The sequence below is a fragment of the Trichosurus vulpecula genome, chromosome 2, assembly GCF_011100635.1.
Source record: "Trichosurus vulpecula isolate mTriVul1 chromosome 2, mTriVul1.pri, whole genome shotgun sequence".
Lineage (NCBI taxonomy): Eukaryota > Metazoa > Chordata > Mammalia > Diprotodontia > Phalangeridae > Trichosurus > Trichosurus vulpecula.
In genome coordinates, this window is record NC_050574.1 from 155,468,872 (window position 1) to 155,540,960 (window position 72,089).

General features: G+C 38.5%; 1 protein-coding gene across 1 annotated transcript; it reads left to right on the forward strand.

Moving 5' to 3' along the window:
• The first annotated feature begins 8,633 nt into the window (after nucleotides 1-8,633).
• On the forward strand, nucleotides 8,634-46,968 carry CWC15 (CWC15 spliceosome associated protein homolog). Its single transcript, XM_036747385.1, has 7 exons — nucleotides 8,634-8,863; nucleotides 10,357-10,495; nucleotides 16,656-16,768; nucleotides 20,166-20,254; nucleotides 21,533-21,646; nucleotides 43,658-43,776; nucleotides 46,500-46,968. The coding sequence occupies exons 2-7, from the start codon at nucleotides 10,365-10,367 to the stop codon at nucleotides 46,627-46,629; spliced, it is 696 nt and encodes a 231-aa protein (XP_036603280.1). The 5' UTR covers nucleotides 8,634-8,863; nucleotides 10,357-10,364; the 3' UTR covers nucleotides 46,630-46,968.
• The last annotated feature ends 25,121 nt before the right edge of the window (nucleotides 46,969-72,089 follow it).

A 72,089-nucleotide genomic window follows, 5' to 3' on the forward strand; every position in this document is an offset into this window, starting at 1 on the left:
ACCTCTCAGTTTTCTTTTAAACTAAATGGGGATTATAACAGCCCCTACCTCACCGAGTTTTTGGGAGCACTGAATGAGATGATATATGTAGAGCTTTTGGCAAAGCGCAAAGCACAACATAAATGCTAACTATAATGATATGATGATGATTTGTTGCATTGTTAGCTCGAGTGCTTGCATTAGAGCCAAAGGCCTTCTACCTGTTGGGCAGGAACCTGGATGAATGCTAAATTCTGATATTCTGGAAGGGAACTCTGAATGGAAGTACAGATCAAGGGGCCTTTTGTGGGATGACCCCAATATTGAGCCCCATCTGCATAAACCCAGAATTTTGTTTATGGGTCACAAGTTTAGGTCTACCCGTTGGCTTCAGATGCCTCTGTACCTTCTGTATTCTACCCACATTCTGTTTTGGACAAACCATACTTTGCTCAATTAGCCTGGGCTCACATGATATAAATGAGTATATCCTGGGCTTTCCTCATCAATCTGTTCTTTTATCCTTTAAAAGTTCAAAACTTCTTATATCTATTAGCTCCTACCAACCTCACCAAAGCTCACACTAAATTAGTGATTTTAAAAAATAATCCATTCAACTCACAAATGACCACTTGCATTTTTCTTTCCCTTATAAAATTAACCAGCTTAAAACTCCCATCAACCTATTATATCAACATCCCAAATAATTTGGGGGGAGGATGTTTTTGGTATAGGTACCTGATATATAGAATAAATCTGAATAGTGACTGGAATTAAGGAGGTCAGGCTGATGCAGTTATCCTGACATGAGATGATAAGGGCCTGAATAAGATTATGAGACACATGAGACTATAATGTCTTTGAGGGGAAGATTTTTTTCTTCAACTATGTATTCCTCATAAGGACTCACAGAAAGTATTTGATGAACAAATGTTATTGGCTGTATGTTGAAGGATAAATACGAGAAAAACTTTTATTAACCTTTTTCTTAAAAAAACTCAAAATCTGGCTTCTCGACCAAGCTCAGCTACCAGATTCTCCTTGTTTATGGTTTAAATAAAAACATTTCTGATTAAGGGGAAAAGGAATTCCTGAGTATTCTGCATTCTGGGTGCCTGAACTGGATTAAAAAGTACACAATTTTTCGAATTCAAATTTGTCTGTAGAACAAAGCTCCAGCTAAGAGCATAGCTTTGGATCCAACTAATGAAACAATGTCTTCTACCAGTGAGATGCATAGAATTTCCATCTTTGCTATTACTCGTTTTTGGTATTTTGCTTTTTTGGCAGGGCAATTGGGGTTAAGTGACTTGCCCAGGGTCACACAGCTAGTTCTTATGTCAAGTGTCTAAGGCCACATTTGAACTCAGGTCGTCCTGACTCCTGGGCCGGTGCTGTACTCACTGCACCACCTAGCTGCCCCCATCTTTGCTATTATGACATTCCTGATGAAACCAATGTAGTTTAAATAGTTCCCTTAAATGACATGAAATATTATTGCCAAGACTTGAAGAGGTAGTGCCAATGTGCGTTGGTAGAGAGTTTCCTCATTTAGAGTTCCCTCATCTCATGAAATTATAAATCTGGCCCCGCCCCATTACTGCTAAGTTATATTTATCAACACTTATGGTGACATTTTAATAAAATTTCTCTGCATAAATTTTATATTTGGAGGCTTTGTTCTATACTTTAATGCAAAGTTTAGTGCATGCTACTAAATGTCTATCTACTCCATCGTATTACTGTAACGTTCTAGGTCGTTTCCCCACGAGTCCCCCCTTCAACAATCCATTCTAAAACCTGTTGCCTGATTAAACCTCCTTAAAAATGTTTTAATAACGTCACTCCACTGCTCAAAGATCTTCAGTGTCTCTCCATTGCCCATAGGATAAAATCCAAACTGTTGTCCCACCTTGCAGAAGCAAATTTAAATCCTACTGACATCTACTGTGAAATTTCTATTCCAGACAGCTCTGCCTTATCACCATCGACTCTGTCAATAATACAGAATGTTGAAACCTGTTTATTTTTCACCCATACTTTTCCCTCTACCTAAAATGCTCTCCCAAACTTTCTTCACTTATGCAAATACTGCCAATCATTCTTTTAGGTCCAGATCACATCCTATCTCTTTTAAACAGCTGCTACCAAACTAATGCAGTCACATTGATTCAATCGAATTCAACAAACAAATGAATTATATTTGAGAGAATGTATAGTGCTTTTATAATCCCAAGCTTCTTCTTGAAACAAACGCCCAACTTATTTTTAACATGAATATTCTTCCAGTGACTCTATGTGGCTGTTGATTCACGGAATACCACAGACTCTGAATAAATTTTTTGGGTCACCCAAAGGGCACTGGAGAGGAACATGGTGGCTGTGGGCTGCAGTATATTGCCAGTGAGGAATTGTGCAGAAGTGGTATAATGAACATCATCCTGGCTTCTAGTGTTGGGCTCACAAAAAGAAAAAAGACGAACAAACCAGTTTCTGTCCTCCAAGAGTTTATATTCTTTTTGGGGGAGGGGGCAGGGGGGAAATGTAACATATACCCAGATAAAATTATACAAAACACATACAAAATAATATAAGTTGGAAGGGGAGTGTTGTTGGCTTGGAGGATAAGGAGAGGGGCCCATAACCTCTGCTTTGAAGAAAGTTAGGGATTTGACATGGCAGAGGTGAGATGAGAGCTACGTGACCAGAAGGCAAGTGGACTGGTTATTTAATAAGAGAGATAACTGAAGGACAAGTTCATATGTTCCACTGGTAGCCAATACTATCAAGAGATCTAGAAGAAGGCTTCTGGCTTTTCGGGGTAAACCCTGTGAAGTATTTGCTGGAAGACAAAAGGGCAGTCACGCATGAGGTGTAGATAGGTTGTCATCTGCACTATCAGAGAAAGTGGTCATATGTTCAGAGTTATCACAGAACAATGAAAGTATGGATGAAACACTGTGCTTTACTGTTAGGGATACAAATATTTTTAAGAAATAGAAATAGACAGTCTGTCCTCAAGAAGTGTACATTCCAGTGGGAAGGAATATGATATATAAACAGAGAAGCATAATGGTAGATAGAGTGATGAGGACAGATAAGAGTTCTCTACAAAATGCTTAAAAAAAATCTGGGAAGAAATAATACCAGAGCTGAGCCTTTGATTTAATTCAACAAATCTTTATTAAGCTCCTAGGAATTATGCCAAGTGCTGAGGATACAAAGAGAAAAAAAAAGTTTCTGTCCTCTGGGGTGAGGCGGGGGAGGGGGGAGAGACTATAACAGCCCGCAGATAAATAAACACAAAGCATATACAAAGTAATATAAATTGAAGAGGGAGGGTGTTAGCTTGAAGGAAGTTGAAGGAAGTTAGGGATTTGCCATGGCAGAGATGAGGAAGGAGGGTGCTACAGGCATGGGGGATCATTTTATATGAAGGCATAGAGGCAAGGGATGGAATTTTGTGAACTAAAGAATAGCTATCAGTTCAATTTGACTAGCATATAGAATATGTGAAGACGAGTGACATGAAATAAAGACTAGTAGTACTTAAATGATGTGAAATACTACTGCTTAGAGTCTAAGGTGCAGAGTGGGTACCAATCTGCCATTGTTCAGCCTTTCCATACGACCTCTCAGGACTACTTCTTGAAAAGCCTCCTAATTGGTCTCCCTGACTTCTAACCATTATTCAGAACTGTCAAAATAATCTTCATAAGGGTTAATAATCTCCAGAGGATCCTATTGCCTCCAGGATAAGATATCAAGACCTTAGCCTGGCGTTAAGGCCCTGCACAGTCTGGCTCCAACCTGCCTTTCCATGATTATTTTTCAAAACAACCGTAGCTCTCACATTAATATCCCGTGCAGCTCTCATCCAAGTCCTTTCATGGGGGCCTTCCTCAATTTCTCTAGACGTCCAAAGGGTACCAGTGGTACATGTGAGCGCCATTCTTGCTGTTACTGGCCGTTTTTTCTTTAAATCATGCATTTCTCTAGCTACAAGTTACACTTGTTTCTCTTGTATAAATTCCTTGCTTGTAATGAATTACAGCCATCACACCCACCATGAATCTCTTCACTGCCATTTGGACGATCTTCAGCTTAAATACTTTGGAGATTTCAGTAGTTTAGATGAGGTCAGAGTTGTGACAGCTGGTTCAAATGTGAAAGAATTCACTTAGACCTTCTCTGTATGCAAAGGGGAGCCTTATTGACACAAAAACACACAGACCTGACATTTAGCAAGGGGCTAAACAAAGTCCCTGACTGGGAAAGAACCAGACTTACATAGACAGAAAGCTATACAGTCTGTAGGATGATGATGTAATTCTTAGGGTTTTTTATGGGGGTTTTAGGGACAGGATAAGTACAAACAAGGTGAGGAAAATTGCTTGCAAGATAAGGAAAAATTGTCATGACGCACGACAAGGAGGATGAATGACAGGATAGGGATATAGGATGAGGTAGACAAACGCAATTCTTTTGGTACAAGTTGTATGTATTTCCAGACAAGGAGGAAAGGGCACTATGACACCCTCAAGTTACAGGGTGAGCTACAGAATGGGCCTCAAACCCTTTCAGAGAGCCTGGGAAAGTGACCCTTACTAATCCTTAGGGCACCGTTTGTATCCACATCAGTTCCATGACTGTTGCAACAATTTGGCTAGCAGCTGCTGCAAGCGTGTAAGACCCGCCAACAACCAGCACTCAGAAAGCTGCCCACACAGGTTTTTTTGCTTTACTAAGGAAAGTAATGTTAAGAGGTTAACAATCTCAGTTTAATCAAACATACAAATATTCACTTAGTTCAGGGGAAAAAGCCAGCACCCTGAACTTCGGAGCAAATACAAACAAATTACAAACATCAACAGACAGACCTTGTCTGATTCAAATCTCAATGCATAGTTACCAGGGTTTAACAAAGTCCCAACATCTGGGTTTACAAGCTGGGGCCTCTTCACTACAGCTGCCCAGAGTCTCCTCATCAACAGGCCCCCAAGAGTGAGAGCCCCAAGCAAATAGTTCTGTTCTTTCTTTTTATAAACACTTTAGCCATCATCAAACTTCATCTGAGCCACCAGAACTCAGGCTCCTACTATTGGCTCTGGTCTTAGCAACTCCCCTTAGGACCCTGAGGGCTTCATGCCCACATAGGCTTAGCACCTAGTAGATAGGGGTTTGGGCCTGGGGCTTTACACCTAGTAAGGCTCAATCAAAGACACTTAGTCATTTTAAAACAGTAAGAAAGTCCCACCTTAATTGCCAATACAGACTGTTTGAAAATTGGGGTGATTAAAAGAACTTCCCAGTATTCTAAAGACAATGCACTCATGAAAATATTTATTGGATGTCTTATATTTGTAGATGGAAATTGTTATAAAGGCTTGAAAAAAATCTAAAGTAGGTTTTGATCTGGATCTCTTGTCTCCAAGAGCATGCCAGTGAGGGAGAGAAAAGGGGAGGCAGGAGCAAGGGAGGTTCAGAGATAATGAAGTTTTACGTGTGGGTGACTGAGAGAATGGTGTACAAAGATGAGTACTAATTTGTGCTGCTTGGCCTGACAGGGTAGATCTAACAACAGTGAGTACAAGTTGAAAAGAGGCAGATACTGGCTCCATGTAGGGAAAGAGTTGCTTGAAATCAGAGCTGCCCAAGGTAGAATGAGTGGTCTCTGGAAGCGGTAGATTCACCATCCATGGAGATTCTTCATGCCAAAGCTGAATAGCCACTTGCTGACAAGAACATTTTCAGGTACAATTTACAACTTGGATTGGATTACCGTGAAACCCCCTGCCTCTGGAGTTTTTGTGATTTCTCTATTGTGTCAATTAAGTGAACATTTATTGTAGCACCTAACTGCAAAGCACTGTGATAGGTTCTAGACATTCAACATGTCCCTGCCTTCAAAAGAACTTACGTACCAGGGACTCTGCCTATACATCTTTCTGACCCCTACTAGCACCTACTACATCAAGAAGTCTTTGTCCATCAAGGTATATATTAAAGATAGACAATATGAATGGATAATGATCTTAACCCAGAATTGAAGTGGAAGAGTAGGGGAGTGAGTTGGATTGTTTTGGGTAAATGGCAAAGCTTCTTCCTAAGGGTGTGAGAAATGATTATTAATAACCAATATCTTGGGGAGATTCCAATGCTCTTCCCTTTTTCTAAGTTCCTCATTTTAAAAAGTTCAGTCTCTTTGAAGGACATTACTGATAAAGAGATTGCATTGACTCTCCTAGATCTTGATCAGATCCACCCAGCCTTGCAAGGAATTTAATCCAGATTGGGCAAGCCCATCGCTTTCTACTCAAGTTTAGGGGTGTACAGATCCTTTTGTCTAGATAGTCCAAGGCTGCAGGTGGTCGGAGTAGAAATAATCTTCTCTGTCCAAGGGTGATGTGATGATGGGCGGTGATGATGGGAGACATCAGGTTGGAAGGGTATATTAAACCATGAACCCCACAGCCATGATTGTCTTTGGTCTAAGAGGGATGGCCAAATGACTATCATTTTTATTAGTATCCTTCTGGTCTTATTAATAAAATGATTAAATTACCTAGAAACTGTCTCTTGAAGCTTCTTAAACATCACAAGGGGAAGAAAGAATATTTTATAGCACTAATGTTCTTCTGGTAATGACATATGGCTGTGACACTATAGTTCAAAGAACTAAAATTAAGAATTAATCAAAAGGCAATGGAGAGGCACACAGCAGGACAGGTGTGGTGCTAGGGGAAGAGCACTAGATTTGGAGTACAGAGTACACAGTGACATACCTCAGTTTCCCCATCTAAAAAGAGAGGGGGTCGGATAGCCTCTAAGCTTCTCTTCCAGTTTTACAATTATGATCATTACAAACACATAATTTTATAGGAATACCCTCAAAATTTGTGTAGGGAATTCAGGTAAGGAAACTCCCTCTACCAAAGCAGTTGTTTTCTAATGAACAGACTTAGAGAGTTAGTTGTCTAACTCATCCATGGTCACATGGCTAGAATATGACTTTAATGATGATAGCTAATGTTTATATAGCACTTACTATGTGCCAGGCACTCTAAGTGCTTTACAATTACCATCTCTTCAACTCTTGGCTTAGTACATACATCCTAGAGAATGCTCTTGAAGCCAGTGCCAAGAGCCAATGCGCCAGGGGCAGGACTTGTACCCAATTCTTTATTTTTATCTCTGAACTCTTCCACTGCTCCAGGTTATCTCCAACCGCTATTATTTGATTTGGATTCACAAGGTGGGGAACCTGTCCTCAAGGCCATATTTGGCCTTCTAGGTCCTCAAGTGTGGCCCTTTGACCGAATCCAAACTTCACAGAACAAATCCCCTAACTAAAAGGATTTGTTCTGTAAAACTTGGACTCAGTCAAAAGGCCACACCCAAGGACCTAGAAGGCCACATGTGGCCTAGAGGCCGCAGATTGGGGAGCCATATCTCTGGTTGGGGGAAATCTCTCTGTGATGCAAATCAGACGTTTGCATTTGGTTTGCAATTTAGCAATTCATTGATAACTCTTAAGGGCTGCTGCATCATTGAGAGGGTAATAAATTGCCCCTTATTATGTGTCAGAGCCAAGACTTCCTGATTTCAAGGCCTGCTCTCTGGCCCACTCCAGTGGTGTCAAATTCAAAAAAAGGGTAATACTAATCTACCTGTAAGGATCCCTGCAGCTATGTATCGACTTAGCTTTAAAATGTAATTTTATCTCTTTTATTTTTACTTTGTTGAATATTTCCCAATTACATATTAATCTAACCCTGGGAGTGTGGCAGACCCATGCGGCCTGTGTTGGACACCTCTGCACCACACTGCCTCTTATCTGATTTTTAAAAATTACTTTTTATTGTATCACCGCTTCGAGCTAAAAGCTGTCACACCTTATAAATTAAAGTCTTATACTGTAACGTGTTTACAAGAGCGACAAGTGGGCTTAAAAAACATTTAAACACACCCCGTATTCCCCTGTGCATTTTCTCCCCGGTACTTGGATAGATCTCTTCTCAGGCATCATCACAACCCATTCCAAACCCTGTCATCCTGCCTGACTCTGGTTCTGGTCCTCGGATTTTAAATTCTCAACAGGGGGAGGGCCTAACGCAGATCTGGAGGCATGGGGCAGGAGACTTCTAGTTTTCTCGTCGTTGCCGGGATACCAAGGGAGCTCCTAAGTTGTCAACGAGTGACAAATGCAGACACAGGGCCACATGAGCGGCCCACCTCCCTTTCCATCTCCCCAGGGACCCCTTCGACTGCCCCTCCTAAGGTTCTGTGAAGCTGTTTTGTTTGTCAACCACGTACTCGTTCATTTCCACAGGGAGAAAACCTGGGGCCTAGACCGGTGGAACCGCGTCACCCTCAGGGCGGGCGAAGGGACTCACGGTCGACCCCTGGCGGCCACAAGAGGGAGGCGCCGTCCACAAGCCACGGCTTTCTTCCATCTAGCTCCCTGCGGTGCAGGGGCGAGGAGAACTGGGGCGAGGTGGAGGGACGGAAGTCTTTGGAGAGGAGTGGGAGACAGAAAGAGCCTAGGAGACACTGGATAAATGAAAGTTCGAGAGCCGAATTACGGTTGACCGGAAAGGGCAGGCTCAAGCTTTCCTCGCCCGGATGCTCCAGTGACTTCCGCTTCTATTCCCGCCCCCTCGGCGGCCTTTCTCCCCGACGATTGGCCGTTGGCTTTGGTCATTTGACGCCTTCCGTTAAGCGCCTCTCCGCCCTCTTGTTTTTCTTTTCCGGTAAAAGAGAGTGGAGTTATTCACAAACTCTATGCTCTTCGGGGGTCCCGGCGCGGAGAGTTGTGGGAAGGTGGAGGAGTAATGGTGCTGGCGTGATATCAGAGAGCTGTGGGACTCTTAACTCGCCTGAAGTAAGTGACGCCGCAGCCGTCTCTCCGTGGCTCGCGGGGAGGGAAAGTCATGTTTTGGGGGAGGAGTGGGGCTGGGAGATGGGGAAAGGCAGGGGAGCTGAAGGGAGAAACCAAGCCAATTCGGGGTCGGGTGTGAAGGTAATGCCCGGGCTCGGGCTGCTACCTGTGCTGTCATTAGGCTCAGTCACCTGGCCCCGGGGCTCCAACCACCCATGGAGCACTCCCCCCTCGGATTTCTGGTGATGTTTCGCAAAGGCACTCTCTTTTGCGTTAGTTGTTTGGGGACGTGCGGGCCTCACCCCCCATTAGAGTGTAAGCACCCTGAGGGCCGGCTCTGTGGCATCTTCCTTTGTGCTCTTGACGTCTGGAAAACTAAGACCTGTTAAAGACCTTAGCTTGAAAAGGGTCCCTCCCTGCATCCCGCGCCATCTCTAGGCATCCTGATCCATATCTGGACACTGGACCCAGAGGGCTCCGGAGGAGAAAGTGAGGCTGCGTGACTGCACAGTCCTCCCTCACTTCAGTCCACTTCACTTGCGTGCCATGGCATCACCTCCCTGATGTCCTGGCCCTCTTCCAGAAGGAAGGACAAACAGCAGCCCGCATTGCTAGGATCTGGTCATGTAAATAGCGGGCAAACCCGGCGTCTAACAGAGGTGGAGGAACAAGTAACCCCCAGCTCCCTGAAAGTCGGTGGAAAATAGAGTTCCACCCTCCTTCCCCCCGTGGTTAGCATTGAATCTCACCTTTAATAACAACAGCAAGACAGTGAGAGGAAGTATATTATGATGACCTTTACTCCAGAAAATTGAATTGAGGGTTGTGAGTATTAAGGATGAGAATTTTGCCTCTTCACCTAAACTGTCAGGTTTAACACAGAGCAGACATTTTTGGCCACCTTTAAGCTGGAGAGCAGTGAATGTGTATACCTTTGTTTCTTTCAGTTTTATCTTGCTAGTTTGAGGTTCCTAAGATAGTTTTGTGGGTGGATTTTGTTTTTAACCACTCACAGTTCCTTGGTAAGAGTACTGACTTTGGAATTAGAGGATATGGGTTCAGGTCCTGGATGTCCCATTGTGGCCTTGAGACGAGGCTTCTCTTTCCTTATCTCTTCCTCAGGAGAGCAGCCTAAATGATCTCTCCAGTCCTTTCCATCTCTTAATCTGGTGAAGATAATAAACACAATCCTACTTGCCAAGGCTTGGTGAGAATCAGGCAGTACTCCTAAAAGTGGTCATTTCCTCATCTTATTAGGACTTTTAATTTGCTGTGGTAGGTCATTATTTTGGGGGAGTGTGTTCTCAATATAAGTGGTGTGGTGATGTTTATTCGGTCTTTAGAAAAAGAGAGTTATTGAAAAAAAGGATAGTGGTGATAAATTCAGTTAAATGAACTTTGAAAGCTCCTTCGCATGGGATTTTAACTCTACTTTTAAAACTAATTATTTTCTTAAGTATGTATATATGACTGACTATAACTGTATATCAATGAAGTATTGAAGATGACAACAGCAGCAAGGCCTACGTTTGAACCTGCAAGAGGTGGAAGAGGAAAGGGTGAAGGTGATTTGAGTCAGCTTTCCAAGCAGTATTCAAGCAGAGATCTACCTTCTCACACAAAAATTAAATACAGGTAATAATGAGCACATTTTTTTGCCTTAGATTTTTTTTCATGAAAAGCAGAAGAAATTTTGTATGGTTATGTAATGAACTCTTCTAGTTAATAGAGTATTGCTATGTATGCCAATTACCAATTATCAGAGAATTAGCAATAAAATATAAACATTAACATAAATTTCATCCTTTAGTGTGTAATGAGTTTTTTTAGTGTTGTAGTCTCACACACACACACACACACACACACACACACAATTACTACTGTCAAAACACAGACATAATGCTCATAAAACTCTTCTGTACCACGAGATTGTATTTTTAATGGCCCTAACATCTAATTTAGAGTCAGTTTTTCTTTCCTGCTAAATATGACCTGACTTTATATTGTGTGTACTATGATTCAGGTGTATTTAATTAGCTTCCTTGCATTTAGTCCATCCTACCAATAGCAGCAATAACTTTAAAAAAAAATTTTTTTTCCTTAAAATATTTTTTTCATCATTTTACTCCTTATCAAAAATCAGACTCTAGGTATCCTGAGTACCTCACACATGCATTTAGACCTTGAAGTATTGTGATGGGTCTTTAAGCACTTTTATGAGTCTCCCTTACCCATGATGTGAGTCTTTTACTAATATACTGGCTTGTAATTTGAGTTTCAGGCATTCAAATATATTCACTCCCCATCTCATATTACTTGCTTTACCCTTTTCTATAAGCCACAATAAAAAATAACCATAACTATCTAAACTCCATAAAAAGAGGAGATTAATAAGATAATTATAGTCATTTAGATATAATGAGTATAAAATTCTTAACATATGCCAAGGAAAGCTAGATTCAAGCTCTTAAGCTTGAATCCACAAGTTAAAGAATAAAGGTGATACCTACAATGCTTTTGTCTTGTCAAAGCAAGATATGTTGAACATAAAAGTAATCAAGGAGACAGATGTGACCATGTTGAGACTTGCTGGAATCCTGAAGTTAAAGTTGAATGAGAATAATACATTAAGAGCAATTAATACCTACTCATTGCCAGTTTTAGTGTACACTTTTGGAACTTTGAAATGGTCATAACAAATTTGAAAAGTATCCTAATACATCCTCTATAATATTAATGAAACATACTTTAAGGTAGCTATAGAAAGAGATTCATGCTGCCTCTCCAAGAAGGACAGGGATTGATAGACATTCTTAAAGCCCATAATAATCAAGTCTAAAATCTACAGAAATATTTTTAGCACAAGCAGACATTACTTCACTGGGCAATGTAGTCAATACCATTAATTTTGTTCAGTATAACTGAAAGAGGATAACCTCTAATGGGATTGTTTGAAATGGCTAAGATCCAAGAAGAGAATCAGATGAATGTCATAGGATACATCTACATGGATTTTGCCCTAACCAACAATATATTGACAAAGAAACATTGAACAGATGACTTCGTTGTGGTTTTGTTTGAGCAAGTGGAGGAATTTGACAGCAGTCCAGGTCAGTGCCACCAGAAATTACAGAAGGATTGTCTTTAAGGAGTTCAGACATAGTAGTAATCAATGATAGCAGTCCAGGTCAATGCCACCAGAAATTACAGAAGAATTATCTTTGAGGAGCCCAGCCATAGTTTTAATCAATTAAGGAAACAGTAGAAATTATGAAACATATTTGAAATTGTAAAAATTTGGCACCTACTGTATACTTACAATGGCTAGAATTATATACATCCAGGAGCCATTATCTTTCATGGTCTAACAGAAATTAAATCTCCATACTACCAATACCTCAAAATAGAGAGAACTTAGCCAGTGTATTAGACTAGAATTGGAACATTGTTACAAACCAAACTGTTATCCTTAATCACCTAGACATAATCTATCACAGATATATAAAAAGAAAATTAAGAACAGTGTTTTAAGAACCATCACCAAACCAAATATTCATGATCTATAAACTACATGGAATGAAAGGCTTTCAGAATACTGAGAGAAGGCAGAATATATATGTGGAAATGTGAATTAATATACTGTGCCCATTGTCCTATTTGCTATTAGAATTGTACCAAAGGATGCTTTCATTGAGCTTATAGATGCTAAATTTACTTTCAGATATTTTTATTTAACTATAAAGAGCAGTTATTTTATTTACCTGTGCAATAATACATAGAACATTAAATATAAAAGAATAATAGAATAATGATTTATCTATCTTAAAGCTGTTGAAAAAAATGAGAATGAAATGTCAGTAATGATAGCTTACATTTGTATACAACTTTAATTTTTGCAAAGTCCTTTACAGATATTTCATTTAAGTCTCACAATGGCCCTGTGAGAAACGTGGCATTATTAACCCACGTGAGGAAATAGGCTCAAGAGAGATTAAGTGACTTGTCCATAGTCACAGACTTAAGTGTCAGATGACAAATCCAGGTTTTTATGAATGTAAGGGTAGCCTTCTTACACACTACAACACAATGCTATTGCACGCACCATTGTCTTCCTTGAAAATTCTTTTGCCCATCTACTTACTCTCTTATTTCACATGCTTATCCACTTTAAAAACTCTTTTCAAGACTTTAATCACTTTATGAGGTTCTTCTGGACTCAATTCTGTTTATCTTCAACCATTAACTACTATATTCTTTAATACTGTACATGTGTAGTTGTTTGTGCTTAAGTGGTTTTCATTTATATAAAAATTTTTACATAGTCCTGTTTGAACTTTCTTTGCTCTTTGAGTATAATTTTCAAATGCTTTCATAAGCCTTTGTTCCTGCCACAACACTTTCTATATAGTTGGTTGCAAAATATTGTCAGTCTGATGCCACTTTGAAGAAATGCAGTATTTGACTACAAGTGTATGGAGAAGTGTCAAGAAATGCATCCTTAAGTAGCACAGGGGATAAGAATATACCATACTTTTTAAGTTTACTTTTATAGCTTAGATTTTGAAATATTTGAATAAATCCTAGATGAAACATCAGCATAGAATATCATATCAGATATTTCTGTCATATGTGTAATAACTTTAATACAGAAATTCTTTCAGACTCATTATGCTTGAAACTTTTTAAAATGAAGTTCTCCATGTAGCAAGTAGTCTTTACGAAGACAGATATGCCAGAAAAAGGCAACTAAGTGAATAGAATAACTGACAAATTAGAAGGATGAATTGTACCAAAAAGAGCATAAAACTTGCTTTCTTCCTCTTTCCTTCTTCAGATATGGACATCTATTTCATACTTCAATGTTTCATTAAATTTGTGATTTCCTCAGCGTGGGATACTCTTTTCCCTAGTGCAGATTGCATCCCAGGCATACCTTATCCTGTGCAATTCTTACTCTGTCTTATTGTCTTATGTTACATATTGACCAAAGAACAACTAACCAATGTGCTAGAGGACTTTCTCTGCTTCTTTTAATAATTTGTGTTTACCAATGTGCTGTCTATCCAGTATTCCTTGCTCTCATTTCATAATTGCCCACTTTTCTGATCATATGTTCTTGGTGATGTTTTAATGCCACATCTGAAGCTGAAATATTTTTCACTAAAGTGGTGCAGCCTGTTGATACATTTTTCCATTGCCCTTTGGGTTGCTGTCAATAATCATTCTTCAAAGATTTGGTGTTCTGTAATTTGCAGTCTTATCATCACTGAGAGAATATTGACTTTAAAAGCAAAGGATTTTGACAGAATAAGCAGCTTGGGATCATAGTGAAAGTGCTATGAAGTTTCCCAGGTGTGATCCAGCCCACTCTACGGTGTAGTAGATAGAATGCTAGATTTGGAATTGGAGCACCTGGTTTTAATTTCAGGTCTTCCTTTTTTAGTACCTTGGACGTTAACTTCACTCTCTTCTTTGGTTCTTAATTTCCTCGTCTGTAAAATAAAGGAGTCTCCTAGATGATCTCTAAGGTACTTCTAGGGTCAAGATCCTACAGAGCTAATAATTGACATTTTCATGGCATTTTAATATTGCTATACATTTTCATTTGTGCCTTACAACATCCCTAAGATCCTATACTACAAGTACTATTTATTCATGTATCACAGATAAGGAAATAGCTTCATAAGTGTTAAATGAATTGAATGTTATAGTCACACAGCCAATAAATAGTTGGAGGTAGAATTTGGATCCAAGCCTTTCCCGACTCCCAAGTACAGAGCTCTTTCCACTCTTATTCAGTTTGAGGCACGTGTCATTGTTCAAGAAACTGAGGGATTTAGTTAATTGGTTGCCTGTCCAACTGTGGATATTTTTCCATTGACCAAGAAGAATGGAATAATATAGGGTGGTCTGGGCCACACACTTTACTCATCTACCTTTATTTTTCCTAGTGTGCTTGGTTAAACTGATTTCTTTTGAGTAACTCTAATCTCATTAAGGAGACCTTGTTGCAACAGCACGTTGTCATCTGCAGGCAGAAACTTGTGAAGAATCCCTCTATCAATAGGGAATCATTTTTCCATTTGGACTTTATGCAGGGCATCTTCCATGACACTGGCAAACATCTTTGGTGAGCATTATGTCTCCCCTTTTTTTTAATGCTTTGCCAATCATTTCGATGAATGAAATGATCATGATTTAATTTTATATGATCTTGTTTGTGGGAGACATTTTATGGGAGGAAAACCTTTAAGGCTATATTTTGTTCTACAGAGTCAAACACTCTTTTTGTAATCAAGAAACAACATAACAGTTTTTAGGGTCTCAACATCTCTTAGTTGTGTGGCTGTGATCTGCTGTAGAAAGGAATCTACAAATATTCCCTTTCAGTAGTACTTAAACCATTTCATATTGCATCAGAAATAAACTTAATGAATAAACCATTCTCGAAAAGATTTTACAGACATGAAAAATTAAGCATCGTAGTCAGGAGTTGCTAATGTCTTTTCACAGAGGAAATAATATTGCTTATGATCTTTCCTGTTTTTTTAATCTTTCCTCTTTGAGATCTTAAACTATATCATTAGTCCCTGAGTACCTTTGAAATTATTTTGCCTCTGTTTCTTCTGTATATATTTGGTCAAGTTGAGGTACTCTTCTTGACATCCTAATTACTATATTGGGTTCTGGGGTAGAGGAATCCAATTCCAGTTTTTTGTTTATTTCCAATGAAAATAGGTTTCTGTAAAAATATTAGCTGGTATAGTTTGGTTTTTTCCTCCTTCCAGTTTAATCTGTGTGTTGAGCATTTCCGTATACATAGAAAAGATTTTAAACAAAGCCACAATCTATTATGTAAAGATTGTAGTTTAAAAAGAATAGAATAAATTCAATGTATTCATTTTAAATCTGTTTATCTGTCTCATTCTGAACCTCTTGTGTATTTAAAAAAAATGCTACAGTGACCTTCATCCCCTTTTCCCTCACAATCTAAAAAACAAAAAATCCTACTTTATAACAAATTAGCATGGTCAAGCAAAACAAATCCATGCGTTGGACACGTCCAGAAATTAGTATCTCAGTTTTTCCCTGAATTGTCTAACTCTCCCTTAGGTTGTAGACAGCTTACTTCATCATTGATCCTCCCCAACAGTGATTGGTCATTGCATTGATCAGATTTCTTAAGTCTTTCAAAGTGTTTTTCTTTACAATTGTTGCAACAATTCGGCTAGCAGCTGTTGTGGGGGTGAAAGACAATACAGGCCCAACAACAAGAATGCTGCAAGCACAGATTCCTTTGATCTGCTTTACTAAGGAAAGCAATGTTAAGGGGTTTGCAATCTCAGTCTTTGGACATCATGAAAAGTCATCTGAGCAACCAGAACTTAGGCTCCTACTATTGGCTCTGGTCTTAGGCCCCTGAGGGCTTCATGCCCACGTAGGCTTAGCACTTAGTAATTAAGAGTTAGGGCCTGAGGTTTAGCACCTAGTAAGGCTCAATCAAAGAGACTTAATTAATTTATCCTTCTAAAACAGTAAGAAAGTCCCACCTTAGTTACCAATGCAACAGTATTGCAGTTATTGTATAAATTGTTCTGATTCTGTTCATTTCAGTCCATATCTTTATTTTATTCGGTGACTCTTTATCAGGGAAAAAGCCTGCGGCCTATGCATTATCAAATGAGACATTCTTCTCAAGTTGTCTTAGATTCAGAACTGTTTCACTGGTTGGTTTGTAAGCAAGCTCTAACTTTTTTTTTTAAGTCTTCATGTTTTCATTTTATTTCTGTGTTAGACAAACTACTCAGGATGCTCCTGAAGAGGTTCGCAACCGTGATTTTAGGCGAGAACTAGAAGAGAGAGAGAGAGTTGCTGCAAGAGAAAAAAACAGAGATCGTCCTACTAGAGGTACCTGAATTATTTTGGATATTTATAAACTATTATAAGATATTTGTCTGTTTAAAAAAATCACATGGCATGAAGCATTTTTAGTCAAGTCACTTCAACAACCTTGACATATCTGAGTGTGTCAGGTAATTTGGCAAACATTCATTCAGAGCCTACTATGTGTAAGGCACAGTGCTAGGTAATTAGGATAAGAAAGAATGGCAAAAATGTCCCTCCCCTTAAAGATTACCTATTCTGCTGGGGAATGCAGTCTGTACTGGAATAAATTCAAGGTGATTTGAAGAAGCCCGGAAAACACTAATGACTGGGAAGGCTTCCCTGTTGAGCTGGCACCTGAGCTGAACCTTGAAGGCTTTGAAAGGTGGCAGTGTAGAGAGACAGCATACTAGGCATGGGTGATGCAGCTGAGCAAATTCAGAAGCAGGAGATGGAACAATGAATTGAGGACTAGAAGGAGCTCAGTGGCACAGTGAATGCTAGAGTGTATGTGGCACAGTGAATACCAGAATGTTGGGCCTGAAGTCAGGAAGACCTAGGTTCAGATATGGCCTCAGACGCTTAGTACTTATCTGACCTTGTCCAGTCACTTAACCCCTGTCTTCCTCAGTTTCTTCAGTTGTAAAATGGGGATATAATAGTGCCTACTTTTCTGGGTTGTTTTGAGGATCGGATGAGGTAATTTTCCATTATATTGTAAGCTCCTTGAGGACAGGGGCTATCTTGCCTCTGTTTGTATCCTCAGTGCTTAGCACAGTGCATGGCACAAAATAGGTGCTTAATAAATGTTTATGGCCTGACCGACTGAATAGCTAGTAATGCCCTATGGTGGGCACATAGAGCGCACGAATGGGAATAATGTGAAATAACACTAGAAAAGTAGATTGGAGCCAGACTTTGGAGGCCTGTAAATGCCAGGCTAAGGCAAGAGCAAACCGTTGAATGTGTTTGAACATAGCCCTGTTCAGATTTGTGCCCTAGGATGATGACCTAGGCAGCTGGGTTGAGGATAGATTGGAGAGAAACTAGAAGTAGAAAAAGAATTTTGGGGGCTTTAAAAAATAGTCTAGAGGAGAGGAGATAATGACATGACTTAAGCTGGTGGCTGTGTGCGTGGAGAGGAGAGATTGAATGATAGCAGTGTTTTTGGAGGTAGAATTGAAAGGATGTTATTGTCAGTCGGACATGGGGCTTCAGGAGTGGGATGGTTACAAGCTTAGGAGGATAGTACTCTCAACAAAAAAGGGAAAGTGTTGGGGGAGGAGTAGGCTGGGGTTAGAGGGAAGATGATGAGTTCAATTTTAAACATGTAGAATTTTAGTTTTGAATAGAACTTAAAGTAGAGATCTGTATCCAGCAGGCAGTTGGTAATGTGGGACTCAAGTTTGGGAACAAAATTAGGGCTCGGCATAGAGATTTGGAAGTTGTGTATTTCAGAATGATTATTGAATCCATGGGAGCAGATAAGCCAAATGAGAGCATAAAGTGAAAAGAGGGCCCAAGATAAAGGGACATCCGTGTTTAAGGAGTGGGAGATGGATAATGAACCAGCAAAGGAGGTGAGGAGTGGTTCAACAGGTAGGCGGAGAAAGAGTAATACTACTGAAGTCAAGGGAGGAGGGTGTATCCAGAAAGGAGTGGTTAAATGTCAAAAACTGCAGAGAGGGAGGATGAGGACTATGAAAAAACTATTAGAGAAGGGCAAATTAAAACAACTCTGAGGTACCATCTCAACCTATCAGATTGGCTAAAAATGATAGAAGGGCAAAATGACATGCCGGAGGGGATGTGGAAAAATTGGAACACTAATACACTGTTGGTGGAATGGTAAACTGATCCATCCACTTTGGGAGTTATAAAACCGTTTAAACCCTTTGACTCAGCAATACCATTATTAGCTTTGTTTCCCAAAGTGATCAGGGAAAAAGGAAAAGAACCTATGTGCCCTAAAACTTTTATAGCAGCTTTCTTTGTGGTGGCAAAGAATTGGAAATTGAGGAGATACCCCATCAGTTGGGGAATGGCTGAATAAATTGTGGTATATGTGATTATGATGGAATACTACTGTGATGTAAGATAAGATGAGTAGGTTGGTTTAAGAAAAAACACAAAGAGTTGTACAAAATAATGCAGAGTGGAACTAGCAAAACCAAGAGGACGTTGTATGTGGTAACAGCTTTGTGTTTTGAGTGACTCAGCTGCTTTGAGTAATATGACCGTTCAAATCAACAATGGAGGACTTAGAAAGGAAAATGCCATCCATTTCCAGAGAATGAACTGCTGTATGAAAGTGTGTATCATATGGTTCTGCATATATATATATATATATATATATATATATATATATATATATATATATCTGTATCAAATGTTGGCCTTCTCTAATGCAGAGGAGGGAGGGAGACAACTTGGAGCTCAAAAAATGTAACAGATTTTAAAAAGGAGTGGTTAAGTGTCAAAAACTGCAGGGAGAGAGAGGATGAGGCCTGTGAAAAAGCTATTAGATTTAACGGTTCAATTGTCTTATATAAGGTAGTCAGGAATTGTCATAGTTCATTAACACTAAGTGTTATCTTAATTTTCTGAAGCCTTATAAGTTAAATTTCATTTTTATTCTGACTAGTTTGTTTATTGTAACTTACTTTGAGACTTGTATGGGAGATGTGGTGGGAGAATAGAAAGTGAACCCCACTTTTTATCTTCATTGTAAGGACAAATTTCTTTTAGTAAAGAACATTGGAGTAGATGACTTTTACAGGTATCTCCTAAGTCTTTGATCTTAATAGAATCTGGGGATTCCTTGCAACCATCATTTTAACAGTTGATAAGGGTTGCTGGGAGCCTATAGGAGCAGGGAGTAGGGGGAGGGGGAGCATTACTATCTATAACTATTATATGTTGGCAGTTCTTTGGAAGTAACAGTCATGACATTCACTTTATCTCATTGGTTTTGTTGCCAAGATTATTTACCAAAATAGAGGTATCTTTGAGCCTAAAAGTACCTAATCATCTTCCTGACCTCCTACTTTCCTCTCTCCTTCCCTACCTCTTCCTCCCCCCCCCAATCAGGTAGTGATCACTGTCTTCATAGAATATTGATCTGTATTTTGTACTTTTCTTATGTATTTATATTTTATCATCCCTCCTAAATTGTGAACTCTTGATAGGTGGGACTGTCTTATTTTGATATCTCCTCCAGTGTGTAGTGTCATTAACTGAAAATAATAAGGACTTAATAAATATCTTTTGAAAGAATGGCTTGTGTAGGCAGCTTGTATCCAGAGCATAGGATCTCTGGAAGTCATCAAATTGACTAACTTGTTTTAGCTTTTAGTTAGAACAGAATGAGCTGGTTCTTTCCATTCTTGTTTCAGTAATCTTTGTGATTTTCTTCCCCCAGAGCACACAACCTCATCTTCTGTGTCTAAGAAACCTCGATTGGATCAGATTCCTGCGGCCAACCTTGATGCAGATGATCCCCTAACAGATGTGTGTATTCTCTTTGACTTCCTTTTGGTGTTCAGAAGAGTTTCTAGTCCTACATTTTCTAGGAATATTTATTTCTATTCATTTGCCTGAAAAGAATATGCACATATTTTTATTTCTTGCTTTTCAAACACTAGCCCTTAAATCATTACCAACTGTTTAGGACATTTTGAAATGAAAACTGTTCTTTGAGTCTTGGAACTAAAAGAACCTTTAAAGATTATAATTTATTTTTTTTTAATGATAACTTTCCTTCCTAAGAGGCAACAGGAGAAAAATTCAGTTTCAAATAACCTTTCTTCAAGTTAGTCTATACATAAACAAAATTTGAAGGTTAGCAGTCATGATCCCTGATGAAACAAAAAAGACAGTTCCACAATCTAAGCATGCTTCACTGCAAACCTCACTCTTTCAGACTTCTCAAGTTAAACTTGGGATCTATGGAATACTCTGTCTAGTGTCTTGGATAATGATTATAGAAGTACTTGATAGTCTTCTGGGAAGCTAAGCCTAAGGTTTTTGGTTGTTGTTTTAATTTGACCTTGAATACATTAAAAAATAAATTGGAATCTAATGCTGCACACGCACACAATATTACAATTAATTTGTTTTATGGGTTAAATAGTTGTCCACAGGACATAGGAGAAAAGTCTTCTGGGTGGTCTCTTAAGGATACCCTGGAATAGAGAGTATATTTCAGCATTCACTCAAGTTAACTAAGATTGAGTTACCAACAATGATTAAAAGCATATGGAACAATTTTACTCAAGTGTTTTAAAGATTGTTTGTTTGAAATCACAAACTCTCTTGCCTTGCTTCTGAGAATTCAGCAGCCGTTTTTTGGCTTTTGATTACTGGCCTATATAATTCCTAGCTTAGGGCTATTTGAGCTACTTAAAATTACTTTGGCTCTTCTTGGTCTTATTCATTCTCATTTTGTTTGGGTCTTGCCTATCTTATTTTTCTGACTTTATTTTTTAAACAGAATTGTAGTTGGGCTAAGAATGTCTTCAATTGTTTGGTGCCTTTTGCCATGTAAGAAATTACTGTTTTTTTTCCTAATGTTAGACTTGCTGTCATTATTATCGTTAATATTTTGAGAATCTCCTCAGTAATCCTGAGGGTGTGTCTTAATGCTCACATTGAGTCTGTGTATCTTCTCTATCTACTAAAATTAAGACTATCCTAATAGATGTGATGAATAGCAGATATGGGGGGGTGGAGCAAACCCTTGTTCTATTTTTCATTCCTATTTTCTTAAGTTATATCTATTCTTTTTAGGAAGATGATGAAGATGAAGATTTTGAGGAAGAAAGTGATGATGATGATACCGCAGCTTTACTGGCAGAACTAGAAAAAATAAAAAAGGAAAGAGCTGAAGAACAAGCCCGGAAGGTACAGATTTCTCCCTCTGGTTACAAGGAATCACAACTACTGCTGATTTAAGCACTACCACATCTTTATATATTTTAGGAATTCTACTCTCTGCTATGATTATGGATTAGAGCAGCTGTTGACTGTAAATCTGGTTAGTTTCACATCATAAGTCCCTGTGGTAATATTTAAAAAGTTCTTGCTAGTCTAATGCTGACCTTATTAAAAGGACCATCTCAGTATAGAGTTCCTATGATTCTTGACAGTTGTTAGGATACCTATTCAATTAAACAGTTCACACATTTATTAAAGTGCTTACTCTATATAAGGGATTATGTTTCACCCTTGGGAAACAAAGTCAAATGTAGTCCCTGTCCATAAGGAATTTACATTCTTTCATGTGGTTGTTAACAGTGCATTTTTTCATTTGAGAACTCTTTGTTCATGCCCTTTGACTACTTATCCATTAGAAAATGGCTTTTGGTTTTACGTATACATTTATTTATCATCTTGGATACCAAACACTCTCAGGGAAATTTGATACAAAGATTTTTCCCCATTTGACTGCTTCTCTTCTTAAGCCTAGGTGTATTAATTTGTGCAGAAGCTTTTCAGTTTCAGTCAAAGTTACCTATTTTATCTTTTGTAATTGTCTCTATCCTTTATTTACTTAAGAATATATCTCTTCCTGGTAACTGTGAGATTTATGATCTGCTTCTCCCTCGTTTCCCTTATAGTATGATACTCAATACCAAGGTCTTGTATTAATTTTGAATGTATGTAGAAAATGGTATAGGGTGTTCCTTTAAGTCCAGTTGCTGTCAGTCTGCCTTCCAGTTTTCCCAGCAGTCTTCATCAAACAGAGTTCACTCCTAAAGCCCTCTACTTTAATGAACATTGCTGTTGATCAGGCCTTCACAACCTGCAGCCAGTGGACCACTTACAGCATGCCAAAGGATTTTGGGCAGCCCATGAAGAAAGTAGAGGAAAACATCCTCTATGTATTTTGTGGCTGCAGGTTGTACAGGCCTACTCTTGATTCTTCCATTGGTCTGCTCCATTGATCCCCCTCTCCACTTCTCAACCAGTACCAGCTGGTTTTGTTGACTACTGCTCCATAACAGAGCTTCAGGCATGGAAGTACTCTTTTCCTCTCCTCCTACCTCCCTTCATCATTGCCCTTGATATTCCAAATAAACTTTGTCATCATTTCATCAGGTTCTTGAAACTATCCCTTTGACAGTTTGGCATAGCATTAAAAGTACAAACCAACTGTGGTAATGTCATTTTTATTATAATGGCATGACCCAACTACGAGCAGTTCTTTCAGCTATTTAAGTATTCTTTAAAAGCTCTTTGTAATTGAATCTATACAAGTCTTTTGTGTGCTTTGGTAGGCTGATCCTCAGATACTTTATGCCCTTTGTAGTTATTTGGAATAGGATGTTCCTTTCTATTATTTCTTCTTAGATTTTGTTGTTATTATCATATAGAAATATAGTTGATTTTTTAAGCGTTTATTTTGTAACCTGAAACTTTGCTGGAGCTATTCATTTTCTCTAAGTGTAGTATCTTTGATGATCTCTATCGTCATATCAGTAAATCTCTCTCTTTACACCTTTAATTTCTTTCTTTTGTATTATTGTTACAGCCAGCATTTCATAAGAGAACATTAACAAGTAGAGATGAGTAGAGAATTAGGGCCAGCACTTCAGAGATTAGGTGGCTTCTGAGATGAGATGAGATGAGATGATCCTTGAAAGAAGATAATTCTGAGATGCAGAAATGAGGAGGGTGAACATTCTAGACATGAGGGGGAGGGATGGATTCTACAGGTTAATGAAGGCAGAAGATAGAATGTCAAGTTTTGGAAATAGCTCAAGATCCAGCTTCACTGGAAATAGGTTTCATAAAGGGGAATAATATAAAATCAGGTTGGGGACACTTTACAGGGTCTTAAAAGCTATACTGAAGATACTATATTTATTTAAGAGGCAACAGGGAACCACTGAAGTTTTTTTGCCAATGAGTGAAAGTTACATAGATGATTTTGGCAATGTGTGGGTGAAAAGTTGGGAGAGAGAAAAGAATAGAAGCAGGGAGACTATGTAAGAGGCTCTTATGTAGTCTAGGAGAGGAATGATAAGGGCTTTTTCACAGTATTTGCAAATATTTTTTCTGTGGTCTTTTGGCGCTTGAGGAAGGTACGTGGTGCTGGAATATGAAAATGTTGAATGTTTTCCCTCTAGTGATAAGTTGGCTGGGAATTTGTTATAAAGAGGATTCTTTTCATTAAACTGCTATAGAGTTTACTGCCAGTCTGGGTGAACTTGGAATTGAATATTTCAGGCACTGCTGTAACTATAAGTAACTATATTTAGTACTATAGTAGTTCCCAGACTTTTTTGTTTCTGCAACAAAGATTATCAAACTGATTTCCCACTGTCCACCAAAAACCCTTTACCAGAATGAATAAGAATAGGACATTGCTTTTGTTGAGCCTCCAATAAGGAATATCATAATAAACTTTCATTCATAACAAACAGTTATGTACATTGCTATTAATGTTGTAAGAGAATTAGATCTTCTGGAAGATTCTTGTGGACTTCAAGCATCTTTAGACTACAATTTGAGATCCTTGATTACTAAGGTATGCTGCTTTAAAAAAGAGACTTAAGCAACTGTATTAAGAAATTTTTCTAAAAGTTTGACCAAAAGTACTGTCCATTTGGATAAAAAAGGGTTCTTAAATGCGAATTCAATGCTTGAGTGTGTGTATGTGTGTGTGTATACTTTCTTTGAAATATCAAAAGTACTTGGGATACTTTTGAAACTGTTAATTCTGTTAACGTTGAGTTTATAATTTAATACATGTTATCAGAATCACGTTTTTGTAAATAAAGTAAACATTCACTAGGTTTTAGTTGATTGGTACATCATAGAGTAGCACATTTTATTAGAGAACTTTAAACATCACAGGCATATTTATAACAAATTCATAACAGTAGTCTTGCTGTAAATGTCATTACAAAAAATGTTTTGACTAATGGAGATTGGTTTCCTTTGATCTTAGTATAAAGACAGAATCAGTCTCTTAGTGATATAATTCTATTGTTTTCCCAACTTGAAATGAGAAAATTTTTTGTAAGCCAGGAAGAAAGCATAGGAAAAACTCAGTGATGTTTCACTTACTGAGTTGTTCAAAGAATGATTGGAATTTTTTTTTTTTATGCCATAGCAGTTTGACAAAGGAATTGGCCATAAGAACTGAGGATTTTTCTACCAGCAAGTAGGCAGAGAATTTTGTGCTGACCTAAACCAAGTGTTCAGTATTTGTGTTCCTGCTAGGCAGTTGTTACTAGAAGAAAACATAAAGGGCACTCGAGGAACAACTCTTCACTTCCCACGTTGTCAGAGAGAATTAAGTATGCCTTGAAAAAAAAATGGAAGAAGAGCTCCAAAGTTTAGACAAAGAAGGAAAAGGACTTGAAGAAATAATAGTGTATCTTTGCCAGTATCAGGAGGTTGTAGGATAGAATGTGCCATAGAGGAGAAAAGGAAGGACAGCAACACTTGGAGCTGAGAAATAGATGTGAGGCTCTTTTCAGTGAGGGGACAACTAATCCCTTTAGGGAAAAAATCAGGTGATTGAGTCCAAGGGACAATAGTGTATTTTCATTACTGGTAAGTACCTTTAGTAGAGTGATCATCTGGTAAAGGTAAGGGTCAAAGGAATAAAAGATAAGTAATGTGATTGCTGACTCTGCTTAGTGATACTGAGGTAGATATTGTGGAACCAACCTTGTCAGCAGAGAGGTCTGCTCTCTTTCCAAGGGGTGGGGTATGTGTGTGTATGGACATGATAGAACCTCATAAGACTTTTCAAATCTTATGACTAAATCCAATTATTCACATGAGAACAAATAATAGTGTGAGAAAGAATCTAGAAAGCATTGTAAGGATTCTGAAATTCTTGGTACAAAAGTAAAGCCCTCAAGGAGCACACACAGGTGGTAGGTACTTTCGTTAGTAGTGCCAAATAAAGGCAAGGACTCTAGAAGAGAGAGGCAGATTTGGAAAGTGATGGCTGATTAAGAAGTTGGTATCTGAGAATGTGATTTGGCTTTCTGGGGCATAAAATAAAGGAATGTCATTGGCTGTGCCTGTCAAACTACCAAAGGGACACTTTAATAATAATAAAATTCATTTGGAGGAATAAAAGATGCACAACATCAAGGGAAAGAATGAAACAGGGAAGGAATCAAGGAGGAATAGAACTTCCACACTAAACCATAATAAAGCGGCAGTCATCAAACCATCTGTTAACTAGTTAAAAAATAGAAAAGTAGATCAGTGGAACAGGCAGGGGAAAATGAGTAATAATAAATTTAGTAACTCAGTATTCGACAAACCTAGAAACACAAATTACCCAGCAAAGAATGCTCTATTTGATAATTACTGTTGGGAAAACTAGATTTAGTATGGTATACCATACGCCACAATAAATTCAAATTGGATGTATTGCCTGAATATTAAAGATCATGCCATTAGAAGAAAAGTAAATCATGTACTTTTTACATGACTAGGAAATCAATTTTTAACTAAACAAGGAGTAGAGGAAATTGCAAAACATGAAATAGATAATTTTGATTACATGAAATTGGGAATTTTTTGCACACACAAAATTAGTGAATCTCAAATAAGGGAAGGGATTTACAGGGGAAAAATCTTTGTGTCAGATTTCTTGTATACAGGTTTGGTATCCAAAATAAGTAAACAGCTAACAAATACATAAGACCAAAAGCTATTCCCCAGTAGATAAGTGGTCAATGGAAATGAATAAACAGTTCTTAGAAGAATTTTAAACCATTAAAAACCTTAGGAAAGAATGCTCCAAATCAATAAGAATAAGAATAACGCAAATCAAAACAACCCTAAGGTTCCACTTCACACCCAGTAATTTGGCAAATATAACCAAAGATGAGGATTCAGTGCAGGAGAAGTTGTGGAAGGGCAGATATGCTAATGCATTGTTGGTGGAGTTGTGAATTAGTGTAATCATTCTGGAGAGCAGTTTGAAATTATGTAGATAAAGTGGTTAAAATATAACTGGTCTAGAGAATTCCACTGCCAGGCATATATTGCAAGGAGGACATTCATTAAAAAGGAAGGCTCCATATATACTAAAATATTTATAGCAGAATTTTTTTTTTTGGTGGCAGAGAACCGAAAAGAAAGGAGATGCACATTGATTGGGGAATGGCTAAATATACTTGGGTGCTTGATTGCAATGGAAATATTGTGTTGTAAGAAATGAAAAATATGAATACAAAGAGCAAGGAAAGACATAAACTGATGTTAAATGAATAGAGCCAGGAAACATACCCAGTGACCACAGAAATATAAATGAAAAAAACAATAAACATAAGACAATAAAAAATGAGTGTCATGAAATTATAAAGCACAAATTTGGCCCTAAATCAGAAATGTGAGAAGACATCTCACCCTGTTCCTTTGTAAGAGGTAGGGATGGGATTCCCAGGAATGTGCAGCATTGCATATGTCAGTTGTTTTCAGTGTATTAATCTGTTTTGCTGAATTTTTCTTCAACTTCCTCTTTAAATTGTTATAAGGGATCTCTTCTTGGGGGTAGGACAAAATCTAGGCAATGTAAAAACAAAAGATAACAATAAAAATCCATTTTTAAAAAGATGATTTTTTTTTCTTAATATATACATTAATGTAATCCAGAAACCAGGTAGGAGGGGTAGAGATTTGGCTCTTTTCTTCATTGGCCTTCATTGACTACCTTGACAGGAAAATTGATGAACTTTTGAAAGTGACCGTAAACATAACATTGAGCCAAGATGGTGGACAATTTTATCTAAATATCTGTTGGGACTCTGCCAGAAACAAAGAAGCTAATAATTTCTTGACTTCCTGTAATTATAATTTCATCCTTGTAAAGGTGAAGGAAATAATGAGTGGAACTACTATCTTGGACCTAATTCTTAGCAACAAGGAAGAACTTGTTGATTTAGTGAAAATAGGAGAAACCTTTGGGGACACTGACAACTTCAGCATGTGGTTTGTAATAGAGAAAGAAAGAAGAGCCAAGAACGAGGGTTAGGAGACAGTTAGAGGTACGGAGGGTACATGAAAAGATGAAAAAAAAAAAGACATGTCCAGCTGTTGGCTTTACTTCTAGTTTCTCTGCAAGAAGAATGAATTTTAACCTGAAAAGATAGAACAAGAATGGTCAATAGGGAGTTAAAACGCAAGATAAGTAAGGAAATAAGAGACTGCCTAGCTGTGCTAAGAGTTTGTCAACAGGTTATTGAAAGAACTGGCCCATGTGGTTACTGAGCTGTTGTCAGCTCTTTCTGAAACATTCTGGGGAAAGAGTAGATGTACTGACTTTTTTTTTTTTCAAATAGAGAAGAGAATGTGGACTGCAATATGCCACAATCTTGAATTGCTTGCAAAATTCTAGAATGCATGTATTAAATGGATTGTTATCAAACAGTTGGAAAAGGAAGTGGTGATCCCAAAACATATCTTCTTCAAGCTCAGGCTATGCCAAATTCACTTCATTTCCTTTTCTTTTTTTAATAGAGTTATTCACTATTATACTGATAGATGAGGAGAATGCTATAGAAATTATTTACCTAGGTTTCTACAAAGCATTTGACAAAGTCTCTCACATTGTCCTAGTGGAAGAGATGGAGATATGTGGCCAAGACCATGGATTTGGTTGAGTGGAAGGAGAGTTTACTGGCAGTACTTGGGGTCTTCACGTGAAGATCAAGTTACTTGTCTGGTCTGCTGAAGATGCTACTGTTGTTCACATATAGTCAGTTAATAAACATTTTATACATATACACAAACATATACACATATTTACACAATATATATTATTAATATGCTTTATTAACATTATTATATATAGATTAGGATGAATGGCCTAGTTCCTTCTAACTTTGATATTCCATGATTCTTTTATTACTTTAAAAATTAGATTATTTAGATTCTTTTTCATTGAGATCACTTTTCTTAAAAACTTCAAATATAGCAGGAGAGCAAGAGTTTATGTTTATGAAGTTAGACGACTTTTTTGAAATCTTATGTATTAGGGATATTTTTAGTCAGTAAGCACTTGAGTAAGCACTGTGTACAAGTTAGCATGCTTAGCTCCTATGGGAAATAGAAAGAAAAACGAATATATATGTACCCCGTTTTCAAGGTCTCTTTAGCAGAAGTTAAAAGATTGAAGATTAACAACATAACTAAGGTACACTATAAGTAAATTTGATATTAACAAATACTATAGGCATTCAAATAAGCAAGTATATACCTTGGTCCCTCATGATCAAGAAAAGTTTCCCAGCAGAGGTGGGGCTTCAGTTTGGCTTTGAAGGATGATAGCATTCAGAACTAGTATAGAGATCCAGGAGGGCATGGTAGGGGTGGCTGAGGGGAGTATTTCTAAACACACACTGAGTTCAAGTCTGGCCTCTAACACTTACTTAGCTATGTCACTCTGTGCCAGTCACTTGACCTCTGCCTCCGGTTCCTCATCTGTAAAATGGGGATTATAACAGCATATAACTCCCCAAGGTTGTTTTGAGGATAAAGTGAGATATTTGTAAAGTGCTTTGTAAACCTTAAAGCACTGCTTAATACTACTACCATCATCATCATCACCATCATTACATGTATGATGGTGGGGGTGTATAGACTCGCTGTATAAAACCCAAACTATAAACTTTGTTGCTGGAGTGGAAAGTTCAGGATGGGAGTGATGGAAGATGAGAATGGAAAGATTGTTTCTGTTCTTAATTTATAAACTTGTAACTTCACTAACTTTTCACATACCTGTTTTCATTTCTATCATGTGTATTTAATTTTTTAAAAAAGTTATGCTCTTAGAGCCAGGTATGAGTAGCTTCTGGATTTGATAGTCTTATAAAATATCTTAAAAGTACAGCATTCATTTATAGTACTGTGTTTACGTTAAGCTACTAAACTTTGCTATTTAATTGTTGAGCTATTATAACTAGTTATTAGTTGTTAAACTAGTTATTAAACTTTTGCCATTTTAAAAAAATACAGTTAACTTTAAATCTTGAATTAAATGAAAAAATACTTTAGAAATTTTTAATTGTTAAAAATAATGTTAAATCTGAATTTTCTCATTTATTAGTACAGCCAGCAGAGGGCAGTTGAAGTTGCCATCTGATTATTTTCTCCTAGACATTTTGTTCTCAGACCAAGTAAGAGAATTACAGAATTCTAGAGCCAGAAAGGACCTTAGAAATTTTTTTGTCCAGCTCCACTGAAGTGCATTTGCTTAAAAAAAATTTTTTAGATTAAGGATCTTGAGCAGTTCTTATACTCTGGAGTTCTGCAAAACAGAATTGGGAACAAAGAAGGGAAGAAAAAAAGTGATGAAAAATGAAGGAGATGAAATAGTAGAAGGGATTTTTTCCCCAACTAAAATGATTTTAATTGTAGACCAAGAGACATAGGGTTATAGGTTTTACAGTTGAAAGATTGAGAGAACATCTCATCCAACCCCCATGTTTCATAAATGAAGATGCCGAGGTCTAGAGAGGATAAATAACCAGCCAGTGGATAGACGGCTGGGCCTGAAGTCACGAAGACTCATCTTCCTGAGTTCAGATCTTGCCTCAAAAACTTAATAGTTGTGTGATCCTGGGCAACTTGCTTAACTTTTTTGGCCTCAGTTCCTCATCTGTGAAATGAGCTGGAGAAAGAAATGGCAAACCACTCCAGTGTCTCTGCCAAGAAAACCCCCAAATGGAGTCATAGAGAGTCGGACATGACTAAAACAACAAAAACCATATCCACAGTTATAGCTAGGGATGAGCAGCTGAAGACTAGGTGAAGATATATTCAGGATAGCAGATTGCTTCAACAACCCAGCCTCCACATTAACATTATTTAGAATGCCCATTTGCCATATATGCCATATAAAAACTTTTTATCATACTTTCATGATGTGATCTATTCTTACATCCTCACGTGATCATTATCTTTACTACACCATGATTTGTTTTTCCAAGAGAACATGCACTGTATATTATAAGAACAGATAGAGCTGTGTAATTGTTATAATTCCTAACCACAGTGTCTGCAATGTGTTTACAAATGCATAACAAATCTCTGAAAATGTTATCAAGCTTGATAGGTTTGCGGATTTGAAGTATGCATTTTTCAAGTCAGATTGATTTGCATTGCAGTCTAGTAAAATACTAGATGCAAAAAATTGTCAAGTCCTGGGTGGTCCTATTCCACTAAATTGAGTAAGATTACAAAAAAGAAAAAAGGAAATAATGGGAGGGTAGCCTGGCACTAAAATAAAAAGGAACAAAAGAATATCTGAAAGGAGAAAGAAAATGGAGGCATTTAAGTTCTTTGTATCATTTCAGACTAGTGATCATCCTGTCCTGGATATTCTGTACTGGCTGTCCTGCTTCTCTGAGTCTCCCTTTTCTTTTTCTGTCATTGATTCCTCATCTTTTCCCTAACTCCTAAGAGGAGATTTTCCCCAGGAGTTTCTTTAGCTCTTTCCTCTTCTTTCTCTTCATTCCTAGCTTCAGCTGTTCTGTTTTAATTATTTCAAATAATTTTTCACATATGCACAATATCTTAAAGTTTGCAAAGTGCTTTCCATAGAACTATTTTATGCAAAATTATTATTGTCCCCATTTTATAGATCAGGAGACTGAGGTTAAGTGTTGTGTGCACAGACGTAATAAGTGTTAGTGGATGAGAGCCCAGGCCTCTCTTGCTTCTGGGGCCAGTGCTCTTTGTACTATACCACACTACCTTTCAAGCTCCCCAAACCTGTTTTCTTTAACCTGTTGTCTCAGACCTGTCTCTTAAACACCATACCTGTATCTCCAGGTGTCTATAGGACATCTCTCCCTAAATATCCCCTAACCCCTCAAACTCAGCATATGTACAACCAAGCTTTTATATCAAAACCTGTTTCTTATTCTGCCTTTTCTGTCTACCAAGTCATCCATGTTTGGAACCTTAGTGTTCATTTTTAACTCTTCTCTTGGCCTTACATACCCTTTCCTAACAGTTACTCAGCCTCTGTCCTATTTCCATGCTTTCTGTCTACTTCTGCTGCTTTCACTCTGGTACAGGCCTGTTCTTACCCACCTGAAGAAGATAGCCTGACTTCCTAATAAAGTGATCTGTTTTCTCCTCTTTTAAACTGTTTTTCATACTACTACCGTACCTAACTTCTCGTGCGTAAGATAGGTCATGTCTCCCTCCCACACCCAAATGGCTTGTTGAATTCCTATGCTCATTTGCAGTCAGACGATATGGGTTCAAGCAATCACTCAGCTTTTGTTAAGTACTCACTGTATGACATGGCCTTATAGCCTCTAGTACCTGAGTCACTATGGAAAAGTCACTTAACTTCTCTGGGCCTCTTGTTTCCTCATCTGAAAAATGAAGGATTGTAGGGTCATGGATTTAGGGTTAGAAGTGTTAGCAGTTACAATCCAGCCTCCTTATTTTACAGATGAGGAAATAGATGCCTAGAAAAGTCAAATGACTTGCCCTGTGAAAGAAGAGGACTGGGGTTTGGATGCAATTCTTATGACTACAAATCAGTATTTTTCCTCCATACTACCACATTACAACCTGAGGGGTTAAATTGATGATCTCTTAGGTCCCTTCGATTTCTAAATCTATGAGCCTATTCATCCTTAAAAGCTTCAAGTGCTACCTCCAAGGAAGCTTTCCTCAAGTTCCCTTTTCCAAACTGGAAATAGCCTTTCCTTTCTATCTTAGATCTTATGTACCATTATGTTTACAACTCTGTTACGTGCACTTAGTATACATTATTTTGTATTACAGTCACTTGTGTATTTGCCTTACCTCATCCATACCAAGTTGTCTTACCCCCTTTACCACACAGTTCATGAAAGCAGAAGCTATCTTATCTTAACTTCCATGGTACCCAGTACAGATGTCACTTCCTAAATGTTTATTGAAGTAACTGAATCAAATTAAATATGTTTGCTGGTACCTTAATGAGGGAAGAGAGAACAACAGGTAATTAAGGAAGAAAAGACTGAATCACTTTTTATAGAAATTTTTTAGCCTTGTGAAAGACACTGAAATTTGGATACATCTAGGTATACTTCAGGGAAAGGGAAAATTTTGATATCTTACAAGATACTTTATGCTGTTTATTTGTACCTCCACTCTGGAGTCCATTCTGGGCTCACTTGGTTAGAAAATTATGCTGATCAGGTCAAAGTTTCAGATTTGATCTCAGGTCAGCCTAGTTGACTTTGAATGAGAGAAATATGTGCTTAATTAACTCTAACCAGCAGTTTCACAAACCCATGCTCTTTGTTGCAAGGAGACTGAACAAAGAGGCACAGTGCACAACCTCTTGTGACTCCTGATAAAGTCACTTCTAAGTGCCCGTGCTGCTTATAAAATCAGTATTGTGGGATCCTTTCAAGTTTATTACTAATTCTTAGTTAAATATTTCAACTCTTTAAATGTGTGTGCTTTAACACATGACATTTTTATGTCTAAGCACAAGATTTGATACATTAGTTTTCCATACTTCTGGTACTCTCTTCTTAAGTAATGAATATTTAACATGAAGAATACTTACTAGCATGATTCTGTATGTAGTATATCAAAAGAATTGTGATCAGTTATGAATATAAATGTTCTCATTAAATCACAGACCATTTGCTTTTTTTTAAAAGTAGTTCCATTTTATATCGAGATTGCACATAAGAATAAAATTAAAGTACATTTTGGATTATGTGTTGTTAGTAGTTTTCCATACGAGTATCTTTCCCTTTTTTTTTCCTACTCTATTTCATCCCCTCCATCCTTCTACCATATGTATTTTCTAAAATAACTTCCCTTTCAATGTGACTAAGCTTTATATGCTTCAACTCCTTGCTTTTAATTGTGGTGTGGAATTACTTAAATGTGGTATTACTTGCTTTTCTACAAATGGAAAGGTGGGACATGAAACATTTGCACTACTCAGATCTACAAAATATAGTAGTATCACAAAGCAAAAAACAAGTTACACTTCAGGAAATAACTGTGAACCCCTTAAACTTTTACCATCATTTAGAGCATAATTTGTAATAATAGATTGGCAAATGACTTCAAAAGATGCTCAAAAGAGAATTAAGGCTCCATGCTCATTATTCTTTGGACAACTAAAGAATATAGTAGTTTAGGGACTTGGGGATTGACTCTTGGATTCTTAAACCATTATATTTGGGCATGGTGCCTGTTCTGAAGTCCTCTCCAGTTTTGAGGGGAAAGTAAAAGAGTTTCAGGATATCATCCATCTTTTCTGATGTTTTGGGTAAAAGTCCTGAAATTATCAAAACTTTTTTGTGCCACTTCTCCTTTTGCCTCCGATGTTATTTCATAAAATGTAATGGTACAGTAATTCTTTTACATTTACTGTAGTAACTTAAAAGGTTTGGGGAGTCAGGGTAAAACAAACAAGAGTGTTCATAACTAGCTTGATTATGTAGTAGGCTTGAGACTTACTCTGGAGATTCATTAAAACTTCATCTTAATGATCCAAAGAGAGCTTTGTAATGATGTACTTTTGGTACTACAGTAATTAAACCTTGTTGGATGGACAGAAAGATGGGCTTACAAAATTCGGTACCCGGTTGTTTTGGTGAGGCTCCATCACATTTATTACTTTTCCCCCAGAGAATCTAAAAGTAGTTTATAGATTTCTGTCAGCATCACTAGTGTTGCAGATGGAAGTTGTAAGACCTAAGAAAGGTTAACCAAAGCCAAAGGGCAAATTAGTGGCCACAGTTAGAATCTGATAGTCTCCTGCCATTGCTACCACTGCCAAAACTGCCCCTATCTAAACTTGAATGCAACAAGTTCCCCCAGTTACCACCCTGACACCTAGAATCTATTAATTCTAGGTAGACACATATATCAGTTCTTGTTGGACTCCCCTTACTTTGGGTAGCCTGATATTTAGCCCCACTTGCCTTACCTTGTAACCTGGTTCAAGGCCCCAGCCTCACTTGACAAACATGATAGCCCACTCCCTTTCATGATCTTGCTGTTCTTATCCAAGCAGTCATTTTGAAAAAACTTTTAAATATTTTTGTGAGAATGAAAAAATATTTTTATACCATTAATAAAATACATTTAAAATATTGTTTAATGCATCATTATCACTTCTTTTTAAAATTGTTTTGCTTTATAATGCATACAATATGTTAGTACAGTAGGAGATTTTATAACTTATGAATAAATATACATATACATGGGGTACATACTCATTTTTTACAGACAGGTTACTTGGTCAAAAAAGTTTTGAGAGCCCTACTGCATCCTATAGTACCTTTCTATAATAGTAATTGGCTGACTGTCCTTATTGTTTTCATTAAAGTCGTTAAATCTTAAACACAGAATCTCCTTTGCCTGTTCGTGCACTTACACATGTACATGCCTCACACTCTCCTTCCAAACCCAGATACGCATCCCTTAGTTGGACTTTTACTGATATCTTTTGTATACTTCTCTTGTCCATTCTAGATACAAATCTAATTCAGAAGCCCTTCCCTGTTTTCCCATCCCCCTTTAGAGCCATCCTGGCCAAGGGAAAAGATGCTGTAAAGAGAGTGAGGTCTGGATTTGAATCCTGACATTATTATTCTGTTACCTTGAACAAGTATTTCTCAGAACCTCAGCATTCTCAAGTGTAAAATGGAAGATAGAAGACTTAAACAGTCTTCCTTACAGGCTTATTGTGAGGAAAGCAATTTGTTACCCTTGATGTATTAAATAAGTATTATTATTGATTTGAAGAGGGGAGTTCTCTTAAGTAGTAGCTCTCAGAAGCTTTTAGGCCACAGATGACTTTGGCAAGGTAAAAGATCTTACAGCTTACCCATCATCCCACCCATACTTGTCATCAAAAAAACTTGTCCTTGAAATTAATGGGACAAATATACTTCTTTGAGTGAAGAGCAAGTTGTTAGGTTTTTGTCCATTTTAAATGACTTACTAACTCACATCAGAAACAAAATATACCTATTTTTATATTATAAAAATTAATAATGTTTTCTTTTTCTTTTTTTAATTAATTTTTAGTTTTCGACATTCACTTCCATAAGATTTTGAGTTCTAAGTTTTCTCCCCCTCCCTCCTCACCCCCAAGATGGTGTGCAATCTGATATAGGCTCTACAGTTATATTCATGTTAAACATATTTTCACATTAGTCACATTGTAAAGAATTAGAACCAATGGGAGGAACCATGAGAAAGAAGAAACAAAAGTAAGAGAGCAAATAGTATGCTTCGATCTGCTTTCAGATACCATAGTTCTGGATGTGGATAGCATTTTCCATCGTGAGTCTTTTGGAATTGTCTTAGATTCTTTTATTGCTGAGAAAAACCAAGTCTGTCAAAGTTACTCATTTCACAATGTGGCTGTTACTGTGTACAGTGTTCTCCTGGTTCTGCTTACTTCACTCAGCATCAGCTCATACAAGCCTTTCTAGATTTTTCTGAAGTCTACCTGCTCATCATTTCTTATGGAACAATAGTTTTCCATTACATTCATATACCACAACTTGTTAAGCCATTCCCCAATTGATGGGCATCCCCTCAATTTCCAATTCTTGCCCACCACAGAAAGAGGTGCTATAAATATTTTTGTACATGTGGGTCCTTTCCCCATTTTTATGATCTCTTTGGGATACAGCCCTAGCAGTGGTATTGCTGGGTCAAAAGGTATGCACATTTTTGTAGCCTTTTGGGCATAGTTCCAAATTGCTCTCCAGAATGGTTGGATCAATTCACAACTCCACCAGTAATGCATTAATGTTCCAATTTTCCCACATCTTCTCCAACAAAAAATTTAAAATGTTAAGAGAATAGTCTGCAGATTGTCTTACGGATCCTTAGTTACCACCAGTACTTTACAGAAGTTTTGTTAGAAAATATTTCCTTTGTGTGCCAAGGGAAAAAAAAATAAAGTTCAAGACTGTTGGCTGGGGAAGTCTACCTGTGGTACCTACTGTTACTGCCCTTGGAAACTATTCAGACTTACAAATGAGAAAAACTGTTTAATTTTATTTTTAAATTGAGCTAAAGGAGTTTTTGTAATAACGGTATGTAGGGAGACAGACAAAAATTGACAGGGGCATGGGAAGAATGGATATCAGAAGCATAAAGAAAACAACTGAGAACAAATACATCATTGAACAAATTGTTTCTCGTATGAACTAACATCAGTAGGAAAATACTTGTGGCCTTCAGAGAGTTCTGATTTAATTTAGTGGATCAAAAGATGATTCGATTATTTTATACATTCTAAGAAGTTTCATACTAGATTTATGTCCTTTAGACTGTTCCGATTTGGCACTTAATGCTAATAAAATCATCGAGTTGTATTCTGCTTTGGAGCAGAACAGCACAATTCATGTCAAAGAATTTGTCAAGAGCCTTCTCAGCTGATAGTTGACATAACCATAAATCTTTAAAATTATTCATTATGCCCACAGAGCTCAGCTGATCAACAACATTCGAATACATTGTTACTTTGCTTAAAACTGTCAGTCATCTCTAATGGTTTTAGACAGTCTAAATTGTACAAGAAGTTGTTATAAAACTTTGCAGTCATTAGGAGCCAGTGGGGAAAATGAGTTTTTACTTTTCAGTAATTTCAATGAAGAAATGAAGTAAACTAAAATAGTTGGTATTGCTGGTTTCAAATTATTGAAATAATTTGGACAAATGAGTTTTTAAGGATGGTGGTAGGTCCATTCTCCTTCTGAAACCAAAATATCTTTCTTAAAGAGAGTAAGAAATTGTGCCAGTAGGAGATCAGCTGGCATTTCTTCATCATCACTGACACAAGTAAAGGAAATGGGAATTATTTTTCTTGACTGTTGAAAAAGAATCTATTCAACCTGTAAGGTGAAGAGGTCCTAGAATTATAATTCTTCATACTCTTTACCAGTGCCCTCCTCACTTAAAAACTAATCTTGGCCAAACAGTCCTGCTTGCTGTTCCCAGTATACGGCCGTATACCTCCTAGTTCTATGCTTTTGTATAGGCTCACTCTCTCTCTAGCCTGCAATGCCCTCCCTCCTTACCTTATACCTCTTTAGAGCTCCCTGTCTCCCTTCAAGGCTCCGCTCAAGTGCCAGCTGTTATTCTTGATTCCTCTAATTGTTAGCTTCTCCCTGCCCTCCCTTCCTCAAAGAAATCAACATGTATATATCTTTCTCTTTGAATACATATCTCTTTTTATTTATTTCTCTTTGAACATGTATCTCTCCAGCAGAATAGAACCTCTTTGAAGACAAGGATTGTTTCACTTTTGGTTTTGTATCCCCAGCACCTAGCACAGTGTCTAGCACATGGTAGGCACTTAAAATACCTTTATAATGATAACTGATATTTGTAGAGCATTTCATGGTTACAAAACAGCATCACACACATTATCTCCTTTTAGCCTCACAGGACCCCTGAATGGTAGGAAGTACAAGCTTTTTCCTTCACAGATAAAGAAATTGAGCCTCAGTTTAAGTGATCTAAGCAGATTAGTGGTAAAGCCAGTATTCTGCTTTAAAGTCATGATCTTTTCATTGTGCCAGTGATCCCTATTGTAAATTTCCAGTCTTGGGATATAAAAGCCTGAGTATGCTGGGTAAAATTATGTTTTCTGTACAGCACGTGTGAATTCCCAAGGTCACCTTCGTGGTTGGTTCATTCATTTATTTTGTGGTAAAAGTTAATTTAACACTTAAACATTTCAGTGTATACTTCTGGTCCACATTTGTTGTAGTACTTGAGGCCAATAATCTGTTCATTGACTTAAGATGCTGGCTGTGCCAGTAGATAGTAGTTCCTGTTGCCTTTTAAGGGTGTCTGTTTTTAGTGGCATTCATTTGGAAGCTGGTAGGCACTAATAGAATTTACTTTTCTTTTCGGAAAAAAAACAATAAATTGCAAAATAGAGGCTGAAAACACACACACACACACACACACACACACACACACACATGCCTGAACACCTTGAAAAACATTGATTCTGTGACTATTTTTATAGGGAGGCTTAGTTAAGTGTTCATTTAATTTTATAGCCTTTCACTTATGTTAATAGGTGAAAAAAAATTTTTGACTTCCGTATTTCCAAGAGGGACCTAGGGCTTAGGACTTAGAATCAGAAAGACTTGGGTTCAGTTCCTACTTTAGCATTTACTTGCTGTGTGATCCTAGGTAAGTAATTTCACAGGTCCCAAGATCATAGATTTGGAATTTCATCTCTCTGAGCCCCAGTTTCCTCATCTGTAAAATGGATGTAATAATAATAATAGCACCTACCTCGCAGAGTTTTTGCAAGGATCTAATGAGATGAAACATGCTATGTAAATGTAGCAATTGTTTGGTCTCACTTGTACAGATATTTTTAAAATGTCGTGGATACTGCTAAGGATTTCTTATAGAAAGCAAGAATTTTTACAGGTGTTAAAGTGGTGTTGCTTCTGAGATTATGGACTTTGACACCAAGAAAAGGGTTTCTTTACTGGCAAAATTGTTTTGATTTTATATATCTGACCTTTGCAGCAAATTGAGCACATAAGCAAAAGATATGATTACCTTTCTAACTTTTATGTCTGTGAATTTTTGTCGCTATTGTTTTTAATTTTCTAAATCCTTAGCAGCTGCAAATGCAAAACGTTCATAGTTGTGTGCTGTCATTTATCAAATAAATCACAATTCAGTGTGTTGATCAAAGACCAAAATTTATTTTCCAAGTAGTTAATTTTTTATGTGAAATGTTTGTTGTTTACAGATGTAGTTCCTGCCTTAGACTTTTATAAATTAGTTGGCAGAAAAGAGATTTGTTAAATGTGCTCTCATTGGTTTTTGTGGCTGGAAAGTACAAAATCCCATTATCTTTTTTGAGGGGAAAAGTAGTGTTACAGAGTGAACATTCCAGGTTCTTTGGGTATGATAGTAAAGACAAAAACATTTTGACCGTGACTTATATTTAAGGAATCATGAATGTGTTTGTTGTGGGTTTTGTCCAGAAGCCACTGCCTTACTACAAAGTAGCAAACCCAAGTATTAATGTTGGCTTCTTGTATGCTTTTTCTCCCAATGAAAATTAAGTGAGATTGATTTTAAATTACTTGGGAAGCATTTCAAGACATCTTCAGAAGATGATAGCGAGCCTTTGAGGGTTTTTGATCGAGGACATAACATCAGAATTTTGCTTTAGGAATTAATCTGATGGCAACAGTTAGGTTAGAGAGACTTGGAGACCATTTAAAAAACTAGAGGTGGTAAGTACCTGAACCAGTCATAGCAGAAGAACTTGGATGGAGGGAATGAATGTTAAAAATGAGTATTAGTTGTTTAAGGAGAAGGGGAACCTGTCCATGTTTGAAGACTGAGGGGAAGGAATGCAGGGAAGTGGGAAAGATTATTGGTGGAAGAGAAAATGAGTCATGAAAACAAGGTTAGTTTTTTTTTTTTTTCCTAGAAATGATGAGAGGATGATAAAATCAGGAGCTTCAAGTGTTGTGTTTCCTTTTTAAAAAGAGCTGTGTCCAACTTGAGGGACAGCAAGACACAAGGCAGAGAGGGTAGAAATTTGGAATCTGAAGATGTGGGGTCATATCCCAGCTCTGTCACTTAATGACTGTGGACCAAATCATGTACTTTGAAATCATAGCTGAAAATTACCTTTCCTTTTTACAATATTTTCTATTCCATATGGTTTTTTCCTCATTTGTTTTCCTCTTAAGCTGTGGAGAAATGTTCATATTCTTACACATTTCTATCAGGATTAACCTACATAATGAAGCAACTTTTTCTTCTGGGGATCATAGCTGAAGCATGAAATTTGTAATGAATTTTGAAGCCTTTGGAAAATTGGTAGTGAATGAGTATCAGGTAACTTCAGGCCAGTCTTGCAAAGGAAGAGTTTTGGTAGTAACACAATTTAGCTTTCAGAGCCAGTGACCTCGATGTAATCACGTTGCTTTATTCCTTAAGGTAATTATTTTGGCCGTATGGTAGAAAAACCTTGTTTTGATGTTCATCTGTCATCACCATCTTCTTTGTTACCTAGGCTCAAAATTCCTCTTACCTTTGATTCTTCCCTTGCCCCTATGCAATAGTCATATGACCATTCTCAAAGTACCTCTAAAATATTTCACATCATTTCTACCCCTTATCTTGCTTCCTCCTCGTCTAAGTGATATTTTCCCAAATGTTGTCCCTGTTACAGTTCTCTTTCCTTCACTTTATCTTACACAGTGCTGCCAGATTAATCCTTCTAAAGCATAACTTTGATCATGTTGACCTACTGACCAAAAAACTTTCACTGGCTCCCCTTTTTCTGCTGAAACAGACCACACGCTTTGGCCTTATAACCTGGGCTTCTATATTTTGGTCCCAGTATACGTTTCTGTTAGCCTTACTTCACGGTCTCCCTTCTCATACTCGTATGCTGTAGCCCATTTGACCATTTCCCACATATCGCTGCTTTGGCTTCTCTATACTTGGCTCACATACTCTCATCTTTCTGGAAAGGCTTTCAGTGAAACCCTCTTTCTGTCCTTTGGGGCTCAGCCTTCTCCTTGATATTCTGCATAAGTCTTCTCCTTGAAGCAAACTTTCATTTCCAGCAAATCAGCCAGTCAGTCAACAAGCATTTATTAGGTGCTTGTTGTGTACCTGGCAGGGAGTTAGTTCGTGGGGATACAAAGACAAAAAAGGAAACAATCCCTGCCCTCAACAAATTTTCATTCTCTAGGGATGCACATAGGGAAAAGAGCTAGAACTGTGATTCTACTGATTAGTGTACAAAATCAGTAGGAAGAAATTTGGGGGGGTGGGAGTAGAGACAGTGGCAGCTGAGGGATCAGTAAGGGCCGTATGTAGAAGGTAGTGGTTGAGTTGTGCTTTAAAGGAAACTAAGGGCCCTGGGGGTAGAAGGGAGGAGGAGGAAGTACATCCCTGGGCATGGGGGCAGCCCATGCAAAGGTCCTTATGCAGAATACCAGCTATGTGCTGGGGAAGATGTGAAGGTGAAATAAGACATGGTCTTGAATTCACAGAGCCAGTCTAGAAATGGAACCTACCCTTTAACATTTAGATACATGATTTCATCAGTGTGAGTTTCCTTGCACTGATAAAGGTCATAGCTCGTCCACACCTTCTTAGTCTGCGTAAATCTATTCCATGTCTTTGTATAAATTTTTTATAGGTGAGCCATCCAATAACATCTTCCTCTGGTTCTTTTAACATCTGACCTGTCCCAGTGTAGCACTCAGCTCTTTAGTTATTATAGCCTCTCCTTATTACTGTGTAATCTGACTAATAAATTCTCAATAATTTGTTGCCATTTATGCTTACATGTTTGTATTAGTAACACAAAGAGATGAGCTTTTGTGGCGCTAGGCAGTTTGGGATCATTGAAAGCATTCCACAGCTTCCCAAATACGATCTGGTCTGAGGTGGTCTTCCTACTGAAATCTGTGTCCAAGATTTGGACACTGGTTTGGTTCTAAGAGGGACACATATCAGTCCCTCTCAGTGAGAGAGATTAGACCCCATGATCACTATAGCCAAAGTCTTTTCCTGACTTTAAGATTCTATGTTTTGGTGATCAAAAATCATAGAAATATTTTTAGAAATTTTTAAGTAGGATAGAAAGAGGTCATATAGTCCAGCTATTCATTTTGCAGATTAATTTGTGACCCACAGAAATTAAGTGACTTGCTTGAGGTCACAAAGCTAGTTTAGTGACTGAGCTAAGGCTGGAATTCAGGACTTCTACCTCTTGGTGTTGGGAATCTGTCCAGAGGGAGGTATGATTTTCAGTGAACCTCAGCAGGTCTATTTTTCCATGAAATTTATTTCCCTACACATCCTCCCTTTCTTTCTAGTCTTACCTCCAGCTCCTTAAGGAGACAGAACAAGACCCCAGGACTCAACGTCTGTACTGATTTCTTTCAGTCTACAGGAATGAACAAAGCAGGTGTCATAAGTGAAACTAAGCAACCAATCTAATCATCTTCTAATAGCTACTTCCTTTTGCCCCAGGACAAAGTTGGTTCCAGGAAGAGGGATTACCTTACTACTTCAATCTTGGAGTATTGTGATTGGTTATAGGTGTCACATCAGAGGAAGGATGTCAGCAGGCTGAACTCTGTACAGAATAGGGTGGCTAGGATGGTGAGAGGACTGGACACCCTGTCATGTGAGGGTAGACAGAAGGAAAGGGTGGTATAGCCTGGAAAAGGGAACCTGATGGCTGCCTTACAATATTTGCAAGACTGTCCTGTGGAAGACCAAGAAGACTTGTTTACTGGTTCCCAGACAACTGGGCTAGGAGCAATGGGTAGACATTGCTGAGAGGCAGATATCTGCTTGTTAAAAGGAAATCTTTCCTAACAGGTTTTTCTGTTTATTTGTTTGGTCTGGCCCTGTGATTTCATTTGTATAGGGAGAAAACTCTCTTCGTTGCAGGTAGATAACTTTCTATAACTTCTCAGTTGCCTAGGCCAGTGAGATTTTAAATGTTTTCCTCTTGATGGTCACACAGCCAGTATGTGAGCCCAGGTTGTTCTGACTACTGAAGCCACCAGCTTTTTAGCCATTACTCATCACTGTCCGAAAGTGGATGAGATACCTTAGATGTTAGTAACTTTCTTGTAACAGAATGTCTTCAAGCAGAGTGGATGACTGCCCTCAGAGATGTTGGGTAAAAAGGATTCCTGTTCAGATATGGGTTGATGATCTTTTTAGGTCCCTTCCAACTCCAAAGTCTTTCTGATTCTATTCTTTTATCAAAGTCAATATAATCTCTCTGTACCAACCACGTGAGAGTTTTCAGTTTAAATCCTACAACCTTTTCTTTTGTAACCTAAGTAAGAAAAGATTACCCAAGAATTACCTTGATACATATCTACATCCCTTTGTAATTTACAGGAACAAGAACAAAAGGCTGAAGAAGAGAGAATTCGGATGGAAAATATCCTCAGTGGAAACCCTCTCCTTAATCTCACTGGTCCCTCTCAGCCTCAGGCCAACTTCAAAGTAAAGAGAAGGTAGGGGCCTACTTCCTTTACCTGTAGGGATAGGGGCAGCAGCCTTATTTCTTATTCTGGTTGAGTAGAAGTCAGACTGATGTTTTAGATCACTTAATTTGCTTGTTATTCTGCTTGTGCCTGGTAAAACAGAATGCCTTTAAATACTTCCACCTGCCCTCCTCTGCCGCATTCCTCACGTTCAGCTTCAGGTGGATCTGTGTAGGTCAATAATGGCCTCACTAGTATTGCTTCTGTAAGACACACACCTTATTTTTTTGCTTATCTCTCAGTTCTAGGAGACTGAAGTGAAGCTCTCATTTATCATTTGTTGTGTAAAGAATCAGGGTGTGTCAGCACTTCATTTGAGAGGTAGCCAATTGCTTCTCATTGATATGTCTTATCGCATGTCAGCAATTGCATTCTGCCTTACTCTTTCCAGAGAACTCACATTGTTTGTTTTCTATTAGATATGTATTGTGTAGCCCTACCTACAGGGCACATTCATGTGGGCAGGAATTATTTAAGAAACACAGCCAAAAGAAAGAGGCCTGCACTGCAGCTTTGAATTTGTTTACCAAGTACTGCCTCAGTCATATTATTTTATTTCTGTAGAAAATCAGTTTTTACTCTTCACATGATTAGTTTATGGACTGTTTCCCCTAAGCATTTGCCCATGGTTTCTACTACAGTTGTTGTTGACTGATTAAAGTGGGGTTTCAGCATTTGAGGCTATATGACTTTGGAGACAAGCTAAATCAACCATGGAAGATTAGTTAATTCTGGTTATCAAGAAGGTTGTATCAGGGGGCCTCAGGCGCTACTATTTCTGCATTTAAAACCTAGAAGTCTTAAAATTGAAAAAGTGTCCTTTTGTTCTAAGCCATGAAACTATTTTTGTTTTTTTCATTAAGAAGTTTGGGTTGGTTGGTTGGTTGGTTGAATACCCTAGAGTAATACTTCAGATAAGGAGTTCTTAACCATTTTTGTACCCTGGACCCCTAGATAGTCTGGTGAAGTCCATTAAACGTTTCTCAGAATAATATTTTTAAATGGATAATATAAAATACATAGATTACAAACAAAACTTTTAAATACATTTATCAAAGTAGGACAGCTAGGCATAGTGCCAGACCTGGAAGACCTAAGTTCAAATCTGGCCTCAGACAGTAGCTGTGTGACCCAGCTCAAGTCACTTAACTCTGTTTGCCTCAGTTTCCTCGTTTGGAAATGGTACACTACTCCAGTATCTTTGCGAAGAAAACCCCAAATGGCTTCAAAAAGAGTCAGACACAAGTGAACAACATCTTTTATCAAAATATTTTAAAAACTACTTCCCCACCACTTGATGGCAGTGCTTGGCACATGGTAGGTGCTTAAGTTTGACCCAGATGAAGAAAACCTTTATTCTAGATGTTTCAATTAGGGATAACCTTCTATAATTCAATAAAAAAAAGGTCATTATAAAGCATCTTATCCAAATACTGAGTTATACTTGGGTCAGATCACTATATAGAAGTGTATATAGAGCATCTCTCATAGAAGAACCATCATGAAGGTATTGGTGATGTTGGAGGTGCTCCTTTTTTTATTTTTATGTTTATTTATTTAGTTTTCGTTTCCAACATTCATTTTTATAAGATTTTGAATTTTAAATTTTCTTCCCCTCCCCAAGACAGCATGCATTCTGATATAAGCTATGCATGTACAATCAGATTAAACATACTTCCACATTAGTCATGTTGTAAAGAAGAATTAGAACCAAAGGGAAAAACCATGAGAAAGAAAAAACCAAAGGCAAAAAAAAAAAGAGAAAATAGTATGCTTTGATGTGCATTCAGATTCCATAGTTCTTTCTCTGGATGTGGATAGCATTTTCCATCATGAGTCTTTTGGAATTATCTTAGTTCATTGCGTTGCTGAGAAGAGCTAAGTCTATCAAAGTTGGTCATCGAACAGCTTTGTTCTTGTTACTGTATACAATGTTCTTCTGGTTCTGCTCACTTCCTTCAGCATCAGTTCCTGTAAGTCTTTTCCAGGTTTTTCTGAAGTCCGCCTGTTTATCATTTCTTATGGAATAGTATTCCATTACATTCATATACCACAACTTGTTCAGCCATTCTCCAGTTGATGAACATCCCCTCAGTTTCCAATTCTTTGTCACCACAAAAAGAGCTGCTATAAATATTTTTGTACATGTCGGTCCTTTCCCCATTTTTATGATGTCTTTGGGATATTGACCTAGAAGTGGTATTGCTGGGTCAAAGGGTATACACAGTTTTATAGCCCTTTGGGCATAGTTCCAAAATGCTCTCCAGAATGGTTGGATCAATTCACAACTCCACCAATAATACAATAGTGTTCCAATTTTCCCACATCTTCTCCAACGTTTATCTTTTTCCTGTTTTGCCATGTTAGCCAGTCTGATAGGTGTGATGTGGTAGATGGTGGTGATTCTTACTGTGGTTATTTATATTAGGTAAAATTGAAATTTATGTTAAAGGTTTTCTGGTAATTTTTTCATGCAAATATAATGACATAAGATTGATTCTAAGAAGATTTACATTTATGTGAAGGAGAAATGATTTTAGACAAAATAAAATTAACATCAAAATATAGTGGGTGCTAAGTAAGATACCATAAAAATCATAAGGATCATTTAAATTCTGCTTACTGCTTGCTTATTCCAAACTGGACTACTTAAAACTCTACTAATAACCCTTTTGTTTTTCTTATACCTTTAGGTGGGATGATGATGTTGTCTTCAAGAACTGCGCCAAAGGAGTAGATGAGCTGAAAAAAGACAAAAGATTTGTAAATGATACCCTTAGATCAGAATTTCACAAAAAATTCATGGAAAAATATATCAAGTAGTACAGTTTTATGTGCTTAATTATTTTAAAGGGGCTCGTTCAAACTTTAAGTGTCATTCTGGCTTTACTTTGGTCAGGATTTTCTTCCCATGCTCTTAATGGCTTACAGAGTTTCTGCATTTAAAATTCCGAAATCCTTTTTTTTTTTGGTCAATAATACTTTATTTGATAATGGCATCCTAGATCTAGGAATTGGTTTAACTCCTCTTCCTACATTGTTGATTTATCATCTAATAAACCAGTTTGTGTTCTGTGAACGTTTCTAGTTGTTCTATTTTTTCTTGTAAAAATGTTGTATGGGAAAATCTGGTTTTCAATAAAGATTTTAATTGTCTAAATACCCCTGTGTCTCAAGAAGTAATCTTTGGACCCCAGTGATTAGTTTGAATTTATGCAAATGGTGAAAAGCTTCATTTTGTATTTTAAAAGATTAGTGGCATGTTGTATATTAAGGCTAATATTTCAATTATGTTGTTTAAGTATTAGTAAGACTTGGTGGTTTTCTTCTCACTATGTGACGCTTATCCAATGCCATTTATTATATCAATCCAAATATAGGTCTTGCCCCTGAGGTAGGATGTTTGAGGAGAAAAATGTACGTGTACACCAAAAAATAACACTGATTATAAACTGTAATGAAGTTTTATATAAGATAGATTGGATGTGGGGAGGGAGTATAGCCTATACCACACTGACTTGGTAGCTTATTTTTCCCATGACTTTCTGTTCCCTTGTAAAAAGAAGGATGAAAGAATTAACAAAGGGAGTTCATTTTTGTCCTTTTTTCTTTTTTGTAGACTGGAAGGGTCTAAAACGGTCCCTGAGAGTATAAGCCTAGCAAGTAATGTATTGCTCCCTCTTCCTCAGGGACTGCATTCTTTACCCTTGGCTTGAAATAAAAACTTTTAGAGATGAGCATGATACATTTTATTTGCCAGCAGGCATGGGTTTTCCTCCTGGATACCCAAGTTCCATGTTTCTTTTTCCAACTGAGGTATACCAGCTTGCAGAGTCCACAAAGGCTTAAAGTTTACCACTATTGAACAACACTCAAAATGCTTGGAAACAGGAAAAATTTTCTTAAAGGATGTATCAAATGTATTAGGAAAGAGAAGGAGAAGGGGCTGTGGGCAGGGGAGAGAGGAGATGTAGCTGAGCTGTAACAAAAAGTTGTCCTTAAATATAGGCTGAGAGGAAGTGTGGCATAGGGGAGGAGAGCTGGCCTTGGAACCAAGAAGACCTGGGTTCAAGTCTTTCCTCTGGCACACACTGGCTTCCTGGCCAGTCACGTAGCCTGTCAGTGCTCTAGACCACTATCTAAGACTATAAATTGCAGAGGAAGTACTGACACTTGTATTGGCAGAAGGACTTTACCCATCCAAGAGTTATCTATGACTAGATAGAGGCCAGACCTTCAAAGGATGTGGCTTTGGTTGATAATCCCAGACCATAGAAACAACTCTTCAAAGTCGTGGGCCACACATTCTGATGGGATTTCTCTGTTAATAAGCGTGTTCATGAAAGGCATGAATTATTCAAGAATTGCCTTTAAAACAATAGAGGCCTATCTATGTAATTGTTATTTCTTTAAGTAACTATTCTCCAAGATTTTTTGTTGTTGTACCTTCCCTTGAGGTAGACGTGTTTAAATAATCACTCTTCCCATTCCCAGGTGGAAGTTCTAGCACAAGGAAGTTGTGACCTTCCTGAGCTCATTTAGTGAGTCAATGGCCGGGCTGGGAATTAAACCTAGCTCTTCCCTTAGAAGGCTGATGAGCTTTGTCACTTGGTACATGTACTCTTTCTGTTTTACAAAAGGCATTATCAGTGTCTTCAATGGATGATTTTATTTTTAAATGAAGTAATTTGTCCCAAAGTTGGGCCACCAGCTATGGTTTTTCATTTATTGGAGGAAAAATTTAGGGGGAAAGGGTGAGATCAGCTTACTCACTTTAATCACCATATATTATAGAGAAAGACGGCATCATCTAGTAGAAATTGGAGTCTTGAATTTGAAGTGACTTCATGTTTACACTTCCCAATGACGTATGAGAAATGTAAAACCTAGCAGTGTCTTCTTAGAGATAGCCTATGAAGAATAGACTTCCCAAATGGAAAAAAACAAGGGAGGCAGCAGTTTTGCCAAAAGAGGATGGGTTCGAGATTTGCCATAATATTTTAAACATTGCTGTCATTTCTAAGAGAACCCCAAGACTGTGTTAAGGCAGCCTTTAACTCTTTAAACTCCATTATCCATTTTGAAGACCTTCCCATCTTTTTTATTTGTGGTTCCTTAAGGTTGCTAAAGAATTGAGTTATCTTTACCTGTTCCTCTAGTTTTTCTCTTTCCTTCTTCTTCCATTGTGCTTTTACCTTTTTATTTGTAATCTAACTGCAAAGAACATTTTGTTGTACTGGACATTTTCTAACCTTGTAATTAAAAAAAAAAGTATCTCATCTCCAACGCCAGTTTTTTTACTGGAACAGATTGGCAGTGGATGAGTAAATAGCTGGATAAACTTCAATGAGTGTTATCACAATAACCAAAATACTTGTTGTTCCAGACAGTGTTATAAGAGCTATATCACACTTAGCTAAGCCAAGTGAATAAGCAAACATGTTCTGAAAGAAAGTTTTGTTGTTCAGTCGTTTTCTGTCATGTCCAACTCTTTGTGACCCCATTTGGAGTTTTCTTGGCAATGATACTGGAGGGATTTTCCATTTCCTTCCCCAGTTCATTTTATAGATGAGGAAACTGAGGCAAACAAGGTTAAATGACTTGCCCAGGGTCACATAGCTATTAAATGTCTGAGTCTGGACTTGAATTCAGGAAAATGAGTCTTTCTGACTCCAGGCCCAGAACTGCCCTGAAAGAAAAATAATTTTAATATAAATTTTGTAGCTACTTTTAGTCTTATTTGGAAGTTACATGTGTGTTTCTATCCTCTTTCCCTACTACTCAACTATATATCAGTCTGGGATTTACTTTACTGCAATCCTTTAAATTTGGTGTACGTTGGTCTTTGATACTGATTTTCTTCATATAACTGTTCTCAGAGAGGTCTTATGCCCTAATCAGCAAGCCAGATTCGAGTAGTAATATAGTTGACGTTTACATACAGTACTTAAAAGTAGATTAAATATGCCTATTCCACATGCTCTCATTTGATTCTTTAAAAATCCTGAGAGATGGGTGCCACAGGTGGCTTTAGCTCCATTCTACAGGTGAGAAGTTAAGCAAGTTGGCCAGAATCTCCCAGTAAGCAATTCAGACCCAGGTTTCACCTAACATTTTTCCCCCTGCAACAGCACACTAGCTTATATGTGAGAAGCAACATAATTGTATAAAGATCACAGCTAGAAATGAGAAGCATAAACTGGCTATATGTCCTGGGTTAAGCAAGTCATTTTAGACCTACTTCCTCATCTGCAAAATGTAGAGGTTACAGTAGATAACTTTTCGTGTTCCTACCAGAACTAATTCAGGATTGGGAATTTTCAAACTGGAGGGGATCTTAGCCGTAACACCCACATCACAACTCAGCTTTAGATGGTGCTTCTAAGTTTTACAAAGCATTTACTTTTGAGAACCAGGCAAGGGAAGGGGCCCAAAGAAACCAAATTATCTGCCCAAGACCGCCCTGCTTAGAAAGGTCAGATGCCCTGACTCCAGGCCCATTGTATTGCCTCTCTGGGAATCCAGGTTTCTGAATACTCTATGTTCAGCTTTCTTCCATGGATATACTGTGCAAATAAAAGTGGGGATATTGTTCCCAGTAATAACCTGTTGCTCTAATGTGTACCTTTATGATTTATTGATGCAATATTTTACATGTCATCTTCCTATTCCCATGAGAAGCAGCATGACACAATGGATAGAGATCCAGCCTTTGGACCAGAAGACTTTGGTTCAAATCCTGCCTCCGACCCATACTTGTTATGTGATTCCTGGTCAGTAATTTCATGTCTCAGTGTTTTGGGCAACTCTAAGACTAAGTTGGAGAGAAGGTGCCGATCTGCTTTAGTAGGGAGTTTCCTCATTAAGAGTTCTCTATACCAAGAAAATTACAGGACCAGCTCCTATCCATACTCACACTTTAAATAGAGGATAAATAACACGTTACGTACTAAGAATGTCTGTGTACAACTATGCTTTGTTTAATGAATATGTTCCGCAATAATTTGAATAATAACTAACGTTTATACATCACTTAGGCACTGTACTATGTGCTTTACAATTATTACCTGGCTCGATCCTCACAGCACCCCTGGGAGGTGGGTGCTATTATTTTCCCCTCCATTTTACAGACAAGGAAACTGAGGTTAATTGATTTACCCAAGGTCACACAGCTAGTAAGTGTAAGGCTGGATTGGAACTCCAGTCTTCCTGACTCCAGGCCTGGCGACCTATCCACTGCATCACCTGATTTGGAATGATACCTTTTGGGTATTAGAAGATATTTTCAGTGACTTATGCCAAAGGGCTAGTGCTATAGCAAAGTATTAGAGATTAGGGCTACTATGTAAATTAATAGGAATAACATAAATAATAGATAGTAGAAGAAGCCTTGGATTTGGTGTCAGAGAATCTGGGTTCAAATCCTGACTTTGCTACTTAGTACTTGACTGTAGATAAGTCACTTAACCTCTCATGGCCTATTTTCTTACCTGTAAAATGAAGAAATTGAAGAAGATGATATCTAAGGTTCCTCTCAGTTTTAAGACTATGATCTTTCCTCTCAGTGATCTAGGTGGGAGAAAAGAAGTCTTCTTTGATGACACACTCTTTTCCTTCACCTTCCACCCCAACCCTCTCTGGCAAAAGGGTTCTGTCTGAACAGTGCTTTGTAATGCTATCCTAAGTAAACTAAAATTGTTGTTTATCACTATCGATGCATACCTCACCTAGCATAGGCCAGTGCTGGGTGCAGAGTGAGTAGATGCTCAAGGAACACTTGCCAAATTGAATTAGATGAGTTAGTTCACTAGGCTTTAATATAAACATTGACAATTTATCATTTATCTCCTCTACACTTTCAGTATTAAATTAACAATTTCTTCTTATTTTTGAAATCTGGTGTGTGCCCTTGAAATTCCCAGTATGTGTGAGCCTGGCCATGTAATATATTTTCTTTACTCACTTATTCCTTATTGAGGCCAGCTCTGGATCTAGGCAAAATCACAAAGGAGACAAAATTTGGATGTTTGTCCTCATCTCTCTTGGCCCTTCCTGTCTATCTAATCTGTTGCCCATGCCCTGTAGTCTCATGTCCCGTCCCATCCCTCCCCCGATATAGGCTCTACATATACATTCCTATTAAATATTTTCACATTAGTCATATTGAATAGAAGAATTAGAACAAATGGGAGTAACCATGAGAAAGAAAAACATAAAACAAAAAGGAAAATAGGCTGCTTCGATCTGCTTTCAGACTCCATATTTCTTTTCATGGATGTGGATGGCATTTTCCATTATGAGTCTTTTGGAGTTGTTTTAGGCCCTTGCATTGCTGAGAAGAGCTAAGTCTATCAAAGTCAGTCATCTCACACTGTGGCTGTTACTGCATACAATGTTCTCCTGGTTCTGCTTACTTCACTTAGAATCAGTTCATATAAGTCTTTCCAGCTACCTATTGTTTTTGACCCTCTCCTTCTACCCTATATTCTCTTTTTGGCTTCAGAAACACCACACTCTCCTGGTTCTCTTCCTATTTCTCTAACCCTCCTTTGATAGTTCTTTATCCTCTCCTTGACCAGTCCCTTAAGGTTCCACAGACCTCTGTCCTTGGCCTTCTCTCTCTAAACTTTCTAATTTGGTACCTCATTTCCACAATTTCAACTCTCACCTCCCAAATCTATTTCCATCTCTTTCTCCCAAGCTGCAGATTCCTATCTTCAACTTCCCACAGGAATGTCTACCTGAATACCCAAAAGTGAATTTGTCATCTGTTCCCCAAAATGGGCTTTTTATTCTGATTTCACTGTATCAGGAGCATCATTTACCTAGTCTTCTATGTTCAAAACTTATATTTGCCTCTTATCTCTCCTTAATCTTTCATGATTCAATTATTTAGCAAGTCTTACCAATTCTACCTCTTCAGTGTCTCTCAAGTCTATCTCTTCTTCTACCTGCCTACTTCAATTACTCCAGAATAGGTCCTAACGCTACCACTTGAACCATTAAAATAGTATACCAACTTCCAATTTCTCTCCCTCTTCAAATCATTCTTCACACTGCTGCCAGGATATGTCTTCCTCATACATAGATAAGATCATATAACTTTTCTCGTCAAAACTCTTTACCGGATCAGCCAAGATATCAAAATAACAGTTGAGTTCTCCAGAACTACTCTACAAAGATCTAGAAAAGGTACAAGACTGAGTTCTGACTATGAAATCCAAGGGGAAAAAATCACAGCGAGTTATTTTTCCAGCCCAGGTCAGCATAGGGAGACAGAGAGGTCTATTGAAATTGGGGATAAGTATAGCCAAGAGTGACCACCAGAAGGCTTCCAGCATGGGGACTAAATCAAGGCCTGCCCACAGCTGTGCACTAGGGAAAGAAGAGGCCCCAGGCCTACACAGATGAGCATGATCTTGTGTAGGAAGCAGGAACAGGTGCCAGCTGGCAGCTCTAATGCTCTCTGCTCAGTACTTAGCCACAGATCCAGGGTAAATGGATGGGGAGACTTAGACCTAGATGTGGCACTGCAAGTCAAAGATTGGTCTCAGACCATAGGCTGTGTGCTGAGCATGAAGAAAGTTTAGAAGTAACCAGCAACTGTGTGGTTCTTACCTGAGAAAAGAGTCAGGGTCTTGGTTTTAGCCTCCAGTCCAGTTTGGGGCCTGCAGTAGAATGAGTCAGAAATCCCATGCCAAAGAGGCACCTTCAGTCTGTCACTCTGAACCAGGAAAGTGACTGACCCCAGTAGTGATCTGCTTAAACTCCAACCAGGGGCAAACCTATAAGTGTGTTGCTCAGCCCCAAACCCAGGTCAATAACTTGTAAAACTCAGACAAGGAGGGACTCACCATGGATCAGACAAGTTTGGGAGCACCGAAAGTCTGCAGGTACCCAGCTTGAGCTATCCCTAAAATCTTGAAATAATATAACACTGAGTACCACCCCCCAAGTCAAAATCTTACATTTGTTCCTTATTGACTACAGAGTAGATTTCAAATTCCTTTGCCTCACACTTAAGTTCTCTACAATCTGGCACCATTCTACCTCTTTATCCTTATTTCATACTGTTCCTCTCCATATACACTGTGCTGCAGTTAAACTGGACTATTTGCCCTATCTATTTATCTATCCATCTATCTATCTATACCCATCCTGTACTTTCCCACCTCCATGTTTTTGTTCACCTTACCTAATGCCTTCTACCCTCCCCATCCTCAGCCTGTTGAATTTCTGTTCTTTAAAGCCAAACTCAAATGTCATCGGCTCCTATAAACTTTCACCAGTTCTTTCCACCCTCTTCAGTCAGTAATGACCTTTTCCTCCTCAGACTTCATTTAGCACTTTGCTTTTCACACTCTGATGTGCTCTTCATGTATTATTTAATATGTTTCATATTAGCCTTCCAGACTATTAACTCCATAAAGGAAGGCAGTAGCTATATCTTATCTAAAATTTGGATCTACTTCACCTAGCAAAGTGCTCTGTAAATCCTGGGCATTTAATGCTTATTAAATCAAGTTTTGAACCTCAGTTCCTTCATCTGTCAAATATCTCCCCATCCTTCCTCACCAAATTGTTAGGAGGATCAAAAATGAATAGAAATGCTTTGCAAACTGTCATCTTATAAAGTTATGAGGTAGCATCACGACACTATCTATCCATGTCTACATAGCTTGGATCCCGTTTGCCATCACTTAGTAGGTTTGTGTTTGTAAGCCCACACTTCAAAGACTATTTCCTCTCAGGTATAATGCCTACAATTTCAGTAAACTGTCAGCATATGGATGGCCTAGGTTATAATCTTGTGGTCTGGACACAGAGCCAGAGTTTACCATAGGCCTGGATTTCTGAGTCATGCCTTTCTATCCAGTTGAGTACTTTTCATCTAAAATATAACTTGATCAGGGCTCCTAAGCGTATATTAACTAGTGTTAGGATAACATATAAAGATACACAATTTAAAGAAGGATTTAAACAAAGACTAGTCCCTAAGTGTAGTTAAGTACCCAATACAAATGTTTGAAATTTAGCTGTTTTCACCCAGGTTTAAATAGAACGCAGCTTTAGAATTAACTTTGGATCTTGTGTGTGCTTTAAATGTTGCTTCTCTCTCTCCCTTTCTTGAAAGTAGGTGTCAAGTCTCCTATTTTCTTTTTCTCTCCATGGAATTTAGTACAGTATTCTGCACACAGAACTATTCCCTGTACTCTGCATAGAGATTCTTGTAAACCTTCTGTCTGAAAGCCTGAACATTTTTCACCTGGAGGCTTTTAGAAGCTTTTGTTTATGCCTCAATCTCACCTTTTTCTGAAAGGCCTTTTTAGAGGTAGTTACAGAGAAAATAAGATGCTTTCTCCCACTAAATGGAGCACATGGGTAAGGAGATCATCTGGTTCCTTACTCTATGGAGGCATTTCTGCCCAGCCTGCCTTCGTTTTGGGAAGATGATTTAGGAGTGGCAGACAAATAGGCTGTAAGTTTATTATATGCAAGGTGCTGTTTTGTTTGCATCATTGCTTAAGGTGTGGGGTGGGGATGGGCTCAAGAGAGAATGAGGAAATGGAGCATCATGTATGAGGACCAGTCTATGGTCCAGTATGGCTGGGTTATAGAATATGTGAAGGAGAATGATGTCTAAGCTTTAAATACCAAACAATGGAATTTGTGTTTGATCCTAGAAGTGAAATGTAGTTAGTGGAGTTCACTGAGTAGCAGGGGAGGGTGACAAGATCAGACCTACACTTTAGAAAAATCACCTTGGTACCTATGGAGAGGACAGATTGAAGTGTAGAAAGATTTAAGTGAGGAAGATCAATTAGATTAGTTCAACAGTTTAGATTTGTGCTAATGGGGACCTGAACTAATTAAAACCACACCCCTAAAACATGAACTTTTCATTATGATTTCTCTTGTAAGAATGATCCATTGGAGTTGCAATGTCACTGAGAGTGTGAGGAGAAGGTCCTGGATGCTAAACTGTTATGAAGCATAAAGTTCTGAGTATGATCAATTTATTGATAAAGTGTGAATTTACCAGTAAATGGTATTTCATCTTCCTCAGAAAAGCTAAGACCCCAAATGAGGGGAACAGTTCTTTTTTATAGTTTTGGGGAATACAGAATGAAGAACAGAACCTAATAGGTGGGGAACAAGTTATGATTGGTTACAAGAGCTCAACATCATGAGTAGGAAAATCAGCATGATTGGTCACAGAGCTAAGGCATAGGTAACAGTATGATTGGTTGGAAATTGGGAATGAGGGGCTGACAACAACCCCTTGCTTCCCTCCTATGACCAAGAAATGTTCATTGCTTGAGACCATTTGCAAGGTCAGAGATAATGGACCAGAGTCCTTTGGATAGCAGACCAGACATCCTTAAAGGATAGCTTACTGGTGTATAGATACTGGACCAGACTTCCTGGTGTCCACCCACATCCTCCTGAGCATAACCGATTTCCTTGAGGCAAGAATAGAACATGTGTGCATGTTATCTCTCTTATTAGACTGTGAATTCCTTTCTTCATATCCCCAGCACTTAATCCAGTCCTGGCATGTAGTAGGCACTTCATAAGTGCTTGTTGGTGGATAGACTGACTGCTTACTGAGACTCATAGGATTATTCATGATACCTAACTATGACTTGACAGCCCTTCAGAGAGGTCATAACTTCTCTTGCTAGAACTGCAAAGTCCTAGCATAGCTAGCTTGTGAAATACAAAACCTCTCAGAGTTGTCTTTCATATATACTCTGATCCCAAATAACATCCACAGAAAACTGGAATAAACTAAGTTATTTTGATTTGTCAGACATTATGATTGCTACTCCTGCTTTTTTGAATGCACTTGATGCATAGTAAATTTTTTCCCAACTTCTCAGTTTTATTTTGCATTATGTCTTTGTTTTCTAAATGTATTTCTTGTAGGGCTTTGTTTTCTCTCCTAATCTGTCATTCTTTTTCACTTTACTGGATTGTTTAATTCATTCATATTTTAAAATTATGAGGATTAGATTATATTTTCTTCCATTGATTTCTTTTTTTCATTAATTTCTAATATAGATTTTTTTCAAGTTATGTTTTACCCCTCCTTCACGGCAAATACACTATGTCTCTTCATTTGCCTTAACTTAATTTTTTAAAAGGTGGCCCTGTTCCTGCTGGCTCTCTTTCTTCCACCTCTGATCTACCCTTCTATTTGTTATCTCTTTCCCCTTGTTTATTAATTCTTTTTTCTTTTCTGCTTTTATCTCATTTAATTCTTCTTTGCTTTTCTTCCTCTCTTTTAGATAAGGAGATTTCTCCTTACTTTCCTTCCCTTCAACTAGCCCTGTTCATTAATTTTTTAAATTTCTTTTTTTGCACCCCTTTCCAGGGAGGACTTATCTCAATCTCTTTATTATCTATCCTCTTTTTCTCCCTACTCAATGTGTGGCTCAAATTGAGGAAATAATAGGTACATTTCTAGCATCTCCTTCTCCCACCCTTCTCCAAGGTGTCTCCAAGCCATTGCAAGAGCTCTGTTTCTTTTCTGTTTTTCTGGTGCACCAAACTTCTTGTAACTTTAAGATCTCATCCCCTCCCTGCCAAACTCTGGGCAGCCAGAATAGGCAGCCTCCTCTCCCAGGGAGCTAGCTCGTTAGGCCATGGATGCTTCTAGGAGAAAAATAGACTTAAAATAACCTTGTGAAATGGCAGATGCTACAAGTATGATTATCTCCATTTTTAGATGAGGAAAAATGTTGGGGTCCTTTTTCACTAGAGGTTTTCAAGCATGTTGGATGGCCATGTGTTGAGGATCTTGGAGATCAGGTTGGATTAGCTGGACTTTATGCCCTTCTAACTCTTAGATTCCGTGTTTCTGTGAGACAAGATATGCCTTCATTTCTCCATCTCCTCCTACACTCTGCGCATTCTCAAAGGCAATACTCCATGTCTGGCATATGCTCTATCTGTTGACACCCTCCTCTTCCTTGAATTTACTTTGTATGTATTTTGTTTCTATTTCTATGCATATATGTTTTTCCTCTTGACAGAATATAAGCTTCTTGAAGGCAGGGGCAGTTTTGTTTTTATGTTTATGTTCTCAGAGCCCAACACAGTTTTTGGTCCACATTAAGAACCCGAATGCTTATTGACTGATGCTAGGTTCAGATATCACCTTCCATTTGAAGCCTTTCCTATGTGGTATTTCCCTTGAATTACTCTATCACACTTTGTTTGGATTTTTCCTCTTGTCCCTTGCACTTTCTCCTTAATTTTAGAGACTATCTTTCCCTTGGAAATTTGAGAAGCTTTCTACATATCAATCTCACTCTTTTTAGAGGTAGCCAAGGAGAAGGGATGTTTCAGGCTTCACTTTCCTCTCCCCCAGTAAACAGTTAGGTTCCTTGAGGGCAGGAACTGCCCTTTTTCTTTCTTTGTATTCCAGGCACCTAGTGTAGGACCTTTGCACGTTTTAAAAAATTGAATTGGATCAAAAATAATCATTATTGGTTGTCAAGTTGAGGCAGAAGAAGCAAATTCATTTCTTTTCTTTCCCCACACCCCTCCTTCCTTTGTAGGGTCTTTGTGGGAAGTTGTTTTGTTTTGGGGTTTGGTTTTTGTGTGTGTGCTCAATGTGAAAGCATCTTCTTTTTCTCTGTTTTAAAATAGACACCCTGGCATGTGTGCCTGGAAGAAAGGTATATAACCAGTTACATAGAAGGCATTATTTAAATGATGCTGAAATGTTCTCCTCACTCCAACTGAAAAATTCTCTCCCCTATAAGACTGCTTACTAGAATGTCTGAATTAGGGTTTATTCAATTTGCTTCTTAGAGATAAAATTTTGTACTAATTTGAACTAAGTTACCTGAAACTCTTGAAGCAGCATATTAGGGAGCTTTTTAGGGAGCTTTACTTATTACCGATGGAGGTGCTTGGGTGCTTGTGCTTGGACCCTAGTTCTAACATTTCTCCTTAGCCTCTGCTTGGGTGCCTATGCCTGGATGCCAATTCCAAACTCACGTCCAGTTCCAAAATCACATCTCTCCCTAGCCTCAAAACACTATGCCTAGCAGTTTCTCTCTAGCAAAATAAGACAGCATGCCCTAGCAAAACACTTATCTCTCTTCCTGATACAGTGGACAGCTGCACCTATAGAATTTATTGGTCTGACTCCCTGTGTACATGCTGAACTGGCCATGTACTGGGTCATAAAGATATTCACTACTCACTGGCCTATCATGTGCATGCTAGACCCTGACATATGTATATTCCTTTACATTTATCTTGTCTAACAAGACATTTGATGGAAGCAGCCTGGATATTTCCAGTCAGCCCTGACCATTAGTTGACAAAGTGATGTTTCAAGGCAAAAACCACACCTCTAGGTAGCCCCCCCTTGGGCTATTTCCCAGTGAATTCTGGACAAGATACTTGTGCAGTAGATACAAAAAGTGCATGTTACTTTAAGAACTGAACACTCCCTAATCCCACCCCAAAACACATAATTGACATATTTCACTCCCAAATCTCCTAAAAAACTTTACCTGCACCCCTGTAAGGTTGCAGGTTCTCTAAGAACTATTGCCCACTGTAAAGCATAATAAATCTTTGCCACTTTGACTTGAAGAATGCTTGAGATCATTAATTCATTCCAGATGGCTCTGACCCTCTCCAGTACTTGGGTCTTTGAGGGGTACTCCCCATCAACTACCTGTCTGGGAACTCCAGTCTTGGGGTTCCTGGACCTTGTCTCCCCCAACCCTCAACATTACCATTCAAGGGCTCCTCTCATTAGGTCTATGCATGAAGTGACAGGATTCAGTTCTGAGGAAGCTTGGTCCCTAATGAGTAGAATTAGTCTCCCTTTTATTTTATTTTATTTATCCTATATTTTAGCTAATTAAACCCCCAGCCCAGTGCCCAGGGATGATAATACTTAAATCATAAATCATTATTAGTGTCTCCCCCAAAAGGTGGAGTAGAAAAGTATTCAATGTACAATATGAATCAAGTTTAGGGCAGGTATTTATTTCTGATATACAAAAGAAATATTAAACACAAAATACTCATGAATGCACATTAACCAAAAGGATACTTAAAGCAGGATTCAATAAGAACTTATAACCACAGCTATAATCCCCTGGAAAGTTGATAACACACTACATCAGAACATAAAGCAGTTTCAAGTGCTGCCGAATAGGTATTACTACATTTCATCTTGTCTCTGTACTGTCTCATTTAGAGTAGACGTCTTCTGGCAAACCGGGCCAGAGCTTGGGCTCATCTTTCTGTTGGTGATTGTCTGCTCCAAGATTCCTGGAATAGTTGCTGGGGACATTTCTCTTTGCTTCCAGACAGCTCTGACCAAAGGACCCAGGCCACCTGACCTCTTAAACTCACGAACTGGCCTCCAAACCTAGACACATCCATCTCTGAACTGAACAAACGCAGAAGAGACAAACCAAAATTCCAGCTCAAGCCCACCTAGGCGGGATATGGGCTGCTTTAGCTGCCATGTGTTCATGGATACCTAGAGACTGGGGTAGAGGATAGGGTGAACTGCCCTTCCCTCACACCTCTTGTAGTAAGTCCCGAAACTATGGGATGCCAACTAGCAGAAGACAGTTGGAAAGAAGGAAAAGAGACCCAGGAGTAGAGTCATACCCTTTTTAAAGACTCATTGAATCAGTGGCCAATAAGAGAGTAGCTTTGTCATGCTCAGATCCTCATTTAGCACTGAGTTACTAGAAGTGGATTTGGTCTTTCTTGTTCCCAATGCCCATGTGCTCAGCCACATCAGAAAAGTCAGTTTTGTGTATGCCCTATTTAATGCCCCCCACCGCCCCATTATGCTGTTTAGTCATCAGTTAGGTAGAAGAGACCAGAAGGAATGGGCTAAGTGGACTGGTGAATTTTACTTGCAGTAAAGGAGGCAGGGAAACATGGAGGACATGGAACATTTCCTAAGTCACTTGAGCATGATAGGCATTCAGTCCCCATTGTCTTTTTAGCATCCACGAAGATGGTAGATGTGTTGGTTTTTGTTATTCTTTTCTCAATAAGGGGTATAATTAGTCTGCCACCAGGAAACCTTGTGAAATTAAAGGCCTTAGCAGTCTCTGGGTGGGGCCTGGAACCAATTACAGAGGCCCTAGAAACAGTAACCCAGCCTTCAGATTTCCTGTTTGGTGGGTGTTGCTTGAAGAGAGTTCTGTAATACTACTAATAGTAGCTTATATAAATGTGGCTTTAAGGATACAACATACATTAAAAGCCTGTTACACTCTGGACCTCAATCTCTATTTCTAAACTTTTCCATATTGTCTCCCTTTCCTCACAGGAGCCCTGTACTCAGCCATAGAGACCTACCATTTTGGACCTCAATTTCCTCACCTGTAAAATAAGGGAAGTGGACTGCAGGTGTCTTCAGTTCTGAATCAGTGACCCAGTGCAGGTAATTATGTATCGTCATTCCTGGACCCTGCCTTGGACAATCCCTCCTTTGAGCTTTCTCTGTCTATCCTCCCTGGGATGTCTTGCCCATCTTGTTAGATTTAGCTCGTTATTCAAGTGCGTCAATTTATGGCATCCAAGATGCTAGCTTTCCTTTATAGCTTTCAGCCATCCACAAATTTGATGAGCCTGCCAGCTCTGGCTTCATGTGTTCAACCCCGCAAGGCCAAGGAAAGGAACCTTGGAGCACTCCACTAGAGAAAACCCTCCGGGTTAACATAAATCCATTAATCATCATCATCCCTTTGGGTCTGATTGTTCAACCAACTCTGATTCTAAATATTTAACTCTCGAACTATTATTTCCCATCTTGGCTTCCCAATTAGAATGCAAGCTTCTTGAAGGGGAGAGGTTTTTATACCTTTATATCATTGGTGAATAAGTACTTAACAAATGCTTGTTGTTCTGATTTTTTTGCTTTCTTTTGGTGATCTCTTTAAAAGCATATTTAAACACCCACTCTTCCACCAAGAGCCCTGGCTTGTCTGTTGCAAGCATGTGGCATTCTGGGCTTTGTCCTCCTCATATTTTTTTACTCTTTCTTTCTCAACTGTGTGAAACCATCAAAGATGAGAGATCTTTCACTTTGCTGGAATGAAATATTGGGGTCTTAGAATTATCAGGCTTCTGACAGCTCATTAAGCAATTACATTCTGCCCTCATATATTTTATGAACATTTTCTACACCCAGGTTCAGATAATAATGGGAGGATGAATGGAGCATTCAGCTCAGGTTGATGCATGCTTCCTATGGCTTCCTATAAATTCCATTCACAATATAACATGCATTATGAGGAAAAAAATTCTTCCTTCCATTAAGAAAATCTCCATTTAACTACCATCATATTTGGAGTGATTAGCTCCAGGTCTGCTCTATGATCTGTGACTAGGAAGTCGGAGAGAACTTAGTTTGTCCATTCCTAATATGCTCACTGTACAGATGTTCTCAGGTTTATCTACCCAAAAGATGTTTTCTGTTATAAATGCATACAATTCGAATATACTTCTGGATATTTACCAGTATCTATTTTAGTTTTGGAGTTTGGGGTAGGTGGTTGATTCAAGAATCTCTTTTTGCTCCTTAAAAGGGAATGCGATGAGGAAAGTAGAAACTCAGGACAGAATGGCCAAGCCATAGTGCTCAAGGCCCACATAAAATATAAGGTGATAATAATAAAGATGAAGACATCCAGGACAATCTAGGGTTTGTTCTAGGCAGGCCAGCTAGAAAAGAGAGCAGACTTTTAGGGTCACTGAAACAGGGCAATCTTCAGATATGGGGTGATTGAGGGACCGTAGTCTGAAGGAAGGTAACGTTGGAGACTTTATATAAATCTTTCCCTGGGATCAGGGGGTCAAGATGAACTTTTCTAGATCATGATCAATGGGTCACTGACCAAGCTACAAAAAGGATTACTTTCCTGGGGCCCTGATACAGTCTGACCAGAATGACTCCCTTACCAAGAGAGGAGAGGAGATAGCTAGACAGAAACAGAAAGAATGACTTAAGAGTAGTGAGTATAGTTCCTGGCACTATGAGTCCATGAATAGAAGAAGAACATTCCCTTATGAGATAAGGAGAGTATCCTCATCTACTTTACTCATGATTGGAATATTTCAAAGGTGTCTGTGATCTGTTTGCTGTAAGTTGGTGCATTTGGAAAAACAAAAGTTTGCAACGAGTTATGACGTGTTCTGCAAACCTTCCAGACCCATTTTGGGTTCTACCTTCTCCATTAAGTCTTCCATGATTTCCCTGATTGTTCATGTTCTCTTCCTCCTCAAATTGTTTTGTATTTACTTATCTGTATAAGATGTATTCCCCCAGTAGAATACAATATATACTCCTTGAGAGCAAAGGATTATTTTGTTTTTCTCTATATCACTAGCACCTAACATAATGCCTTTCTTATATTTTGAAGGCAATTAATAAATATTGAATTAAAAAGGACAATTCCTTTTGTCCTCTTGAGTATAAAACTGAGATTGTCACTCAGACCTAGCCTATAGACTGGAGTTGGTTTTCCTAGAACTGGAGAGCAGCTGTGGGTACTGCTTTGCTTCAAGGGACCAGAATAGACAGCTAAGAAATAGGGTGGTTGACAGTGTGTGATGACTGATTTTGATAGACTTAGCCCTTTTCAGCAATGCAAGGACCTAAAACAGTTCCAAAGGATTCATGATGGAAAATGCCATCCACATTCAGACAAAGAACAATGGAGTCTGAAAACAGAGTAAAGCAGACTATTTTTTGCTTTTGTTTTTGTTTTGTTTTGTTTTCTTTCTCATGGTTTCATTATAATTCATTCTATACATTCTATACATTATACATTATAATTCTTCTATACAACACGACTAATGTGAAAATATGTTTAATAGGAATGTGTATGTAGAGCCTATATCAGATTGCAGGCCATTTTGGTAAGGGAGAGGTGAGGGAGGGGGAGAAAATTTAAAAGTTATGAAAGTGAATGTTGAAAACTAAAAATAAATAAATTAACTAATAAAAAAAGAAATAGGGTGGCTGGCAGACATGATTAGCACACATAACCTTGTATCTATTTTGAGTGTACCACTGGTATTTATATGCTTATAGTAAGTCCTGTAGTTAGATTTAAGAATCTTTGGGCTAAGATACAGAACTGGACTAAATCAAGCTTCTTCATTTACAATAGAGTTGAAAAAACAGATTTTGGGGAGAATTGCTGTAGCTCAAATCCTCTTGTGCCTTGCTGAGGGAAAACATTATCTCTCAGACTGATGATGGGACAAGTTGTCAAGGTAATAATAGCTTATAAAGTGCTTACTATGTGCCAGGCACTGTGTTAAGCGTTTGAGATATTAGTTGGTTGGTTGTTGTCCTTTGTGCTGGACGAGGACCAAAACGACACCACTATGTTCTGGTCAGGGTACGGTGTGTCCAACCGTGGCTAAGCAGACCAATATGAGCTCTGAATGCTCTACCACAGGTCAGGCATAAATAGTCCACATGAACATCTGGAATGGAGTTGGTTCTTAAAGTGCACATCTCGTGTTTCCTTTGAGTTACTGCAATTCTGCTTTGCTCATAGAGCGCAGTGCCTTCTTTGATGCAGGTGCATCAGGTTGGGCAGTCCTTGCCAGTGTCTCCTATGTCTCACAAGTTATTTCAAAGTTCTTCAGAGAGACCTTGAGAATATCCTTGTATGGCTTCTTCTGACCCCCATGTAAGCATTTGCCTTGTGCAAGTAAAATAGTCTTTTAGGCAACCATTTGTTTGGCATTTGAACAACATGGCCAGCCCATTGGAATTGACTTAAAGTGTCCAGGACCACACAGACTGTATGTGTCAGAGGTGGGATTAGAATTCAGGGCTTCCTGGCTTCAAGGTGAGATCCCAATTTACAACATGATGCTTCCAGGGATATGCCAAGGAGAAGTCACAAAACTAAGGTTCTATATGTAATGGTTATAGTCATTTACAAGCCAGATCTCAAGAAACTGTTTATTTCCTTGTAGGTAATTTGTTTGCAATGCAAGTAGCTGGTTAGTGGTGCCTTAGCTATGGCCATGTAATCTGCACTTAGGCTTCCTGAGAGAACCGGGAGAAATATTTAGCATGCTTTGGGACACTTTAAAAAAAAAGGCTTAAGAGACAGCTAGGTGTCGCAGTGGATAGAGCACCAGTCCTGAAGTCAGGAGGACCTGAGTTCAAACTTGACCTCAGACCAGACACTTGACACTAGCTATGTGACCCTGGGCAAGTCACTTAACCCCAATTGCTTTGCCAAAAAGAATGAAAGATGATATGAGTATAAGGACCAGAGGGTCCATTGAGTTAATCCATCAAAACACACACACACACACACACACACACACAAATTTAAAGATGTTACACTCTGATACATTAAACAGGTGAGAACATTTCTCTTATTGAATCAACCAATTATAGGCTTTAGACTAAGATTTTGAAAAGGGTCGGAGAGGAGAAGAGCCCTAGCCCTGGCCTCAGCTTTAGCTTTGTTTTCTGTCTCTTCCCCTCCCTTAACCAGAAGAGGTCCTGTAAACTCTGGAGGACCAAAAGATTTGAACTTTTCATCATCATCCTAGCAACTGGTAGCAATGTCTGCATCAGAAGCCTAGATAGACTAGATACAATGAGGAAAGGCAGATTCAGGGCTCTACAAGGAGCCCAGAAGAAAATCATACCATACTTAAGGGGAAACTCTTGAGGACTCCAGCAAAATGACTTCCAGGAGCTGTGAATTACCCCTTTGTCACTTGTGCTCTCAAAGCTTCAGTCAAAATTTCCCCTGGCATTTGTGTGCTGGTGGGATAGTGTGTTACAGACTTTTGAGATGCTTTGTACCAATGATTTTTACTTCTTACTAAACCACCTTAGTAAATACCCTGCTCTATAAGCTAATTAAATCTGGCAGAATAATTAATATCAACTGATAATCATGGGGGCTGGGGAAGATGAGAACTGGTGGGTAGACATGAGTTATAGTATTAGAAAGACACCTCAATTCACCCCTCTGGATGAGCCCTGCACCCTAAGCATAGACAGCAGCTACCGTCCGGAGCCCAACCTGTGTGCATGAGTGAGGGCTGGGGAAACAGCACCAGAATATATGCTATTCAACAACATTCAAAGGAATATGAAAATAAAATTGGGCACTTTTCTCACTAATCATGAGCTGTTAACCATCACTGCTTAATCTAACCATGGTTTTCTATACAGAATTGCTTGAGTAGAAGAATTCCTTAAAGTCAATCTGAATCTTTTAACTGGAAATAGACACTTTCCTGGTACTTGTCTCTGTTCCACCTATTGATTTATGCATCAAAGGATTCTGTGCATTCACTCTTCCTTATCTCTTAGCAGCTCTTCCAACCTTTGATCTGACATGTAAGATCTGCCTACTTATAAACTAATAAAAAAAACCCTAAGTTACCTGCTGTCCTGTTATTCCCCATCAGTTAGTATAACTTATTGCATCCTTCTTTAATCATGACAAAACCAGAAAGAGAAAGGGTTGGAAAAAAGGAATGTATAAACATTTATGTTCACTAACACAAAATATTTTTATTGTCTTTTTTCCCTTATAAAAAACTGTTTTTCTTCTTTCCCCTAGGTAGTTGATTGCTCTTTGACATGAGAGTTTATGTTAGTCCTAATTTATATTGCCCGCCTCACTAGGGTGGTGTAATACAGTAACTCTCCTTTTCAGAATAGTGGCAAGTACCAGTATCTGGTTTAGTAATCCAATTGTCTGATGAGAGAGACTGGATATAATTTTTGTAGCGGAAAGAACATTGGATTAGGAGTCAGAAGACCTGGGAACTGAACCTTGGCTCTACCATTTGATGTGACTTTGAATGAATCCTTTGACTTTCTGAATTCTGATTTCTTCATCTATAAAAAGAGGTTGATAATATTTGAGTTTTAAAGGTTGTTGCAAATGAGTTGATGTATGTGAAAGTACTTAGAAATTTGACATATGTTCCATAGAAATATAATATTTCTTATAATTATGCTTAATATCCTCCCCTCAGGTTCTATTCCAGTGCATCATCCTGACAAGGAGGTGGCCCTGGGTTCTCAAAGACTGTGCCACCACACAAACCTGGGGAGGTTTTATTTTGCCAAGTTGGAAAGGCTTTTCAAGGTGGGACTCATGATGGATTCTGTGTTTATCATCTGAAGAGGACCAGCCATGTGTAAAACAGGTTCAATGTAATGGTGAGATCAGGAAATGCTTCACTTAGAAGGGAAAGCTGGATCTGAGTCAGGAAGGAATCTAGGAATTCCAAGAGAAGGTGAGGAGGGAGTGCATTCCATGCATGGAGGACAAGCTGTATGAAGGCTCAGGGATGGGATTCATTCCAAATGATCTCTGAGCAACCATCCTATCCCTAGGATCAGATTCAAAACTGCTTTCTAAAAATTTGGAATAACAAAGCTAAGCTTACCAGAATCTACATTCAGACAGGACCAAGTTTCTGAATAGGGGGATAGAGTGCTTTCAGCACACCATGTACAGAGATAGGGCTGCCCACACAGTCACGGAGACTAACCATGAGGAGGATCTGAGCTGGTCAATGTTCCTTGGAACTCAGCTTGCTAGACATGTCGGGAGGCTCCTGCTGATAGAAAAGGTGGGAGGAAGGGCAGGGGCACATATTTCTGATATTAGAACACGTCCTGAAGTTCCAGGCACTGGCTCCAGGGAGACTGGGCTGTTTCTCCTTGACTCCAACCTTCCTGCTCAAGATGTAGGCAGAGGTCAGTGTGGTTCTACTGTTCAATTTATGATGACGCTTATCCTGTAAATCACCCTGCTTGAATGGCTGAATAAGTGGTTAAAAAGTATATTCAGAGGATATAAATTTTTCTTAAGATGATAAAGTACCTTATTCTGATTTTGTTTAAATTATGCTATAAATAACAAAACCAGCTGGATCATAGGATGAAACAGAGGGCTTAAAGAGCAGAGAGTGAGGGAGAAGGCCAAAGTCAGACTGCCAGCTCTCCCCAAGACACTCTAATAAATCAGGTTTTTCCATGCTGATTCTGTGTATAATCCGTCTGCTACCTGGCTTCTTTTTATTATAGGCTCAGTGGCTATTTAGATCTTAGTCTTTTTCTCTAAAGGGCTGCAAGGGATCTTAGGCAGAGACAGTATAGTGTGATGAAAAGCAAATTGGATTTGAGTTTGATTCCCAACTGTGCTCCTAAGTGTATGTGAGACTTTGGACAAATCTTCAAACCACTATGAACCTCAATTTACTTATTGTTAAAAATGTGAATAATAACATCTCAACTGTGACATCGGAGGCTTGCTATGGGGCTCTAAATTATATGCATATAAATAAACATATAAAGCCCTATGCCAGTGCAAGTTATTATTAACCAACAACAAATCAATAAGCCTTTATCAATACTCTCCTACCAGGTGCCAGGCATTGAAAGTATACAAAGAAAAAAGTGACACCCTCCCTGACCTTAAGGGGCTTACAATATAGACAATATAGACAAAGTAGATACCAGGTGTAAAGGCAAAAATAAATGAGGGAGAGAATACTCCATTGGCTTTTGTGAATCCAGTATCCTTTTCTGCCTTTTCAAACCCTTGGTTCTCCATCCCCTGTGGTGTCTCCATCTAGGCTATCAAAGCTAGTTTCCTCCTCTTATCCTGACTTCCTTCTGTCTCCTTTTCTTCTCCATCAAGGTGTGGGTGACCACTCATCCCTCCCTTGAAGGGCTCCTCCAAGAGTGTTGTGCTTTTTGAGTGATCATGTCTGTTTTTCAGTTTTTCTTTCTTATCCTTACCCAGCTTCTTCCTCTCTTCCTCCCCACCCCAAGGCAAGCTATCACTACTGAGTTGCATAGCACGCTGCTTTGTTTTTTGTCCCTGTAAACTCAAAACTGGGATAACTACAATAAAACTCGTTAAAATGATGTCTAAAGTGAGAGCAAATAGGCTCTGAATGAACTCCTGAGCGACTTTCCCATTATTAAAATAAATGAACTCTCATGCCTGACCTATCCTGTGTTTTGCTTCTTTCTGGTTATGTGCAGGACAGTTGAGGTTTGGGGGTGACTTCTGGATTAATGAGGTGTTACTGTATTTCTGTGATCTGATGAATACAGGCACTTACTTACTGGTACAGATTGAGATCACTTGTATTTTTTTTCTCCTGTGAAACTCTCAGCCTTGTTTTCTTTTAAAACCGCCAGAGAGGAAGCCTTCCTCAAGGTAGTTTTGTGGTTTGTGTCCACCAGTGAAGAATGTGGGCTGTGTACCTATATCCCTCACTCTTGGGACATGATCCCTCCCTTCCCCCTTTTCCAGTCATGCTTTCCTGGATGATCTCACTGATTTCACATCACTTCTTGCACTTGTCACCACTGGAAATTTATTGCTACCTATGTGTACCCACCACACAATCTCTGTGTTAATTTTTGGGTTAAACACAATTTTGACTCTTTGGAGGTCATAGTGTTTTAGGACTTGCAACCATATAGTGTAACATTACCAGGAAAACACCGATATTTAAAAACAGACTCACAGACACACAAAGACACAGATTTTTTTTTTTGGTCAGATGCAGCTTGTGCTTGGTTTTCCAAATGCAATCCAGTCTGTGTTCTTCCTCCCAGAGTCCAGCTCATTGTCCATCTCTAGGGTCTATCTTATGCATAGGTCCTAAATGAACTAACTCGATGGACCCACAAGGCTGCATTGGTCTGTGCGATAGGGCTTCTCAACCATTTTCCCCCCATCAAGATATGATCTTTGAGAGGCAGCTAGATGGCGCAGTGGATTGACTGCTGGGCTTGTAGTTAGATAAACCTGAGTTCAAACCCCACCTTGGATACCTACTAACTGTGTGACTCTGGGCAAGTCACTTAACCTCTGTGTGTCTCAGTTCCCTTATCTGTAAAAGTGGGAATAATCAATAGCACCTACCTCCTAGGATTGTTGTGATAATGAAACAAGATAATAAAGGTTTTTATATAGTACCTTAAGGTGCTATTTAAATATAAACAAAATGCTATTTAAATAGAAACATAATATTAAGTGCTATATGAATGCTAGCTTTTAGACTTCATTAAGAGAGGTAGAGTGTCCAGGACTAGGGGGATGATAGTTCTGCTGTATTCTCCCCTCATCAGACCGCATTTGGAGTATTATGTTCTGGGTGTTATATTTTTAGAAGGACATTAGTAAGCTAGGGAATGTCCAGGGCATGGCATCCAGGATAGAAAATAGCTTCTCGAGATTACAAGGATCAATGAATGTTTAGCCTGGAGGAGAGATGGTAGTGGGATCATGATGTCTGTTTTCAAGTTTTTGAATTGATGGGATTATATGTCTTCTGCTTGGGCCCTGATGGCAGAGCTAGGAGCAATGGAGTAGAAGGTTCAAAGCGGTGAATTTAAGCTATATGTGAGTTCAAATCTGTCCTTAGATACTCTCTAGCTGTGTGACCCTGGGCAAGTCACTTAACCCTGTTTGCCTCAATTTCCTCATCTGTAAAATGAGCTGGAGAAGGAAATGGCAAACTGCTCCAGTATCTTTGCCAAGAAAACCCCAAATGGGGTCACGAAGAGTCAGGCATGACAGAAATGATGGAACAAGGAAAAACTTCCTAGCAATTAGAGCTATGTAAAAGGGGAGTAAGGATTCTTTAAGATTGGATGACCACTGGGGAGGAGCGTTGTAGAGAGGATCCTTATCTATTTATGTGTTGGACTAAGTGACTTCTTAGGTCCCTTCCAACTTTATGAATCTAGTGGGGGGGGTTTGCTTGGACAATACACCACTCAAATAAGTTGTAAGTAGTATTATCTGCATTTTACAGATATGAAATGGAGGTTCAGAGAGGTTAAATTCTCCAAGGTCACACAGCTAGCAATGGTAGAACAGATACTAGAACCTGGATCTCCTGACTCTAGTCCAATCAGTCAATAAATATTTGTTAAGAGCCAGTGCCAGGCACTGTACTAAGTACTGGGGATATGCAAGGAGGAAAAAAAATACAATCCCTGTCCTCAAGGAGCTCATAAAACCTCGTGTTCTTTCCATTTCCTGAGAGCAAGGGATTGTTTTTCACTCTCCTACAGCTCCCAGTGCGTGATGCGAGGCATATCTTGGACACATGATCCTCTGTTGAATGACTGAGCAAATGAACAAAATACTTGTCCCTTCTTCCTATGGCAAATTTAAAATAGCTTTTCCTTGTCTTCCTGGTCCAGGTAGTGTCTATGTTGTTTGAGTAGAGAGGACTGAGCAAAAAAAAATCATGCGATTATTAATGTTCATGAAGTAAGCTTAAAATTTTGGTCCCAGGTCAAATGTATTTACCCTTTGCTCCATACAAAGTCAGTAGGCATTGATTAAGCACCATACAAAGTCAGTATGCATTTAGCAAGCCAGAGGGGCAATGGATAGAGCGCTGGGTCTGGGGTCAGGTAGACCTTAGTTCAAATCCAGCCTCAGACACTTACTAGCTGTATGAACCTGGGCGAGTCAAAATGAGCTGAAGAAGGAAATGGCAAAGCAGTCCAGTATCTTTGCCAAGAAAACTCCAAATGGGGTCACAAAAAGTCAGACACAACTGAACAACAACAATGTGCTAAGACCTGGTGATTCAAAGAAAGGCAGAAGGCAGTCCTTGTCTCAAGGAGCCTGGGTCCCTGACTACTGCTATGTTGGTGACAAAAATCCTTGCTACCCACCTCACAGGAAAGGAGAAGGAAGGCTATGAAAGTTAATCAGATCAATTCACTTCAAGTGCTGTGAATTTATTGGAAGGAAAAGTACTTGAATTGAGATGAAAACTGGGAGTATCATTATCTCAAATGACAGGGTCCCTCAGTCAAATTGCCAAGTTGCAAAGTGATGGGTAGTTTGGGCGGATATAAAAATGTCCCCTAAGGAAGAAGGTGGGCCCCAGTCAGACCCATGTCCACTTGCAAAAAGACTGGCTATGACCTGCAGAGGTGACCTCTGTGGTGAACACCCACACCATCTTGGCAGATCTGTTTTCCTCTCACAGGGGTTTTTTACTCTGCAAAAGAAAGGGAAAAATACTCAGCTGTACTGCTGCCATAGGCTACCATTCAAACATCCATCTTCTTGCAGACCTGCCTCCTTAAAGAATGGAAGGGGTTGCCAGTTTGCCGGCTGCTAAAGCAGCCTTAGTACAGAAAGGAAGGCTAATAATATGATTCATGTGGAGATAAAATTCCATGCAAAGTACCTTTCTATTCTAGCCCATTCTCAGGT

What these genes read in the sequence shown, in the direction of transcription:
- CWC15 (XM_036747385.1), top strand. Translation starts at nt 10,365, where the DNA reads ATGACAACAGCAGCAAGGCCTACGTTTGAACCTGCAAGAGGTGGAAGA. An exon ending in CACACAAAAATTAAATACAG is followed by an intron (nt 10,496 to 16,655) that starts GTAATAATGAGC and finishes TTTCTGTGTTAG; the next exon opens with ACAAACTACTCAGGATGCTC. An exon ending in CAGAGATCGTCCTACTAGAG is followed by an intron (nt 16,769 to 20,165) that starts GTACCTGAATTA and finishes TTCTTCCCCCAG; the next exon opens with AGCACACAACCTCATCTTCT.